We start from the raw sequence: 60948 nt of genomic DNA, 5'->3' as shown, positions 1-60948 counted from the left end.
GTCACACACTGACGACATTCTTAGTCATGCGTTTTTCTGAATAGATCATGTTGTGGTTCTCTCGAACTTGTGCAGTGTGTACTGACGGAACTAGTCTTTCTGTTAATTCCCCTAAATAAGCAGCCGACATATATGTCTCTCTAATACAACTTGATCTCACCCAGGAGCTCATCGATTCCTCTTGCTCTTGTATATTTCATTCCAAGCTCAACCATCTGTGTCTACTTGATCAGTCCCCAGGTTGTCAATTTTAAATGAACTATTCCCAATTTGCAAGAGTACAAGAACTTTCCCCTATTTTGTCACTTTACATCAACTGTTCGTGCTTTGTCACTTTACATTAACTGTTCCCTCTTTGTCACTTTACATCAACTCTTCCCTCTTTGTCACTTTACATCAACTGCTCTCGCTTTGTCACTTTACATCAACTGTTCCCGCTTTTTCAGTTTACATGAACTGTTCCCGCTTTGTCAGTTTACATTAACTGTTCTCGCTTTGTCACTTTACATCAACTGTTCTCGCTTTGTCAGTTTACATGAACTGTTCCCGCTTTGTCACTTTACATCAACTGTTCCCGCTTTGTCACTTTACATCAACTGTTCTCGCTTTGTCACTTTACATCAACTGTTCCCGCTTTGTCACTTTACATCAACTGTTCCCGCTTTGTCACTTTACATCAACTGTTCTCGCTTTGTCAGTTTACATGAACTGTCCCCGCTTTGTCACTTTACATCAACTGTTCCCGCTTTGTCACTTTACATCAACTGCTCTCGCTTTGTCACTTTACATCAACTGTTCCCGCTTTGTCACTTTACATCAACTGTTCCCGCTTTGTCACTTTACATCAACTGTTCCCGCTTTGTCACTTTACATCAACTGTTCCCGCTTTGTCACTTTACATCAACTGTTCTCGCTTTGTCACTTTACATTAACTGTTCCCGCTTTGTCACTTTACATCAACTGTTGCCGCTTTGCCACTTTACATCAACTGTTGCCGCTTTGTCACTTTACATCAACTGTTGCCGCTTTGCCACTTTAAATCAACTGTCCCCGCTTTGTCACTTTACATCAACTGTTGCCGCTTTGTCACTTTACATCAACTGTTCTCGCTTTGTCACTTTACATCAACTGTTCCCGCTTTGTCACTTTACATCAACTGTTCTCGCTTTGTCACTTTACATCAACTGTTCTCGCTTTGTCACTTTACATCAACTGTTCCCGCTTTGTCACTTTACATTAACTGTTCCCTCTTTGTCACTTTACATCAACTCTTCCCTCTTTGTCACTTTACATCAACTGCTCTCGCTTTGTCAGTTTACATCAACTGTTCCCGCTTTGTCAGTTTACATGAACTGTTCCCGCTTTGTCAGTTTACATCTACTGTTCCCGCTTTGTCAGTTTACATCAACTGTTCTCGCTTTGTCACTTTACATCAACTGTTCGTGCTTTGTCACTTTACATGAACTGTTCGTGCTTTGTCACTTTACATTAACTGTTCCCTCTTTGTCACTTTACATCAACTCTTCCCTCTTTGTCACTTTACATCAACTGCTCTCGCTTTGTCAGTTTACATCAACTGTTCCCGCTTTTTCAGTTTACATGAACTGTTCCCGCTTTGTCGGTTTACATCAACTGTTCCCTCTTTGTCACTTTACATCAACTCTTCCCTCTTTGTCAGTTTACATGAACTGTTCTCGCTTTGTCAGTTTACATGAACTGTTCTCGCTTTGTCAGTTTACATGAACTGTTCTCGCTTTGTCAGTTTACATGAACTGTTCTCGCTTTGTCAGTTTACATGAACTGTTCTCGCTTTGTCAGTTTACATGAACTAGCCCGAAGTTGTCAGTAAATATGATCAGTACCATCTTGCCCTTTCTTTTTGACTTTTAATCACAACGCGCTTTCTCTTGCTTTTTCACATTACGTGATCAGTACCCGCTTTCGGCGCCTTTTGCACTGATAGTGATCAGCTTTCCCCTGGTTTTCTTTAGTTTACGTGATCAACACGCGTATCCCTGCTTTCCCTCTTTTCGTGATGCCGCATTCGGATCCCTTTTCAGTACCCGCTATCCTCTGCTTTTTCAGTTGACATCATCAGTTCCCGCTATACCCTGCTTTTTCAGTTGACATCATCAGTTCCCACTTTCCCTTCCCTTTTCAGTTAATGTGATCAGAACTAGCTTTCATATCCTTTGTTCAGTTTACGTGATCAGTATCGGCTTTTCACTGCTTTTTCGGTTTACATGATCAATATCGTGATCATGATCGTCTGTTTGTTTTAGTTTACATGATAAGTCACCGTGGTGTGAGGGACTTTCTTAGAGCAGGGTTTCTGTTTACAAGGTCAGTCCCTGGTTTGTCAGTTTCATGACAAGTTGCTTTTTTGCTACTTAGATTATCAGTTAACACATGTCAGAAAAAATAACATTGTGAATATGATCAGCCCACCCCTCCCACCCCCCTCCCCCCTTTGTGCGAGCTATGTTTAAGCACTCATCCCCCGATTCTACATTATCCGTTAGAGTGACATCATTCACAAACATTTCGTGATTTGGATTCCACGTATATCCCGCCTTTTGTCAATAGCCACATTACAGACTTGACCGAGTGTACATAATTCTAAGTATGTTTAAATCTATTCACTTTATAAACATTCATGACTTGCCAATAGACATTCAACTAAGTAAGCTGGACATCAAGTACATGTATTATTTTCACAATCAATATCAAAGATGGGTGATCTATAAGTAGATCTAGTTGTGAAATTTAGCCCCATAAAATGTCAATATGTACAATGTCAAATGTCACTTTGTGTCAGTCTCTGAGGTGGAGCGTTCCTTAAGCCACGTTCAGAGAGTCACAATGCACTAGTCCTTTATGAGACAGGGAAACAAACACGATGGTCCCGGGGCAGCGTGTCTCGGGATGATTGTGCCACTGTCACTAAACCTAGTTAGACAATACAACAAGTCTGACTTTTGGGCTTTTCTGACTCCTCTTTCTTTCCCCGGCTGTTGACACTCGGAGGTCGGTTGGACTGGTGGAGGGTATTTTTTATCATACCAACATCTTTCGGTTTAGAGTATGTGTCTCGAGAATCTTGATTCTTTTTGGGACTTTCATCCCGCGATTCCACATATACAACAGTTTTATTCGCTTCATTGTTATTGAGAGTATTAATGATCTTGGCTGTACCATATGTCTCTGCATGTACTGGTGAATTAAAGGTACTCTTGGGAATATCTTCAAAGGAAACTGGTGAGTAGACGGACCTCGTACCGTCTGCACTGTGTGTTTCTTTGTTGATCTTCTTCATTTCATCCTCGAGGTAGGTTGTAAAGGGACACCTGGGACCAGAACCTTCACGCGACGTGTCCCTGCTCAATAGCCAGAAGGACAGGATGGAACCTTTACCCTGGAAACAAACACATTTCGAAATAAACGAACGTGATCTCTAATCACATCTGCATGTTCCAAGTTTCAATGACAATAATGATGATATGATGCGAAAGTGAATGACATTATTTTAGAATGTGAAAGATGCAGTGACTTACCTTCACCTGGATGCTGCCCCTCTCTTCTACCTGGTACGGATACGGCTCCAGCTCCTTCTTCGTTGTCTCGCTGATGTGAATCTTCATTGCCTTGAACAGTCAAGAAAATACTCTTTCACACTTGATATCTTACTAAAATAAATTAAATTGTTATGCCTGAAAACATTGAAAACTGAAGTAAACAATGTTCTACGTATTTTATTGTTACAAACATATAACACGTGCGCGAACAGTTCTCGCAAACGTGTTCAGGAGTTGATTATTGGACCATGTGGCCATGTTAGTTAACGTGTATGCCTGATTCACAAACAGACACATTCTCACCTCTCCACTTGTCTCCATCCTTGATGCTGTGTTGACAGTGTCACCAAACAGACAGTACCTCGGCATCTTGATGCCCACTACCCCGGCTACAGTAGTGCCGGTGTGGATACCTAGAACATACAACTTGATTAACAGACGCTCTTGGGGACCACATGAACCTAAGATATATATCAAATAAAGATTTACTGAAGCACTCGTGCTATCCTCCGCAAAGACAGTTTCGAGACATTCAGGTTCACTTGAACACTGGGTAAAGCAATACCAGTGTATCAATATACCGCGGGTGGCGAACTTCTTTATACAACGTGCCCCATGTGTATACACTTGTCCTCAGAAACATGTTTTCCCGCTAGTGGACATTGAAACCTTTTCTCTGTTGTAAATGCAGTTTTTGCACAGATAACTGTTCTACTAGATTTCTACATTGTCTCAGAAACAATTACCCAATACAATGACAGTTAAGGCATGGTGATAGTGTCTTGCATGGTGATATTGTCTTAATCCTGATTTATTTACTAATGAATATAAACGTAGATCAAGACTTCCGATGTGGCAACTCATGCGGAAACTCATGGTATTTGTTGAGAGGATGTCTATACGTTAAATTGTCCAGGACTGATTTGATGATTCTCTATTGTTAATCATGAAAGATACATGATATGCGACTGGTGACTTACTGCTGATTTGTAATGCAAAGCTTCCTAGCCATGTCAACGAAAACATCTTACTGGGCGTAGGTCAAGAGTGAGAGAGTGAGTGAGTGAGTATGGTTTTACGCCGCTTTTAGTAACATTCCAGTAATTTCATGTCGGAAGACACCAGAAATTGGCTTCACACATTGTACCCATGTGGGGAATCGAACCCGGGTCATCGGCGTGATGAGCCAACGCTTTAACCAGTAGGCTACACCACCGCCTCACATATTTCAAGAAAACAAAACTGTTTGAGTGAGAATTGTTAATAGAGATTACTATACGAGCATGTGTGTCATACTGATCTTACGAAATGATTGTCAGAATTCTTGTATTTCCCGAGCGAGAGAACGCATATCGATTTGGATTCGTGTGACTATATTTTGTTTGGTTTAATAAAGTGTGTGTAAATGTCTCTTGCTTTCATGAGATTGTGGTTGTAAAAGTGAATGACGTCTCGAGATTTTATTTATGAATGAAAACAGAAGTTCCGGTGTGACAGAGGTCACGTTCCTCCAGCCAAAAGGATTAAATCGGGGTCATCCTTGTACGACACAAGTTTAACGTACGGATTTAGTATCTTACACCTGTATCTTCACCACGTGGGTAATACAATATTTTAAAGTCTGTTGGTATGACGCGGCCAGGGATCGACCCACCGACCTTCCGATCTCCGGTCACACACTCTACCCCCATATCGACCTGCAGTGGCAGCGGTTGTAGTTGTGTATTCTGCACTTGTATAAGTCCTACCCAGTCAATGTACTCACCGACCCTGATCTTCATGTTCCCTCCAGTGGATGGGTCCTTCAGGTCCCACATGGAGTCCAGCATCCCTAGGGCCATGTCACAGATCTGCAGTCCGTGGTACTTGGTCACAGTAGGCGCTCCCGACACCACCATGTAGGCGTCGCCGATCGTCTCAACCTGTGGTCATATCAGAGAGCAGACCGCATTCATCTACCATGCTTCCAGCTGAAGCTTCTTTTGTTCAGAGAGAATCAAGTTACGTAATACGCAGAATATATATATATAATATATGGTGCCACATAGGACGGACGTTTACCTGCATTATAACATATATAACAAGTCCAAATAGCAGACCGAGGTGATGATTGAATACATAATGTAAGTATCCATATTTAATTGCAAATAAATGTAAGTGCATGATGTTTAACGTCGAGAAAAGAAACAGATCATGGCGGCATTTCGATATTCGAGTCAAGACGAATAAATGTTATTTAACGCCACATTATTCCAGTTACAATCTCATTAAAATCAGATTTTAGTTCTCTCTGCCACTAAACAAAGATCTGAGGACATCCCATTACGGGTCACGTCAGACCGACCTTGCGCAAACTTTGACCGACTAATGGAATGACTGACAAGAAGTCGACGTTAGCCAATTGCAAGGCAGCTTTCTCGTGCTTCACGGCACTAATATCAAATTGGAGACCTCGCTTCGAAACATATTTTGACAAATTCTCGATTAAAAATTTGAAACCTGAACAAAAGAACATTCTGGTTGGTCTAGATTGTATGGATTCAGTCGTTAAGCCCGTAGCTATCGTTCGGAATACCCCGTGTTAAATTTTCGAGGTTGCATGATCAGAAATCACATTCCGAATGTCACTTTCATGATTGGGTAAGCGGCAGTCATATTGGTCGGATGAAAGGTCGTTCTGACGTGACCCCTAATGGGATGTCCTCAGATCTTTGTTTAGCGGTAGCGAGAACTAAGATCTTATTTCAATGAGATAGTTCCAGTTATATTAGAAAGCTTTTCGAGTCTGCGACTGGAAGCAAGATACACATTATTCGGCCTCAGTCGAGCGTCATGACGCCGAGTCCTTCACAACAAGCGTAGGATACTGGAGGTCACACTCCTCCCGCAAAAACCATGGGGCGAAAAATGTTGGCTTAAAAATAGAAAATAATGATGTTGTAGTGAAAGGTAAGCAAATGCAGATCACTATGAAATATCTTTGTTCGTTTTTTGCTTTTTGCTTTCTGACCGAACACCATGCCCAGGGTTTGAACCTGTACACGAATCACAAAAACTAACATACGGTTTAAACCATCTTGGGCATATAAGTCTGTGTTTGTACCTGTGATGCTTTCAGAAATTACCTTGTAAACCCTGTGTTCTTCACTCAATTTATCAAATTTTGTGTACATGGCGTTGAGCATGGAGACAACCTCCATGGGTGTAATCTGGCTGCAGATGGTGGTGAACCCAACCACGTCGCTGAACAGGATTGTTACATTGTCGAAAACCTGAAATGTGAGCACTTTACTTATTCATGGTCATTTCTTCCGGTCGTTGAGAACAGCAAGTACGTGATAGTTTGGCTCGTCACATATACACTAGGGTATCAGAACACACCTCGTAGTACTGGTTGATAGGGATATCTATCTCTAATACATATCAGGCCATCATCTGCTGTCATATAGATTACCCCATACGATATCATAAGAGCTAACTGAGAACTCACACACGCCCTGACTTAGATGTGGTTTTATACGCACTGAGATCTCAAGGGTACTAAGAGCTCAGATTACACGTGTTGGCTGAGAACACAATTCGCACGTATTGAGCAATATTTTACTGTACAATTTCTAACCGAAACACACTTCACGCGATCCGCAAGCTGTCACCTTGCATGCACTTGTCTGACAACTTACCTCACATGAACTGAGTGAAATGTATTTCACAAGTACTGACCGAGAACTCACCTCACACGTTAAAAAACCTAACCCCGTACGCCCTCACAAATCACTTCCAACATAATAAGATCTCAACTTCCACGAACTGAGAACCCGACTTACATGTACTGAGAACTCATCTCACATGTACTGTTTAGCTCATCTCACACGTGTTGACTGATGCCCATGTTGTGTGTCCTGCCAGATGGCGGTAATATATAGTGTTCTTTTCCTTGTCTAATAAAGCAGTTTTAGTGTAGCAGATTGTGCGGGTGAAGGTGTTACCTGATCTAGAGCCAGCTTGAGCTCTGCGGACTGTTGTGTCCCGCCATGTGAGATCATTCCTGCACAAAGACCTTACAGTACTTTTAGAAGAGTAGAACATGTAATAGCAATGGTTAAACTGTATCATATGTTATTGCATATACTGGCTACATATCAACTTGGGTAATGACACAAGCGGAAATGGTTGCAAACTGTGAAAAACTGACATTGTCGATATGGCCGGCCATGCATAAAATCGTGTCGAAAATCTGTAATCACGCCAATTCATTCATACATGTACTGAGAACTCATCTCACATTAACTGAGATCTCACCTTACATGTACTGAGTGAGAACTCACCTCACACGTGTTGACTGATGGCTCACCCTTCCTCAGTCTGTCAGCAACAGGTTTCGGTATCATTTGGTACAGCAATGCATCTGTTCTCTTCATCTCAGCATCTAACTTCAGCATGCTCTCCTCCAAGAGCCGGCTCTTCTCTTGTTCCTGAATTCAAAACATCGACGATACTTTCACAGTCAGACTCTAAACGGTAAACAGAAACAATCTCAAATGAAACCCACAACTTTATTTTGATGCCCATGTTGTGTGTCCTGCCAGATGGCGGTAATATATAGTGTTCTTTTCCTTGTCTAATAAAGCAGTTTTAGTGTAGCAGATTGTGCGGGTGAAGGTGTTACCTGATCAAGAGCCAGCTTGAGCTCTGCGGACTGTTGTGTCCCCGCCAGTACTAGGTCCCTGCTGGAGTCGTGCATGCTGAGATCATTGATGTACAGACCAACGTTAAACATATCGTCCAGACTGTCCATGCTGTAACATAACGATCAGGGCATCATAGCGGTAACATTGTGCGAAAGCGTACCTGCAGAAATGTGAAGTCATGACAATAATAGTCACATAGAGTTTAACAACACAGTTTCTTAATGTCATAGTGTGTGAGGAAACATTCTTAGACGTAAGACGTAACTGTGACTATAAAGTCGCACTATATACACAACTGCTTTGTACTAAGGCACTGTTGTCACTGTCCGTTCCACATGTCTTCTCTCTGCAAAGTATGTACAATGTATGTGGTGTGGCGTGGCGTGGCGTGGCTTGGCAAGGCGTGGTGTGGTGTGGTGTGGTGTGGTGTGGTGGGGTGCTAGTCATATCCTAAATATTGAAGTTATTCATCCAGCCCGGATCGGAATTCTGTAAACACTGTTTATAGACCATATTTGGGATCATTCCTGCACAAAGACCTTACAGTACTTTTAGAAGAGTAGAACATGTAATAGCACTGGTTAAACTGGGGTACGTGAAGGTCAACGGTCGCACAAAACGTATCATATGTTATTGCATATACTGGCTACATATCAACTTGGGTAATGACACAAGCGGAAATGGTTGCAAACGGGGAAAAACTGACATTGTCGATATGGCCGGCCATGCATAAAATCGTGTCAAAAATCTGTTATCACGCCAATCCATTCATACAAAGTTTCAGCTTCATAGGCCCGGTAGTTTCAGAGGATATGTCGAACAAGCAAATGTATTTATAATGTTCATGACGGACGACGGACGACGCACCACGAAACAAGCTCACTTCAGCCAGGGGAGCTCAATGACTGGTAATTAGACATTGTGTGTTACAGACAGACAGACAGACAGACAGACAGACAGCCGACATGACTGACAATATGTACACTGGGACTGTACAAGACGCGGGACTAAGTTGCTGATCGCCAGCCCTGACACAAAATTGAAGTAACTGCGGAATGAAGGCTTACATAGGTGTGCCCAGGAACATGATGCAATCCCATTCACACATGTACATCATCTGGCCCTTCAGGTGGAGACAGTGGGAATCCTCGTCCAAAGACTTCTGGTCTGAAAGAGAGGCAGTGTATTGATGATATATTAACAGATAATAATGAGTAATTAAGTAATTAGGGACCGACCATTTGATGTTTTGGGGGAAGATATTTCAAGATATTTTAAAAAAAACACATTTCAACGATATCATTTTTGTGGCCTACAATCTGTTTCGAAACGCATCATGAGTAGATGAGGACATTGTTTACTCCAAGGTGTATTTGTACATTTTGCGGTTCCATTTCTTTACCTAAATCTTTCTTCTCATCTTCGGTGATAATGGAGCTATCGTCTGCGCTGTCGAAGTTGCTGCCTTGTGTTCGTCTTCTCACAGATTTGAGGGAAATCAGCTCAAATACGTTGTTCGTGTGCGCCATGATCTATAACAAAATCTGACTTTGGTATTCACGTTTCAGTGAGCGAGTAATTCATGACGTTCTGTATACTAGTATGTCATGTTGGCGGTTGAAAAATTCAAGGAAAAACATAAGAAGTAAAACCTAAAGATCCACATGAGAAAGCGGTACGAATTGTAATGTTTTCTTCCGTTTTTTTGCGCATATAGTCCCGCTAAAGCGACGTCGCGCAGGGGCGGATTTAGAAGGAGGTGCGGTGCGCACCCACCCCCCTCCTCTAAACATGAATGAGTAAATGGAGCACTTTATTAATTTGAAATCAAACAGATGTTTTAATCCTACTTTGTTTGAAAACTACGTAAAAGAGGATAAGAACAGTGTCCGTCGGAATACTGATCTACGCACAACCCTTACCAGACCTAACTTTAACAGTGGAACCTTCACTTGTTGTTGCCCTGAGTACTTTGTTAGCAGCAATATCATGATGGCAGTAGATGAACTTTCAAGACATGGTAAGAACTTGCACAAGGCACACGTGAGTGCAGCCACGTGTGACTGGCAACAACTCACTACAACCCTCAGCCCTAAGGTATCAACGTAGCAATGTCAAAGAGAACCATCCACTGGTGTCATAAAGTATATATGCCAGCCAAATATTACTACGTTTGGTTCATTATGGCATTCAAAACAAAAATGGGATTCATAATAAATCAAGTCATGATTAATTGTGGTTTCAATAAAATCTCTGTTTGTTTATAATGATGTAACTTAGGGATAGTCCAACAATGGACCAAACATGTATAATATAGACTACCAGTGTAAATAATCCCCTTTCTCAAACATTCACAAAGAGTTATGTACAAAACACCAAAGGTTCTCAGATGTTGCCAAGGATGTGACAAGATACTTTTGAAAGTTACTTCTTTCGGGCCTCAAAGTTTTAAATGGCCGATATTTCAAAATGATGTGATTGTGGTTTGGATCTAAATGGCGTCATGGTATATATTTGTGACCTAAATTCTGCACAGGAGCATGGTTTTGGTCAGTTTGTGTAACATACGATGCTGGGACAGTGTAAGTAAAGAGACGTCTCTAATACTGTACCGGGCCGTATATTACAACTGTCTAATAACGAGTTCCTCTGCACTCCTTGCATCAAGCTTTTTTAAGAGTTGACGTACAACGGTAAATGGAAAAAAAATCTTAAACCACAATCCATGTACTCTTCTGGAAAAGCTGTGGATTTTGTTGGATTTTTTATGAAAATGTGCACCCCCTCTCCCAGCAAAAAAACTGTATCCGCTCCTGTCGCGGCGGGACACACCTCGGGCTTCACTGGGGATCAGTTGAATATGACATACACTGTACATTGTACACTACCAACACACTGTACACTGTACACTACCGACACACTGTACACTATTCACTGTACACTATACATTATACACTACCAATACACACTATACACTATACACAGTACACTACACACTACAGACTCAACACAACACACAATACACTATACACTATACACTGCAATGCCTTCATTTAGCGTCAAACATACATGTTTACCACTTCATTGCTAGCACTCTATATACAAGGATCAGCATTGCACCAGACATTGTACAGTCAACACCTGCCAAAGGCACATACACTATCGACTCAACCGTACTTGATACAAGGATCAGCATTGCACCAGACATTGTACAGTCAACACCTGTCAAAGTCACATACACTATCGGCTCACCCGTTCCATATACAAGGATCAACATTACACCAGACATTGCACAGTCAACACCTGCCAAAGGCACATACACTATCGACTCAACTGTACCATATACAAGGATCAGCATTGCACCAGACATTGCACAGTCAACACCTGCCAAAGGCACATACACTATCGACTCAACCACACTTGATACAAAGGGTAAGCATTGCACCAGACATTGTACAGTCAACACCTGCCAAAGGCACATACACTATCGACACAACCACACTTGATACAAGGGTAAGCATTGCACCAGACATTGCACAGTCAACACCTGCCAAAGGCACATACACTATCGACTCAACCGTACTTGATACAAGGATCAACATTGCACCAGACATTGTACAGTCAACACCTGCACAAGGCACATACACTATCGACTCAACCGTACTTGATACAAGGATCAGCATTGCACCAGACATTGTACAGTCAACGCCTGCCAAAGGCACATACACTATCGACTCAACCACACTTGATACAAGGGTAAGCATTGCACCAGACATTGCACAGTCAACACCTGCCAAAGGCACATACGCTATCGACTCAACCGTACTTGATACAAGGGTAAGCATTGCACCAGGCATTGTACAGTCAAAATCTGCCAAAGGCACATACACTATCGACTCAAACGTACCATATACAAGGATCAGCATTGCACCAGACATTGCACAGTCAACACCTGCCAAAGGCACATACACTATCGACTCAACCGTACCATATACAAGGATCAGCATTGCACCAGACATTGTACAGTCAACACCTGCCAAAGGCACATACACTATCGACTCAACCGTACTTGATACAAGGGTAAGCATTGCACCAGACATTGTACAGTCAACACTTGCCAAAGGCACATACACTATCGACTCAACCGTACTTGATACAAGGATCAGCATTGCACCAGACATTGTACAGTCAACACCTGCCAAAGGCACATACACTATCGATTCAACCGTACTTGATACAAGGATCAACATAGCACCAGAGATTGTACAGTCACCACCTGCCAAAGGCACATACACTATCGACTCAACTGTACCATATACAAGGATCAGCATTGCACCAGACATTGTACAGTCAACACATGCCAAAGGCACATACACTATCGACTCAACCGTACCATATACAAGGATCACCATTGCACCAGACATTGTACAGTCAACACCTGCCAAAGGCAACTGTACAACACCTGCCAAAGGCACATACACTATCGACTCAACCACACTTGATACAAGCGTAAGCATTGCACCAGGCATTGTACAGTCAAAATCTGCGAAAGACACATACACTATCGACTCAACCGTACCATATACAAGGATCAGCATTGCACCAGACAGTGTACAGTCAACACTTGCCAAAGGCACATACACTATCGACTCAACCGTACTAGTTACAAGGATCAGCATTGCACCAGACATTGTACAGTCAACACCTGCCAAAGGCAAATACACTATCGACTCAACCGTACTTGATACAAGGATCAGCATTGCACGAGACATTGTACAGTCAACACCTGCCAAAGGCACATATACTATCGACTCAACCGTACTTGATACAAGGATCAGCATTGCACCAGACATTGTACAGTCAACACCTGCCAAAGGCACATACACTATCGACTCAACCGTACTTGATACAAGGATCAGCATTGCACCAGACATTGTAAAGTCAACGCCTGCCAAAGGCACATACACTATCGACTCAACCGTACTTGATACAAGGATCAGCATTGCACCAGACATTGCACAGTCAACACCTGCCAAAGGCACATACTATCAGCTCAACCGTACTTGATACAAGAATCACCATTGCACCAGACATTGTACAGTCAACACCTGCCAAAGGCACATACACTATCGGCTCAACCGTACCATATACAATGATCAACATTGCACCAGACATTGTACAGTCAAACCTGCCAAAGGCACATACACTATCGACTCAACCGTACCATATACAAGGATCAACATAGCACCAGACATTGTACAGTCAACACCTGCCAAAGGCACATACACTATCGGCTCAACCGTACCATATACAATGATCAACATTGCACCAGACATTGTACAGTCAAACCTGCCAAAGGCACATACACTATCGACTCAACCGTACCATATACAAGGATCAACATTGCACCAGACACTGTACAGTCAACACCTGCCAAAGGCACATACACTATCGACTCAACCGTACCATATACAAGGATCAACATTGCACCAGACACTGCACAGTCAACACCTGCCAAAGGCACATACACTATCGACTCGACCGTACTTGATACAAGGATCAGCATTACACCATACATTGTACAGTCAACACCTGCCAAAGGCACATACACTATCGACTCAACCACACTTGATACAAGGGTAATCATTGCACCAGACATTGTACAGTCAACACCTGCCAAAGGCACATACACGATCGGCTCAACCGTACTTGATACAAGGATCAGCATTGCACCAGACATTGAACAGTCAACACCTGCCAAAGGCACAGACACTATCGGCTCAACCGTACCATTCACAATGATAAACATTGCACCAGACATTGTACAGTCAAACCTGCCAAAGGCACATACACTATCGGCTCAACCGTACCATATACAATGATAAACATTGCACCAGACATTGTACAGTCAAACCTGCCAAAGGCACATACACTATCGACTCAACCGTACCATATACAAGGATCAACATTGCACCAGACATTGTACAGTCAACACCTGCCAAAGGCACATACACTATCGATTCAACCGTACTTGATACAAGGATCACCATTGCACCAGACATTGTACAGTCAACACCTGCCAAAGGCAACTGTACAACACCTGCCAAAGGCACATACACTATCGACTCAACCACACTTGATACAAGGGTAAGCATTGCACCAGGCATTGTACAGTCAAAATCTGCGAAAGACACATACACTATCGACTCAACCGTACTTGATACAAGGATCAGCATTGCACCAGACATTGTACAGTCAACACCTGCCAAAGGCACATATGCTATCGACTCAACCGTACTTGATACAAGGATCAGCATTGCACCAGACATTGTACAGTCAACACCTGCCAAAGGCACATACACTATCGACTCAACCGTACTTGATACAAGGATCAGCATTGCACCAGACATTGTACAGTCAACGCCTGCCAAAGGCACATACACTATCGCCTCAACCGTACTTGGTACAAGGGTCAGCATTGCAGCTGACATTGTACAGTCAACACCTGCCAAAGGCACACTCTATCGGTTCAACCGTACTTGATACAAGGGTCCGCATTGCACCAGACATTGTACAGTCAACACCTGCCAAAGGCACACTATCGGCTCAACCGTACTTGATACAAGGGTCAGCATTTCACCAGACAGTGTACAGTCAACACCTGCCAAAGGCACACACTATAGGTTCAACTGTACTTGATACAAGGGTCAGCATTGCACCAGACATTGTACAGTCAACACCTGCCAAAGGCACACACTATCGGCTCAACCGTTCTTGATACAAGGGTCAGCATTGCACCAGACATTGTACAGTCAACACCTGCGAAAGGCACACACTATCGACTGAACCGTACTTGATACAAGGGTCAGCAAATCCCACGTTTCCCTGCCAGACGCATTTCTCAGCATTGCACCAGACATTGTACAGTCAACACCTGCCAAAGGCACATACACTATTGGCTCAACCGTTCTTGATACAAGGATCAGCATTGCACCAGACATTGTACAGTCAACACCTGCCAAAGGCACACACTATCGGTTCAACCGTACTTGATACAAGGGTCAGCATTGCACCAGACATTGTACAGTCAACACCTGCCAAAGGCACACACTATAGGTTCAACCGTACTTGATACAAGGGTCAGCATTGCACCAGACATTGTACAGTCAACACCTGCCAAAGGCACATACACTATCGGCTCAACCGTACTTGGTACAAGGGTCAGCATTGCACCAGACATTGTACAGTCAACACCTGCCAAAGGCACACTCTATCGGTTCAACCGTACTTGATACAAGGGTCCGCATTGCACCAGACATTGTACAGTCAACACCTGCCAAAGGCACACTATCGGCTCAACCGTACTTGATACAAGGGTCAGCATTTCACCAGACAGTGTACAGTCAACACCTGCCAAAGGCACACACTATAGGTTCAACTGTACTTGATAGAAGGGTCAGCATTGCACCAGACATTGTACAGTCAACACCTGCCAAAGGCACACACTATCGGCTCAACCGTTCTTGATACAAGGGTCAGCATTGCACCAGACATTGTACAGTCAACACCTGCGAAAGTCACACACTATCGACTGAACCGTACTTGATACAAGGGTCAGCAAATCCCACGTTTCCCTGCCTGACGCATTTCTCAGCATTGCACCAGACATTGTACAGTCAACACCTGCCAAAAGCACACACTATTGGCTCAACCGTTCTTGATACAAGGATCAGCATTGCACCAGACATTGTACAGTCAACACCTGCCAAAGGCACACACTATCGGATCAACCGTACTTGATACAAGGGTCAGCATTGCACCAGACATTGCACAGTCAACACCTGCCAAAGGCACATACACTATCGACTCAACCACACTTGATACAAGGGTAAGCATTGCACGAGACATTGCACAGTCAACGCCTGCCAAAGGCACATACGCTATCGACTCAACCGTACTTGATACAAGGGTAAGCATTGCACCAGGCATTGTACAGTCAAAATCTGCCAAAGGCACACACTATCGGTTCAACCGTACCATATACAAGGATCAACATAGCACCAGACATTGTACAGACAACACCTGCCAAAGGCACACACTATCGGCTCAACCGTACTTGATACAAGGGTCAGCAAATCCCACGTTTCCCTGCCTGACGCATTTCTCATGTTAATAGTTGAATGGCAAGCAAAGGTATTTAAAGTAATCTTATAATCTCTCACTGGCCGATAATTGAGCTACAATGCAAGTCGAGGTGTCGGTTACATCATTACTAGCGAATGTAATTGTCCCATCAAATAGAAAGTGTGACATCTTATTGGAAATCGATTCATGTAATCCCCTACTAGATACGTTACTTTAGGGTTCCATTTGTTGTTATGTTTCAGAGTTAGGTGTAATAAAGGCACCTAACTGATTTTATATGCCGTTTATCTCTAGAACCTACAGATGTACAATGCTGAGTTTCGCTCCATAACTACATGACGAGGCTGAACGGTGAAGGCACATATTGCTTGTATATTGTCTGTCACCATGGAGAAAAACTGTTTATTGCCTCATTTGTTGTCGGAAACTCTCAATTTGATGACCATTTGTTCCGTAATGTCTAAATGTAGATTCAGTCGAACTCATCAACCATATATGAGTGCCGAAGGTTTAGCTGTGTCTGTGAGGGTTAGCCAAGCACATCAGCCGACATGTGAAATTTTGTGGAACCAATAATTATTACAACGTTAGGTATTCATAGCAGGGTGGGTATACATATCAGGGTGAGGTATAAATATCTAGGTGAGGTATACATATCTAGGTAAGGTATACATATCTAGGTGAGGTATACATATCTAGGTGAAATATACATATCTAGGTGAGGTATACATATCTATGCGAGGTATACATATCTAGGTTAGGTATACATATCTAGACGAGGTATGAAAAGAACAAGGGGTGGGGTATACTTATCTGGGTGAGGTATACATATCAGAGTGAGGTATACATATCTAGGTGAGGTATACATATCTAGGTTAGGTATACATATCTAGGTGAGGTATACATATCTAGGTTAGGTATACATACCTAGACGAGGCATGAAAAGAACAAGGGGTGGGGAATACTTTTCTGGGTGAGGTATACATATCTAGGTCAGATATACATATCTAGGTGAGGTATATATATCAAGGTCAGGTATCCAGATCTTGGTGAGGTATACATATCTAGCTGAGGTATACATATCTAGGTGAGATATACATGTCTAGGTGAGGTATACATATCTAGGTGAGATATACATGTCTAGGTGAGGTATACATATCTAGGTGAGGTATACATATCTAGGTGAGATATACATGTCTAGGTGAGGTATACATATCTAGGTGAGATATACATGTCTAGGCTAGGTACACGGATCAGTGTGAGGTATACATATCTAGGTGAGATATACATATCTAGGTGAAATATACATATCTAGGTGAGATATACATATCTAGGTGAAATATACATATCTAGGTGAGGTATACATATCTAGGCGAGGTATTCATATCTAGGTGAGATATATATGTCTAGGTTAGGTACACGTATCAGTGTGATTTATACAGATAAACATATTTAGGTCAGGTATCCAGATCTTGGTGAGATTTACACAAGCAGGGGGAGATATACATAACATGGTGAGGTATACATATCTAGGTGAGGTATACATATCTAGGTGAGGTATACATATCTAGGTGAGGTATCCAAATCTTGGTGAGGTATACATATCAGGGTGAGGTATACATTTCTAGGTGAGGTATACAAATCTAGGTGAGGTATACATGTCTAGGTGAGGTATACATATCTAGGTGTGGTATCAGATGAAGGTCAGCTATCCAGATCTTCGTGAGGTATACATATCTAGGTGAGATATACATATCTAGGTGAAATATACATATCTAGGTGAGGTATACATATTTAGGTGAGAGATATATGTCTAGGTTAGGTACACGTATCAGTGTGATTTATACAGATAAAAATATTTAAGTCAGGTATCCAGATCTTGGTGAGATATACACAAGCAGGGGGAGATATACATAACATGGTGAGGTATACATATCTAGGTGAGGTATACATATCTAGGTGAGATATATAATCAAGGTGAGATATACATATCTACATGAGGTATACATATCTAGGCGAGGTATACATATCTAGGTGAGATATACATGTCTAGGTTAGGTATACATATCTAGGCGAGGTATACATATCTAGGTGAGATATACATATCTAGGTTAGGTATACATATCTAGGTGAGGTATACATATCTAGGTGAGGTATACATATCTAGGCGAGGTATACATATCTAGGTGAGATATACATGTCTAGGTGAGATATACATATCTAGGTGAGATATACATATCTAGGTGAGATATACATATCTAGGTGAGATATACATGTCTAGGTTTTGTACGCGTATCAGTGTGATTTATACAGATATACATATCAAGGTCAGGTATCCAGCTCTTGATAAGGTATACACAAGCAGGGTGCGGTATACATAACATGGTGAGGTATACATATCTAGGTGAGGTATACATATCTAGGTGAGGTTTACATATCACAGTGAGGTATATATGTATCTAGGTGAGGTTTAGATATGTAGGTGGGGTATACATATCAGGGTGAGGTATACATGTCTAGGTGAAGTATACATATCTAGGTAAGGTATACACAGCAGGGTGAGGTATATTTATCAAGGTAAGGCATACATATCAGAGTGAGGTATACAGCAGGGTGAGATATACATATCAGGTTGAGTTATAGATATTTATGTGAGGTATGCACAGCAGAGTGAGCTATACATATCTAGGTGAGGAAAACATATCAAGGTAAGGGATACATATCAGGGTGAGGTTTACACAGCATGATGAGATATACATATCACAGTGAGGTATACACACCTATGTGTGGTTTACATTGTTTTGAAGAACTGAAAGTGTTTTTGATTCGGTAAGAGTGATAACGATCTGATAACACAAACAACCGACAGTGTTATGACAATAATTTAGAGATTGAGAAACATTATTTCCTATGCATTCGTATGGTCATTAAGTATAACGGTACTTACGCTTTGCCACGTGAAGTCCACTAGTGGCCGCCGAAGACCAAAGACTGCAGTCAGGCACTTCCCGACCACTACTCTCATGACCGCTCCTAGGCCAGATCCAGTACTACGAATACCCATGTTACGCCCGAACACAATGTTGAAGGGGAACAGTTCAAACAGAACTTCAGATCGTAGCGGGATGTTGTCCACGAGGTTGTCATCTGTAGATTTTAGCAACTCACGATATGCAGTGTTGTCAAAGATGAGTCTAAAAATAACATGTACTCTGTTATGTACAATTTCTTCCGATATAACATATATTTCCACCTTTGTGTTGTAGAATACCTTCCCCACCTGCCTGATCTGCCCCTTCACGTAGTGCAAGAAGCCCTTCCTCCTGCTGCGGTAGTGAAGGGTCAGGCCAGACTTGTTCTCGTTCTCACAGAAGAAGGACGGGGGCTTCAGTTTAGAGTAACTGAATCTCAAATACTCGTGTAGATTATCTAAGCCGTTTAGAAAATCTCTCATATGTCGTCCTAGTACTTTAAGAATCCTGTCATAGCCATACTGGCCCACGAAGGACACAAAAGTAACACCAAACGAATCCATGAGAGAATCTACCGATTCACCAGTGATTTCTGAAGCGATACGGGCTATATTTGGGATTAGGTTTTCACTATAGATGTCGTGTGTGGCGAAACTAGAATGGGTGAAGTCCCCCCTGTGCCTGATCTCCGTCCACACAGCCTCGCCGTACTCCTGACGCAGGAACTCCACAATAGACTCCAGCAACAACCCGTACATGATGGGGTAGGAGCGTCACACCACCAGAGGGGCCTTGGTCGAGGAGTTCTTTAGGCGTGAACAAGATCAACTATTGGTTCAGCAGTTGGTCCCTGTCGGTGTGATTGTGTTGAAGTCTTCAACTGGGGCACATAACTTTGCTTGATTGATACAAGCTTGGCTCGACGTGATTATGTCGCTAACATTGATTTGCTCTTTTGATTTCCGTGAAGTGAGAAGGGCCCTAAGATATCGATTGCAGCAGCTGTCCTCTAGAGACTCCTGAAAAAGAGAATTGGTCATCTGAGTGTGCAATACTGTGACCCTACATTGACTTACATCAGCCAGATATCGCACATGTTGTGGTAACCCAGTGATATGATTTAATCTGTGCTACGTTTAACCACACAACTGAAATGTCGGTTACTTCCTGTTACCATAAACATTCGCTATAAAAAAGATAAATCAAACAGGTATCAATATCAAATGATGTAATATTTTACATGACCCATATCCTGGCGTGCATGGATACTGTGCCCAGAAATGTCAGGACAGACTGCACGGTCACATTGACTGCCTCACAACATTCAACTGATGACGTCTGGAAGTAAATCACATTTTCGAAAGTATATTTTTATACCTGTACTTGTTCTCATGTTATAAGCAATTTTAAAAGGACCTTGATCTCGTAAAGATCCGGGTTAGAAGTGGTCTTCAGCAACCAATACTTGTCTTAGGAGGCAACGAACGGGATCGGGTGGTCAGGCTCGCTGACTGGCTTGATGCATGTCATCGTATCCCAGTTGCGTAGATCGATGCTCATGATGTCAAGCACTGGATTATGTCTAGTGCAGACTCGATCATTTACGGACCGACGTCGTGTAGCTGGATTATTGCTGAGTACGCCGGTAAACAACAAACAAACAAATCAAAGGGACCTTGTCCGCGTGTCACGCTGAGGGATGAAGCAGATGTAAAATATCGGCCTCTAGCCGATAACCGAAGACGAAACTTCGTCAAAACAATAATTATTGATACCCTTCATCCCTGGTCAAATGTGAACCAACAGATTGGGTTAAGTGTACTGCATGGTACTGCACAGTAAGCAGATGTTGATGACATTTCAATTGAGAATGGCAGATACAACACCTTATTTACTTACGTTCTTCTTGGTGTTCGGTAGATATGGAACATGTGTTCTGAAATATATGGCACAGTGTAAATTGCAGTGGGATAACATAGTGTTAATGAATCAACAGCTCGTTGTGTGGAGTACAAACACTGACCTGTGACTGTGTGGGTGTATCAACAACTCGCTGTGTGGAGTACATACACTGACCTGTGACTGTGTGGGTGTATCAACAGCTCGCTGTATAGAGTACATACACTGACCTGTGACTGTGTGGGTGTATCAACAGCACGCTGTATAGAGTACATACACTGACCTGTGACTGTGTGGGTGTATCAACAGCACGCTGTATAGAGTACATACACTGACCTGTGACTGTGTTGGTGTATCAACAGCACGCTGTATAGAGTTCATGTAATGACCTGTGACTGTGTTGGTGTATCAACAGCACGCTGTATAGAGTACATGTAATGACCTGTGACTGTGTGGGTGTATCAACAGCACGCTGTATAGAGTACATACACTGACCTGTAAATGTGTTGGTGTATCAACAGCACGCTGTATAGAGTACATGTAATGACCTGTGACTGTGTTGGTGTATCAACAGCACGCTGTATAGAGTACATACACTGACCTGTGACTGTGCGGATGTATCAACAGCACGCTGTATAGAGTACATACACTGACCTGTAAATGTGTTGGTGTATCAACAGCACGCTGTATAGAGTACATGTAATGACCTGTGACTGTGTAGGTGTATCAACAGCACGCTGTATAGAGTACATACACTGACCTGTAAATGTGTTGGTGTATCAACAGCACGCTGTATAGAGTACATGTAATGACCTGTGACTGTGTTGGTGTATCAACAGCACGCTGTGTGGAGTACAAACACTGACCTGTGACTGTGCGGATGTATCAACAGCACGCTGTGTGGAGTACATACACTGACCTGTGACTGTGCGGATGTATCAACAGCACGCTGTGTGGAGTACATACACTGACCTGTGACTGTGTGGGTGTATCAACAGCACGCTGTATAGAGTACATACACTGACCTGTGACTGTGCGGATGTATCAACAGCACGCTGTGTGGAGTACATACACTGACCTGTGACTGTGCGGATGTATCAACAGCACGCTGTGTGGAGTACATACACTGACCTGTGACTGTGTGGGTGTATCAACAGCACGCTGTATAGTGTACATACACTGACCTGTGACTGTGTTGGTGTATCAACGGCACGCTGTATAGAGTACTGTATATTGACACAAATACAACATGAGTGAACTCTTCACTGACCTTATACAAGGCAACAGCAAACCTGTCTGACACAACAAATACAACATGAGTGAACTCTTCACTGACCTTATACAAGGCAACAGCAAACCTGTCTGACACAACAAATACAACATGAGTGAACTCTTCACTGACCTTATACAAGGCAACAGCAAACCTGTCTGACACAACAAATACAACATGAGTGAACTCTTCACTGGCCATTACAAGGCAACAGCAAACCTGTCTGACACAACAAATACAACTTGAGCGAACTCTTCTCTGACCATATACAAGGCAACAGCTGCAGCAAACCTGTCTGACACAACAAATACAACATGAGTGAACTCTTCACTGACCATATACAAGGCAACAGCTGCAGCAAACCTGTCTGACACAACACATACAACATGAGTGAACTCTTCACTGACCTTATACAAGGCAACAGCAAACCTGTCTGACACAACAAATACAACATGAGTGAACTCTTCACTGACCTTATACAAGGCAACAGCAAACCTGTCTGACACAACAAATACAACTTGAGTGAACTCTTCTCTGACCATATACAAGGCAACAGCTGCAGCAAACCTGTCTGACACAACAAATACAACATGAGTGAACTCTTCACTGACCATATACAAGGCAACAGCTGCAGCAAACCTGTCTGACACAACACATACAACATGAGTGAACTCTTCACTGACCATATACAAGGCAACAGCAAACCTGTCTGACACAACAAATACAACATGAGTGAACTCTTCACTGACCTTATACAAGGCAACAGCAAACCTGTCTGACACAACAATGGTTGTGAGGACATGGTCGCAAGGACACTGTCATTATAGAGCTGACCTCATCCTCCAACACAGGGGAACGGGTCTCTATGTGATTTAATTAACTCATATTAGAGCAATACAGGTAGAACAAGTTCACCTGGGGATCTACTAAAAAATGTATGAGTGAACATTTAAGAAAGCACATGTTTTGTCGATATACACAACAAACCGAGAGTGCGGTATTGATCGCCATCTAGCGTGAGACCAGGGCACTCCTGGTCGCGACTCTGATCCTCACATCCGGGCCTCACCAGCTCTCTCTCCCAGCCCTCTGTGACAGCCGGCCATATCCGGGCCAGAAGGACGGAAATATCCGAAAGTAATTTACTTTGACGATGATTGCAGCATTAGGACCAGGCTAAACTTTAACTGGCAACGTTATCAACATGGGCGTTGTTCAATAGACAACGTTATGTGTAGGTAATGACACGTGACGTCTTCCTATAATAATCGTCAACGTCGGGTCTGCCCACGGCGTTTATACCACTTTAACGTCAATCGCTAACATAACCAGGCACTCCAGCGTCTTTATTACCATCAAGAATTATTCACATCACTTTAGCCATCGCGGAACAAGAAACAGAATGAACAAGTGATTCGTCTCACGCGATATCAAGTTACTTCACTAATAATGTCCACGACTGTTGGAAAAAGTCGATTATTGAGATTATCATTCCTAAATTATCTCCGATGTCTGATCTGTCGTGGAGATTGTAATGACCAGTATCAATAGCAACTATGAGGAATATCTTGGCCATTAGAGCTCTGCGTCAGGCAGATGATTACAGGATCTTACAGGACAGTGCAAATCTATATCGGATTATAGCAAAGCAGCTACCTCCAGTGTCCAGTGGGGAAGCATTGTAACACATAGCATCCCATCTCCCATCGGTCAGGTTCTTCAGGTGGAGGAGACATTGGTTACCTCAATGCATATACTTAAACTACTGTTGGACAAGGTTCATCGTGAGGGCGAGTGAACACTCTTGTCCGGTATCGTTATTCATTGAGGGAAAACCGACTTGATTTCATTCATGCTTGATACAAACATCATGTCCTAAATCAGTTAGTTCCCCGACTGAGAGACTACATAAAGAGTTAGAGACTGACCGTCTGTGTATATATATATATATATGACGTTAGAGGGATCCGTGACTGACCGACTGTATATATATATGACGTTAGAGGGATCCGTGACTGACCGACTGATTATATATATATGACGTTAGAGGGATCCGTCACTGGCCGAATGTGTAGAGGGTGTTACGTCTTTTACTCTATGTAATGCTAGCGTTTCAATTTTATCACTACATTTACTCCCCGTGATTTACCCTTCATCCAAGTAACACAAGACCTATGTCTACGAATGAATATCAGCAGGTATTTGCAAATAAATACAAATTAACGTAAATGTTGGACATTATTTTCCGAGCCCATTCCCTGATCAGCCCACACAGCCCATTAGACTTGTGTCCTACCGTACCCAATATCCGGACTCTACTCGATGTTGCATGATGAGGCGAACAACAGATGGCAGGACGCACTCGGCCGTGAACCAGCTGCAGCACAATGAATACAGACCAATCACAATCGTCTTGCAGGGAGCGACTCACGAACATAGACGTGACAGCCTGCTTGGGAGGATGTTATGTAATCACGTTAAGATGCTCCCTTGCATGGATCATATACTCTGGGGTTTCCCTCCACTGTCAGTCAGGTATATTTCGGGACTAGTTTCCTGTAGTTCCTAGGGATATTAGGGCTTAATGTTTCACAAAATAGAGCGGCCATGTTTTAGTTTTTGTTGTAGCTATGTGCAACACATTATGTGAAAATAATGTACAGTAGATTAGGAGCAATGTGGTTATAAGTTTCATTGCCAACGGACGGACGGTCAAAGGCTCATAACATAAGTTCACACTGACGATGAAAGCTATGCTAAAAAGGCTAAAGTCGTATTTTGCATGAGATCGAGGTATCACTCATGTAGTCTATCAGTTTCTGTCTCCTGCGATCGGTTAAGACTTGCTGGCAATGTTTTGTGTGAAGCCTCAAAACAATCGCCTTCATTCATTGCACATGTGGTATTTGGGAATAACGCCAGAGCCCATGCCTTATCGAAGCAAACCACGTATTGCATATTTAATGATTTCAGGCAGAGACCATATAATAGTATGGTCTCTGTTTCAGGTTACAGATAATATATTGATATCTTCATGACATGGTTGAGTGTGTACGAGTTATACAGCAGTGTGTTACGTTTGTGTGGGTCGTTGACGTTAATTACATGTTCTTAGGTGAATCCTCGATCAAGGAGATGGTGCCGACAAAGCAATGATCACAATCGTTCTCATAACTTAAATATACACTGAGGTGGCCAGACACTCATTACTTCAGTTATGTTGTAGTGGAAGACGTTATTAATCACACGTACAAGCTTTAGTAGTTACATCGCGGTACAGCGCGTGTACGTTTCACATTGTTTCATGATCGTTCATACATACGACTGCCCTAGCTACGTACACAATATCGCGGAGATCATTGACACTCGTGACCTTCATATTACACTTGATTACATTGAAGATAACCTGTAAACAATCCTTAGCTGCCGTTCTTTGAAAGGCGATCCCATCCAAGCAATCCCGTTGATCAACCGACAAAGGCGATGTCACGGTGCCCAGGCAGGCTGCTCACCCCCGGGCTGTCAGCCTCCAGACACACGTCTGTGTACTCAAACGACTATAAATATAAAATCAGCTGTTTCTGGAATCATCCGATAAATGGATGCATTCATACCAAGAAATTTTATCTTGATAAGTTGACAGAGGGGCGTCTTGGATGGTATCGAGGCGGCTACAGTGGGGGAGGGACTCACGTAGGCCCGGTTACACAATGCACAACATTCACAGGGAGTTCTTCCTCCAATAAAAGAAAAAGCGGATAATTGCAAAACCGTGTTCCACGGAATCTGGGGCGCGCGTCTATGTTTAGAAATCTTGGTAGAATGCAAGTGCAAAGACAATGAGGGTGTATTTGCAGGAGATATGGGAAGATTGTAGAGGTAATCACTCGAGGCAAGCACTTTATGGCATGTGAAGTGTACATGATTATGAAGCAAGTTATGCCGTAGTGATGCTACCATGATATGTACGGTGCAACGGGAGGTCCGCTCTACTTCACGACTGCAACATCTGCAAACACATCCCGTCACTTCGCGTTCTCCTGAAAATACAGAAATCTTCTCAAACTGTTCATGACCAACTGACACAAGACAGCATTGGGAAACTGAAACCAACATGCTTCATTAGTACAGATTTGGGACACACCCATATATCAATGAATATATTATTATCCACTGTACTTCATGCACGTCATATTTGTTTGTCATAATGTATGCGTGGATGTGTCGTACGACAAGACAAGTATCGACGTTATTGTGACATCTCCCGGAAGACAAGTTTCGAAGTTATAAATGACACCTCGTGGAAGTCAAGTATCGACGTTATAAATCACCTCGTGGAACACAAGTATTGACGTTATAAACAACACCTCGTGGAAGACAAGTATCGAAGTTATAAATGAAATCTCGTTGAAGACAAGTATCCGCGTTATAAATGACACATCGTGGAAATCAAGTTTCGACGTTATAAATGACACCCCGTGGAAGACACGTATCGACGTTATAAATGACACCTCGTGGAAGTCAAGTATCCGCGTTATAAATGACACGTCGTGGGAGACAAATATTGACGTTATAAACAACACCCCATGGAAGACAAATATCGATGTTATAGATGACACCTTGTTGGAGACAAGTATCGATGTTATAGATGACACCTCGTGGAAGACAAGTATCGACGTTATAAATGACTCCTTGTGGAAGGCAAGTATTGACGTTTTATATGACACTTCTTGGAAGACACATATCGACGTTATAAATGACACCTTGTGGAAGACAAGTATCGATGTTCTAAACGACACTCTGTGGAAGACAAATATCGACGTAATAAATGACACGTCGTGGGAGACGAATATTGACGTTATAAACAACACCCCATTGAAAACAAATAACGATGTTATTGTGACACCTCGTGGAAGACAATATCGACATTATAGATGACACATTGTGGGAGACAAGTATCGATGTTATAGATGACACCTCGTGGAAGACAAATATCGATGTTATAGATCACACCTCGTGGAAGACAAGTGTCGATGTTATAAATGACTCCTCGTGGAAGGCAAGTATTGATGTTTTAAATGACACTTCTTGGAAGACACATATCGACGTTATAAATGACACCTCGTGGAAGACAAGTATTGACGTTATAAATGATAGCTCATGGAATACAAGTATCAACGTTAAAATTGCACCTTGTGGAAGTCAAGTATTGACGTTTTAAATGACACCTCGTGGAAGTCAAGTATCGACATTATAAATGACAGCTCGTGGCAGACAAGTATCGACGTTATAGATGACACCTCGTGAAAGACAAGTATCGATGTTCTAAACGACACCCTGTGGAAGACAAATATCGACGTAATAAATGACACGTCGTGGGAGACAAATATTGACGTTATAAACAACACCCCATGGAAGACAAATATCGATGTTATTGTGACACCTCGTGGAAGACAATATCGACATTATAGATGACACCTTGTGGAAGACAAGTATCGATGTTATAGATGACACCTCGTGGAAGACAAGTATCGACGTCATACATGACACCTCTTGGAAGTCAAGTATCGATGTTATAGATGACACCTCATGGAAGACAAGTATCAACGTTATAGATTACACCTCATGGAAGACAAGTATCAACGTTATAGATGACACCTCATGGAAGACAAGTATCAACGTTATAGATGACACCTCATGGAAGACAAGTATCGACGTTCAATATTACACCTCATGGAAGACAAGTATCGACGTTATAGATGACACCTCATGGAAGACAAGTATCAACGTTATAGATGACACCTCATGGAAGACAAGTATCGACATTATAAATGACACCTCATGGAAGACAAGTATCGACGTTCAAGATTACACCTCATGGAAGACAAGTATCGACGTTATAGATGACACCTCATGGAAGTGAGTATTGACGTTATAAATGACACCACGTGGAAGTGAGTATTGACGTTATAAATGACACCACGTGGAAGAGAGTATTGACGTTATAAATGACACCACGTGGAAGAGAGTATTGACGTTATAAATGACACCACGTGGAAGAGAGTATTGACGTTATAAATGACACCACGTTGAAGAGAGTATTGACGTTATAAATGACACCACGTGGAAGACAAGTATCGACATTATAAATGACACCTCATGGAAGACAAGTATCAACGTTATAGATGACACCTCATGGAAGACAAGTATCGACGTTATAGATGACACCTTGTGGAAGACAAGTATCGACATTATAAATGACACCACGTGGAAGACAAGTATCGACATATAAATGACACCTCATGGAAGACAAGTATCAACGTTATAGATGACACCTCATGGAAGACAAGTATCAACGTTATAGATGACACCTCATGGAAGACAAGTATCGACGTTCAATATTACACCTCATGGAAGACAAGTATCGACATTATAGATGACACCTCATGGAAGACAAGTATCAACGTTATAGATGACACCTCATGGAAGACAAGTATCGACATTATAAATGACACCTCATGGAAGACAAGTATCGACGTTCAAGATTACACCTCATGGAAGACAAGTATCGACGTTATAAATGACACCTCATGGAAGACAAGTATCAACGTTATAGATGACACCTCATGGAAGACAAGTATCGACATTATAAATGACACCTCATGGAAGACAAGTATCGACGTTATAAATGACACCTCATGGAAGACAAGTATCGACGTTCAAGATTACACCTCATGGAAGACAAGTATCGACGTTATAAATGACACCTCATGGAAGACAAGTATCAACGTTATAGATGACACCTCATGGAAGACAAGTATCGACATTATAAATGACACCTCATGGAAGACAAGTATCGACGTTCAAGATTACACCTCATGGAAGACAAGTATCAACGTTATAAATGACACCTCATGGAAGACAAGTATCGACATTATAAATGACACCTCAAGGAAGACAAGTATCAACGTTATAGATGACACCTCATGGAAGACAAGTATCGACGTTCAAGATTACACCTCATGGAAGACAAGTATCGACATTATAAATGACACCTCATGGAAGACAAGTATCGACGTTATAAATGACACCAAGTGGAAGAGAGTATTGACGTTATCAATGACACCATGTGGAAGTGAGTATTGAAGTTATAAATGACACCACGTGGAAGAGAGTATTGAAGTTATAAATGACACCACGTGGAAGAGAGTATTGACATTATAAATGACACCACGTGGAAGAGAGTATTGACGTTATAAATGACACTACGTGGAAAAGAGTATTGACGTTATAAATGACACCACGTGGAAGAGAGTATTGACGTTATAAATGACACCACGTTGAAGAGAGTATTGACGTTATAAATGACACCCCGTGGAAGACAGTATTATTGACATTATAGATGACAATTTTTGGACGACAAGTCAAGACGTCTACGATTTGGGTTTAACTTCGCTTTGAACTGTATTTCTTTTACGTCACGGCGTATCAGTTACATGTGGGGGGAAAACCCGAAGTGATGCAGGCCCTGGACGTTACCCACATGTAGGGCAGGGCAGTGTCGGCAATATTCAAACCCACCGACACAGATACGGTGCTAAAATTCCAGGTATCATAATGAGGACGAATCTGTTATTTTATCCCATGATCAATGGACCCTGGTACGACAGAGGGACGCAAATGTGGAGAGCAAAGTGCGGCGGTTTAAACCACTGATTCACACCACATGTTCTAATCTAGCATATACAAGTTAGGCTGTAATCATTACTTGGATAAGGTTGTCGGGGAAACTATATTCATTGGGGAAAGGCCCGTATGTTTTGTCTCGGGAATCCATCTTGACTGCTGTGCCAGATGATAACATCTTATTTAAAACACAAATACCTCCCAATATATACTCAGTCACTCTGACCCTCATCAGATCACATCCCTCTTACAAAGGAGTGACGCATCGAAGTCACATGATAAATCAAATCACATTTCTGCATGCAAAATGACAGTATTGGACATGGCAATATATACATATTTGTGTTTAAAATATGATGTCACCATCTGGCATAGCAGTCAAAATATATATATTTGATTTATCATGTGACTTCGATACGTCACACATTTGTAAGAGGGAAGTGACCTGATGAGGGTCAGACTGATTGAGTCAAGTGTTTGCATAAACAAAACATCTCCAAATGTCTTATGATCTCAGGATTATTAACATACATTAGCATGTTGAACTTGTGTTGAGTAGGATTGATATAACATTTTGTCAGGAATATAGATTTTACGCGACTGTTCATAGTCAGTACTTATCAAAAGGAAAATTATAATTAATTCATTTTCACAGTATCCAAAGGAGCACATTTCACAAAATCTAAATTAGCTTGGTGCATTTATATATCTAAAGGTTTATGTGTTCAAGTGGCGTGAGCTACACCTGAACTACTACAAAGCAATATGAAACGCATTTACAGTGATATAACCAACATATGGTTCTACATCAAATATGGACCTCAGTAATGAATAAGTCACAGCGTTTGAACCCAGCGATTGGGAAGTTTGCCAACCCTATTGATAGATATATTGGGCTCTAGCCAGGAACACAGAGGCAAATGAATATATACAGGTAATAAACTGATTTTCCCACTGAAAAACTCATCCTTTTTATAACAATAACAACTTCAATTTCAGAAAGTTTAGCCCAATTCATTTTACCACGCCTAGCATCTAATATTTATAAATTATTTTAACATTTTATAACTTGGAAAACGTGTAACATACAGAACACTTGATACTGGTACTTAATGCATCGTTTATAAACAATCAGAGCTTAAAGTTTAAATTCTGAGATGAATATTGAGAAGAAGATGTTTGTCGATATTTATCACCGAACCTCCGTATTAACTAACGAAGGAACAGCATACCCATGTGGAAGCGCTGCAGCGATATTCTGCTGCTTAGGTGAGTCATTCTTCGGAGGACAAAGTGACGTTCAGAGTCGCTAAAATGTGCCTGACGGGGCAATCAATATAAAGTCTATGCTGTGTTGTGAATGCATTTTTAAAATCTGCACCTTCACTTATTATAAAAGTGAATAGAAAGTCCTAAAATAATTCTGGAAAACTTTTTCAAACAGCTTGTTGCGAACCTCTTAAAACTATGTAATATTTACCTGCACTTCAATAGGTGATGTTGAACTGAATGTTCAGGTACGCTGCACTTAGTGTTGCTATTGATTCATCTGTGTTCCTTTCAGCAGACGGATGACAGTTGATGTCTCTTTGAGAATATCTCCTGGTCAGCAGATTTCAGGATATATCGTCAGCAAGTCGGCATTATGCTATCCTGTTGCCTAGCGCGATTAACACAACACACCATAACGTCCCCCTGCACAACCTCCCGTTTACATAATCTGTCTTCTCACATTAATGCTACTCTCAGAACACGGGAATATTTGAATTAAAGAATGTAAAAGCTTGGTCTCAAAAGTGTGTTTGTTATGCCCATATTAATTGATTACAGAAGCGTGAATGTATGAGAACTGTGTGTCAAACGACCTTGTGCGACGATGCGAACAACAAAGCAATAGTCTTTCATTACTGGTGACGGTGATCGATTGTTTCAGCCGACAAAATTAGTCCATAAAAAGTGCAGTATCTTGTAATTTGATTCAACCAAAACATCGATAATTTATTTTCGAATGAAAGTCGATTAATGATAAAGAGAAGGAGGGAGAACGAAGTGTATTATATGACTGTAACTTGAGAATGCCACTGAACAGGGATTGAATTATCTGTTTTATAGATCCGCTAATCATTGGTTGTGATTGAATTATCTTTTCTCACTTCTTGGATCCGCTAATCATCGACTTTGATCGAATGATCTGTTCTGTAGATCCGCTAATCATTGACATGAATTGAATTATTTGTTTACAGGTCCGCTAAAGATTGACTAGGATTGAATGATCTATTTCAAAGACCTGCTTATCATTGACTGGGATTGAGTGATCTATTTAGTAGATCTGCTAAACATTGACTGCCATTGAGTAAACTATCTTAAAGATTCGCGATACATCGATAGGGATTTGGTGATCTATTTATTAGATCTGCTAAACATTGACGGCGATTGAAGGATCTATTTAGTACATTGACTGCGATTGAGTAGACTATTTAATAAATCCGCTTAACAGTGACTGGGATTGAGTGATATGTGTAATAAATCCGCTTAACAGTGACTGGGATTGAGCGATATGTTTAATAAATCCGCTTAACAGTGACTGGGATTGAGCGATATGTTTAATAAATCCGCTTAACAGTGACTGGGATTGAGCGATATGTTTAATAAATCTGCTTAACAGTGACTTGGATTGAGCGATATGTTTAATAAATCCGCTTAACAGTGACAGGGGTTGAGCGATATGTTCAATAAATCCGCTCAATAGTGACTGGGATTGAGTGATATGTTTAATACATTCGCTGAGCATTGACTGGGATTGAGCAATCTATTATCTAAATCCGAAAAACATTGATTAGGATTGCGATATTTGTTCTTTTTACATCAACCAGGGCCCACCTCAGGCCCACCCCTGCTTGACAGTGATTATTAACCAGAGTTAGACGTGGGCACCTCAAAGACATGTATCACGATGCTTCAGTTGAAGTACAGATAACCGACACCAGTGTCTGTTGGTAGGAAGTACGTCAATTTTAACATATTCTATACTGCATATCATCTACAATTTTAAGCGATGTCTCAACATTTCACTTGATAAATATAGGTCAGTCAACAATGAATGTCTATGGCATTCCGTACAACAAGTCCCTTTGTCTGAGACAAGGAACTCCCAGCACATGACGTACACATAGAAATAATTGAAATTTGAGAACATATTCAAAGTTTGTCTTAACAATATTGACGGGAAAAGATTGTCCGTCATACAGAATGCCTACACTTGTGACATGTACCGTATCTTGTGTGAATGTCTACACCTGTGACATGTTCTGTATCTTGTGTGAATGCCTAAATTGTGACATGTACCGTGTCTTGTGTGAATGTCTACACCTGTGACATGTTCTGTATCTTGTGTGAATGTCTACACCTGTGACATGTACCGTGTCTTGTGTGAATGTCTACACCTGTGACATGTACTGTATCTTGTGTGAATGTCTACACCTGTGATACGTTCTGTATCTTGTGTGAATGTCTACACCTGTGACATGTTCTGTATCTTGTGTGAATGTCTACACCTGTGACATGTTCTGTATCTTGTGTGAATGCCTAAATTGTGACATGTACCGTGTCTTGTGTGAATGTCTACACCTGTGACATGTTCTGTATCTTGTGTGAATGCCTACACCTGTGATACGTTCTGTATCTTGTGTGAATGCCGAAATTGTGACATGTTATGAAAGACATGCTATATATACTGAATCGCAAAAGAAACGTCACCATGGATAGATATATGAGAAACCTTATTTGTCCAAACACTGTAAACATACTTTGAGACATTAAAAAGATGAAACTTGGCAAAAGTGATCATCAAGGTTGAAATTAAAGTGTCAAATGTTCTTAAAGTGAAACACAACACTAGTCTCTGAGAAAATGGCATCACAAGTCAGTATCTCGTGTGTACGACATGTGCATTGATGACTGCCGTGCAACGTCGATACATGGAATGGATGAGACGGTTGATGAAGGCCATAGGCACTTGAGCCCACATTCTGAGGAACGCCTGACGCAGTTCAGCTGCAGTTGTCGGCCTTGGTCGGACGTCGGGTAGTGACCCTAGGTCTTCCACTACGTTGTCGGTCGTCTGTAGTGTTGGTGGTCAGGTACCGTTGCTGGAGCCTGTATATGGTCCTTACGTGGACTTGAAATGCATTGGCTACTTGCCGGGCGGTTTGTCCAGTTTGCAATCGTCCAAGGGCTTGGTGTCGCTGATTTCTTGTCAATCTTGGCATGTGGTAGCAATTCAATAACGAACGAATGTTAGCCGATCTGGGTGGATGTTTATAGGGCAAGAAATGGGGGAACGCATGTGCATTTCAATTTGCACGGAACTCACGTGCATCGGGTTACCATGGCCATGGCCGTTGCCGTGATGCGTTTGGGCGATCGGTTTCATTGTCATCTGCTTTGTTTTTTATCATCGAATTTCATTTTGCGGACAAGGAAATGTTAAATGTTATAATCTTAGACAAAAAATACCCAGATATTTAAATGACAACTTTTCATGCAATGTTACTTGGGGTGACGTTTCTATTGCGGTTCAGTATATATTATAAAGCCAATATAACGTTGTTATAGTATACTTTTTAGTTATTAACTATCCGGCAATGAGAGTCCAGCATAGTTCCAGAATAATACCGAATAATTAAATTTTCGTTGTGTTCATTGAAATTCCTGCATTCTGATTAGCTGAATTGGTCACATGTTACAGCATTAATTTCCCAATGAATGTAAAAAACTACACCACGCCCACCGAGGCGCACTACTTTTATTTCTGCGGAATGTCGGGGAATCCCACTAATATCACAGTCGAGGGAATTCCCTTTCTGCTCACGTGTATCGTCATGTACAGGACATTTAGCGACTTTCATGCATATTCGTATTCAAACTACCCGAAGGCCGAGAATAAATGAAACAGCAAACGTGCGGGCTCGCTCGCCTTTTTTTCCCGCTCGCCTCGGTTCAACTTTCATGTCTTCGGGTTTCATTTCGAACTAGCATTGTTCCAACTGTGTTTTACCGTAATCAGGTAAGTATTGTTTGAATCTGGCGGTAACTGACCATGTTATTTGAAACAGCCGCCTTCTCCCGGACATATTTCTTCCGGTTCGTTACAGTCTGACTGTTGCAGTTCTTCTCGCCTCTTGTCTTAATTGACAGGTCCAATGAACATTGTTTTTGAGCATACTCTCCGTTGATTGGCTACTGACTCTGTAGGCGTGTCAAGTTATGATACAGTGTGCACATCGGTTTTGCGATTCATACCTCAATGAACCGACACAAATACACAGTCAATCCTTAAATTATAGCGTGTTCTGGTAGTGGTACAAGGTGTATATCTCCATATATTGTTGGGTTTATAAAATACGTTTAATATGATTTCTGCACATCATATTGGAATCATATCTATGTTTTAGGGACACAATAGCTGGGATCAGACATACAAAGTTGGAGCTCCAGAAGTCTGGTAGTTTCTACAGCATGGATATGCGAAGGTTACTGACGGGCGGATGGACGGACGCCGGAAAATGACATAAGCTTACGATATTGAAAGATGAAAGAACATTACCTGACACTTTTATATATACTAGATCTGTCACTCATAGTATGCGAAACAGTAATATCTCCGAAAAATGTCATGTAAATAGAATATTGATTATACATAAAGAAATGCATCTCTTTAATAGTGTTACTGGATAAAGTTTCCAAGGAAAAGACTATCATGGCTGACTGCATAAAAACAAAGTGTAAATTACCGGATTGTTTTCAGCTGCTGTAATCATTATGATAGATCAGACAACTTTCTGTTTGAAACTAGGCTACTTAGCACGGTCTGTTGATTAAATCCTAAAGATAAAAGATCGGCGGTAAGAATTGATTGTGGTGAGAAATTACACAAAGGGCACATTTATATACTACTAACTAATCGAACATGTTCCAATGATATAAAATGCCAAGGGGTCAAATTGATAATGCGAAACGAACATAGTTAAGGGACGGTATTGTCATTCTGGTCAGATAGGGTTATGCAAACAAATTGAAGTCGTTAACACCTTTGTGTGTATTAACTGCTATGTCCATATCATCTAAACTCATGAAATCACACATATCACATACAACCGTGTGCTTGGCAAGTGCTTCATCATCTAGTCGAATGAAAATCGAGTGCTCACAGATACTTTGACCGGGGTAATAATAGTGTAGCGCTATGAGCATCCACTTGGTGAATGGAATCTGGCGCAATATAAATGCACTTATTATTATTAGTCTCCACTCGAAAACACCTTTAATCCCCTAAGTCTCGGTCAATTTGAAATAAACAGTTCTGTCGAGATAAGTGTAACTAAAGTTCGCAATAAACTTTACTGAGAACATTATATGATCTGCAATAACGATTAACCCGGACCCTCCGTGGCTGACTAATAAACTCCCGTTTATTTACTCAGGACAGTAACATTTAGTACTGTCATAGTGGGCACCACTTCAAACGGTTTCTTCATTTAACCAAAATATCTAATTGCTTCAATATGTTTCCAAAGTGCACTGAAATTCTTTCTCAACAATTATTGGTGTATGCTCTCTCATCATTAATAGTCTCTCCGGGCAGGACGGGCATGGGCGCTACGAGGGGTATTCATTAAAGATTTCCCCTAAACCACTTAGGGTTATCATATTTGGTTGAAATTTCACATGTGTTATGATACATGTGTCTATGGGTTATGTCTGAATTTGCAGCACCGAACTATTAATCTTACCACTTTTACAGGTGTTATGAACGAGTAGGGTGTGACAATGGAGCCAGTAGAATACCGAGCAGTGATTAGGTTTTTATATTTGAAACGTCGCACACCAAAAGAAACTTTCGATGAAATGAAAGCAACTTATGAGGAAGATGCCCCATCATATGACGTTGTTAAACAATGGCATCGTCAGTTCAAGTGTGGTCGGACATCTGTGGAAACAGCTGCCATTCCTGGTCGCCCCCATTCAGCCATTGATGAGGACACTATCCATCAAGTGGAGACCGCCATTTTGGCAGACCGACGTATAACTGTTCGCCAGTTAGCACAAGATGTCAAGATCAGTGTGGGGTCTGTGGAAAAAATCATCCATGACAATTTGAACATGCATAAGGTGTCTGCACGATGGATTCCCAGGTTGCTCACACCTTTCCAAAAGCAGGAACGAGTCAATTGCTCAAAGGATCTTCTTTTGGACATGTGCCAAAAAAAACAGGCAAACCTTTTTGACAAACTTATCACACAGGATGAAACATGGGTCCATCACTATGATCCTGAGACTAAAGTTCAGTCGATGCAATGGAAGCATGTGGAGTCACCACCCCCAAAGAAGGCACGTGTCCAACCCTCTGCAGGCAAGGTCATGCTCACGGTGTTTTGGGACCAGCACGGAGTAGTGATGATGGATTTCTTGGCAAAGGGTACCACAATTACAGGAGCTTATTATGCTTCGCTGCTGCGGAAATTGCGGGACGCTATCAAGCTTAAGAGGCGTGGCATGCTGACCAAGGGTGCCCGTCTCCTGCAAGACAATGCTCTCCTTACTCTCCTGACCTTGCACCAACTGACTTCCACCTCTTTCCAACCATGAAGTCATTTTTGAAGGGAAAACGTTTCACAGATGATGAAACACTGATTTCTGAAGTCAAGTCCTGGTTTGAGACGCAAAATGAGGGCTTTTACAAGCGAGGTCTCCATAGTTGCATAAAACGATGGGAGAAGTGTGTAACTCTTGGTGGTTCCTATGTGGAGAAAGACTAATACCTATGCCAAGTTTCATTCCACTAGGTCCATCGGAAGTGGGTCAGGGGAAATCTTTAATGAACACCCCTCGTACATCTGTATGTTTCAGCTCATTTACTCGAGACGTGTTAACCCTGATACATGGTCTGTGTACTCGGTGATTCTAAACATTCGATGTCCCTAGCCGTTTCTGACGTCTCGGTCCGACACCCGGTAGGTCCACCTCTTAATACCCAACGTTATCTATAAATGTCAATTAACACCTCCTCGCGTCGCCGTACTTACAGATGTGTTGTGTTTGTTTGTTTGTTGTTTAACGCCGCACTCAGCAATATTCGAGCTATATGACAGCGGTCTGTAACTAGTCATGTCTGGACCAGACAATCCGGTGATTGACAACATGATCATCGATCCACGCAATTGGGATACGATCACATGCTTCAACCAAGTCAGCGAGCCTGACCACCCGATCCCGTTAGTCGCCTCTTACGACAAGCATGGGTTGCTGAAGACGAATTCAAACCTGGATCTTCGCGTGTCCGCACGTGTGTACATGCGCCACGTTTCGGGACACCTCTACTTACAAAACCTGACCGACGTGGTCAGTTAGGGAGTCCGGCCCAAATCGTCGACAGGAGCGAACGGATTACACGGCAAGTGACGTTGTCGGCTAGGGCCGGTCGCACCGGGAACATTCGCCTCTTGTTCGAGCTGTGTGTCGTGTCACATGTTTACCATTTCTCGTGCCAGATCGGCCTTTTTCAACTTGCAAAAATTAACCTGGCTGCTGTCGTCCTGAAACTTCACGCCTGACTTTTTGACCCAGAGGTCCATCCATGGTACGACCCGGAATATGTAGAGGGCGTCATGGAAAATGATAAATACAAAATTCTTTGGAATAGGCCCTCATACAGCCTCAGACGTATCCAGGCAAACAAACCCAATCTTTTATATCATTGAATTTCCTCTTCCTTTTGACACTAATGTGATTGACAAGATTGAGGAACAACATGGCAAATATGCGGACCTCGCTTTCGAAAAGTTATGTTTGCATCCCAAGTATCAAGTTGTCCGACTCCCCATTGTTCTCGGTGCCTTAGGTTTGGTACCTCCCAATCTGCTGACTGACATTGGGAGGGTACCCGGGTTTGCTACCAGGAATACAGCCCTTCGGACAAAATGGGTAATGCAGAAGGCCGCAGTGTTGGGGAGTCTTCACATTCTCCGAAAAGTTCTAGGTGGGTTTGACTAGGCAGCGCTTTCTGGGAGAAGTCCCATTCGCTGTCTGGGCTGTGTGTCTGACAAGGGCCCTGAGCTGATGATGAGCCTAACCAGCCTGCCTGTGCCAGGATCACCCAAACCCTCTTTTCTGTAATTTTTATTTTAATCTGTAAATAATGATAACAATGATAATTAAAGCTGCAAGCAGCAATGGCAGGCTCCAAGTAACACTGCGCACAAACGTCCATGTCCGAATCCTCAAAGGGTTTCCTTGTACCAAATCCGTCAAATGTAGGCACCACTTGCAGGGTATCGCCGCTGTCGTGTGCCGGGGGGGTCTAAGTCTGTTCTTAACCCATTTCCGACCTCGAACATGTTCGAATCCTCAAAGGGTTTGCTTGTACCAACTCCGTCAGAAGATAGTCACATTTCGCAGGACATCGCCGCTACGAAATTGGCGTGTTCCAGGGGTGTCCCAAATATTAATAAAATATTACCACCAAGCGGTGTTACTTTTAGCATGCAAAACAAAAAATGAGGTGCATATGGCGCACTAACTTCATGTAAACTTGCAATAGTTTCTGTGGAGAACCTTACAAGATATGGTCTTTCAAGTAAAATTTCGGTGAAACAAAATCAAAATCAAAATCCAACATGGCCGCAACTAAAACTGATATAAACAACGGCTTTTCGAGTTTGTTGTGTTGTGTGTGCAGACAATTCTCCGAAAGTTTGGCAGCATTTCATGCAATGAATTCAGAGGAATATATATTTGACAGGTACCAAAAAGACACTGTAAAATCCTTGAATCCAATATTACTGCCAAACCAAGTGATTAATGACCACTGACGACCGAACATAAATTGTCAAGCACCTGAAGAAGAAGACACATGCAACGTTTGGAAGTAATCGGACTTGCGGTTGCGGAGCAACAGGGCAAATTATACCTTCAAAAATTATTTGTTTTTAGGTTATCTCCCCTGTGTGGTTGGGCCTACGGCCTTGGGATTTTAGTGGTATCTAGAACTCCATTGTCTACTTACACATAGACAATTTGAACGCAATCGAGCTGCTGGTTACTTTGCTAGCTCTGGTACAAAAATCGGCGGAATAATAATAAATAATAAATCGGCCGATTACAATAGGGCTTCCAGCCTTTCGGCTTGGAGCCCTAATAATACCATCTCACACTACTGGTACCCATTCACTGCTGAGTGAAGGGAGGCATATTTCAAACAAGGTCCCTTGCCTAAGTAGACACAACATGTGCTTCAGTGTGGGGCAGGACCGACGCCCCAGATTTATCTGAGTCCATGAGGTTATTTGAACATGTACATGTATTATGTTGGGTCTATTTTATATTTATCTTTGTGATATTGTTGTGAATAGGTTATGTCAACGTTGTTTTGTCAACGTTCTTGTTTCTTTACTCATAGATCGACTGAACTACCAACCTCTACTCTATCCTCTTTCTCAGCTCCCTTGGGAGTTTACAACCAAAATGGCATGTGAGGCGCTGGAACGTTGACGTCAAATTACCATCTGAAGAGAGGCACATTTCAGACAAAGTCACTCGCTAAGGAGACACCACACGTGCTTCAGTATGGGGCAGAACCGACGCCCTAGAAACATATAGGGCCATTTGAACATGTAATATGTTGGGCCTATTTTAGATTTATCTTTGTAATAATGTTGTGAATAGGTTATGTCAACGTTGTTTTGTCAACGTTCTTGAACGTTTTTTTCACTGAACTACCAACCATGGGCAAACATATAAACGAAACAATATTTCAGTGTATACAATTCCAGTTTATTAATTATATATTTAACTGTGTACACGGCAGTACCATATCACAACAAACAAATACATCTAGTGCCTTGCCAGTATAAGTGGAACTACGTCTGAATCACAAACACACTGTCATCCCTTGTGTACACGGCAGTACCATATAACTACAAACAATAAACCATATATCTACTGCCTATTTTGGGTCTATTTCAGATTTCTCTTTCTTATATTGTTGTGAATAGATTGTTGTATGTTATGACTAACATATACTGTCTTGTGTGAATGGCTACACTTGTGACATGTGCTGTATCTAGTGTGAATGCCTAAGACCTGCGACATGTACTGTGTCGTGTGTGATTGTCTACACCTGCGACATGCACTGTGTCGTGTGTGAATGCCTTCAACTGTAACATGTACTGTATCTTGTGTGATTGCCTACACCTGTGACATGTACTGTATCTTCTGTGAATGCCTACACCTGTGACATGTACCGTATCTTGTGTGATTGCCTACACCTGTGACATGTACTGTATCTTGTGTGATTGTCTACACCTGCGACATGCACTGTGTCGTGTGTGAATGCCTTCACCTGTAACATGTACTGTATCTTGTGTGATTGCCTACACCTGTGACATGTACTGTATCTTGTGTGAATGCCTACACCTGTGACATGTACCGTATCTTGTGTGATTGCCTACACCTGTGACATGTACTGTATCTTGTGTGATTGCCTACACCTGCGACATGTACTGTATCTTGTGTGAATGTCTACACCTGTGACATGTACTGTGTCGTGTGTGATTGTCTACACCTGCGACATGCACTGTGTCGTGTGTGAATGCCTTCACCTGTAACATGCACTGTGTCGTGTGTGAATGCCTACACCTGTGACATGCACTGTGTCGTGTGTGAATGCCTTCACCTGTAACATGAACTGTGTCGTGTGTGAATGCCTTCACCTGTAACATGTACTGTATCTTGTGTGATTGCCTACACCTGTGACATGTACTGTATCTTGTGTGAATGCCTACACCTGTGACATGTACCGTATCTTGTGTGATTCCCTACACCTGTGACATGTACTGTATCTTGTGTGATTCCCTACACCTGTGACATGTACTGTATCTTGAGTGATTGTCTACATCAGTGACACGTACTGTATCTTCTGTGATTGCCTACACCTGTGACATATGCTGTCTTGTGTGAATGCCTTCACCTGTAACATGTACTGTATCTTGTGTGATTGCCTACAGTTGTGACATCTACCGTATCTTGTGTGAATGTCTACACCTGTGACATATATTGTATTGTGTGATTGCCTACACCTTGACATATTCTGTCTTGTGTGAATGCCTACACATGCGACATATGCGATCTTGTGTGATTGTCTACACCTGTCACATGTACTGTATCTTGTGTGATTACCTACACCTGTGACATATGCTGCCTTGTGTGAATGCCTACACTTGGGACATATACTGTCTTGTGTGAATGCCTACACTTGTGACATGTACCGTATCTTGTGTGAATGTCTACACCTGTGACATGTACTGTATCTTGTGTGATTGCCTACACCTGTGACATATGCTGCCTTGTGTGAATGCCTACACTTGGGACATATACTGTCTTGTGTGAATGCCTACACTTGTGACATTTACCGTATCTTGTGTGAATGTCTACACCTGTGACATGTACTGTATCTTGTGTGATTGCCTACACCTGTGACATATGCTGCCTTGTGTGAATGCCTACACTTGGGACATTTACTGGCTTGTGTGAATGCCTACACTTGTGACATGTACCGTATCTTATGTGAATGCCTACACCTGTGACATATACTGTCTTGCTCGAATACCTACACTTGCGACATGTACCGTATCTTGTGTGAATGTCTACACCTGTGACATGTACTGTATCTTGTGTGATTGCCTACACCTGTGACATGTACTGTATCTTGTGTGATTGCCTACACCTGTGACATATGCTGCCTTGTGTTAATGCCTACACTTGGGACATGTACTGTATCGTGTGTGAATGTCTACACCTGTGACATGTACTGTATCTTGTGTGATTGCCTACACCTGTGACATATGCTGCCTTGTGTGAATGCCTACACTTGTGGCATGTACTGTATCGTGTGTGAATGTCTACACCTGTGACATATGCTGCCTTGTGTGAATGCCTACACTTGAGACATGTACTGTATCTTGTGTGAATGTCTACACCTGTGACATGTACTGTATCTTGTGTGATTGCCTACACCTGTGACATATGCTGCCTTGTGTGAATGCCTACACTTGGGACATGTACTGTATCGTGTGTGAATGTCTACACCTGTGACATGTACTGTATCTTGTGTGATTGCCTACACCTGTGACATATGCTGCCTTGTGTGAATGCCTACACTTGGGACATATACTGTCTTGTGTGAATGCCTACACTTGTGACATGTACCGTATCTTGTGTGAATGCCTACACCTGTGACATGTACTGTATCTTGTGTGATTGCCTACACCTGTGACATATGCTGCCTTGTGTGAATGCCTACACTTGGGACATGTACTTTATCGTGTGTGAATGTCTACACCTGTGACATGTACTGTATCTTGTGTGATTGCCTACACCTGTGACATATGCTGCCTTGTGTGAATGCCTACACTTGGGACATATACTGTCTTGTGTGAATGCCTACACTTGTGACATGTACCGTATCTTGTGTGAATGTCTACACCTGTGACATGTACTGTATCTTGTGTGATTGCCTACACCTGTGACATGTACTGTATCGTGTGTGATTGCATACACCTGTGACATATGCTGCCTTGTGTGAATGCCTACATTTGGGACATGTACTGTATCGTGTGTGAATGTCTACACCTGCGACATGTACTGTATCTTGTGTGATTGCCTACACCTGTGACATGTACTGTATCTTGTGTGATTGCCTACACCTGTGACATATGCTGCCTTGTGTGAATGCCTACACTTGAGACATGTACTGTATCGTGTGTGAATGTCTACACCTGTGACATGTACTGTATCTTGTGTGATTGCCTACACCTGTGACATATGCTGCCTTGTGTGAATGCCTACACTTGGGACATGTACTGTATCGTGTGTGAATGTCTACACCTGTGACATGTACTGTATCTTGTGTGATTGCCTACACCTGTGACATATGCTGCCTTGTGTGAATGCCTACACTTGTGGCATGTACTGTATCGTGTGTGAATGTCTACACCTGTGACATGTACCGTATCTTGTGTGAATGCCTACACCTGTGACATATGCTGCCTTGTGTGAATGCCTACACTTGAGACATGTACTGTATCGTGTGTGAATGTCTACACCTGTGACATGTACTGTATCTTGTGTGATTGCCTACACCTGTGACATATGCTGCCTTGTGTGAATGCCTACACTTGGGACATGTACTGTATCGTGTGTGAATGTCTACACCTGTGACATGTACTGTATCTTGTGTGATTGCCTACACCTGTGACATATGCTGCCTTGTGTGAATGCCTACACTTGGGACATATACTGTCTTGTGTGAATGCCTACACTTATGACATGTACCGTATCTTGTGTGAATGTCTACACCTGTGACATGTACTGTATCTTGTGTGATTGCCTACACTTGGAACATGTACTGTATCGTGTGTGAATGTCTACACCTGTGACATGTACTGTATCTTGTGTGATTGCCTACACCTGTGACATATGCTGCCTTGTGTGAATGCCTACACTTGGGACATATACTGTCTTGTGTGAATGCCTACACTTGTGACATGTACCGTATCTTGTGTGAATGTCTACACCTGTGACATGTACTGTATCTTGTGTGATTGCCTACACCTGTGACATGTACTGTATCGTGTGTGATTGCATACACCTGTGACATATGCTGCCTTGTGTGAATGCCTACATTTGGGACATGTACTGTATCGTGTGTGAATGTCTACACCTGCGACATGTACTGTATCTTGTGTGATTGCCTACACCTGTGACATGTACTGTATCTTGTGTGATTGCCTACACCTGTGACATATGCTGCCTTGTGTGAATGCCTACACTTGAGACATGTAATGTATCGTGTGTGAATGTCTACACCTGTGACATGTACTGTATCTTGTGTGATTGCCTACACCTGTGACATATGCTGCCTTGTGTGAATGCCTACACTTGGGACATGTACTGTATCGTGTGTGAATGTCTACACCTGTGACATGTACTGTATCTTGTGTGATTGCCTACACCTGTGACATATGCTGCCTTGTGTGAATGCCTACACTTGTGGCATGTACTGTATCGTGTGTGAATGTCTACACCTGTGACATGTACCGTATCTTGTGTGAATGCCCACACCTGTGACATATGCTGCCTTGTGTGAATGCCTACACTTGAGACATGTACTGTATCGTGTGTGAATGTCTACACCTGTGACATGTACTGTATCTTGTGTGATTGCCTACACCTGTGACATATGCTGCCTTGTGTGAATGCCTACACTTGGGACATGTACTGTATCATGTGTGAATGTCTACACCTGTGACATGTACTGTATCTTGTGTGATTGCCTACACCTGTGACATATGCTGCCTTGTGTGAATGCCTACACTTGGGACATATACTGTCTTGTGTGAATGCCTACACTTATGACATGTACCGTATCTTGTGTGAATGTCTACACCTGTGACATGTACTGTATCTTGTGTGATTGCCTACACTTGGAACATGTACTGTATCGTGTGTGAATGTCTACACCTGTGACATGTACTGTATCTTGTGTGATTGCCTACACCTGTGACATATGCTGCCTTGTGTGAATGCCTACACTTGGGACATATACTGTCTTGTGTGAATGCCTACACTTGTGACATGTACCGTATCTTGTGTGAATGCCTACACCTGTGACATGTACTGTATCTTGTGTGATTGCCTACACCTGTGACATATGCTGCCTTGTGTGAATGCCTACACTTGGGACATGTACTGTATCGTGTGTGAATGTCTACACCTGTGACATGTACTGTATCTTGTGTGATTGCCTACACCTGTGACATATGCTGCCTTGTGTGAATGCCTACACTTGGGACATATACTGTCTTGTGTGAATGCCTACACTTGTGACATGTACCGTATCTTGTGTGAATGTCTACACCTGTGACATGTACTGTATCTTGTGTGATTGCCTACACCTGTGACATGTACTGTATCGTGTGTGATTGCATACACCTGTGACATATGCTGCCTTGTGTGAATGCCTACATTTGGGACATGTACTGTATCGTGTGTGAATGTCTACACCTGCGACATGTACTGTATCTTGTGTGATTGCCTACACCTGTGACATGTACTGTATCTTGTGTGATTGCCTACACCTGTGACATATGCTGCCTTGTGTGAATGCCTACACTTGAGACATGTACTGTATCGTGTGTGAATGTCTACACCTGTGACATGTACTGTATCTTGTGTGATTGCCTACACCTGTGACATATGCTGCCTTGTGTGAATGCCTACACTTGGGACATGTACTGTATCGTGTGTGAATGTCTACACCTGTGACATGTACTGTATCTTGTGTGATTGCCTACACCTGTGACATATGCTGCCTTGTGGGAATGCCTACACTTGTGGCATGTACTGTATCGTGTGTGAATGTCTACACCTGTGACATGTACCGTATCTTGTGTGAATGCCTACACCTGTGACATATGCTGCCTTGTGTGAATGCCTACACTTGAGACATGTACTGTATCGTGTGTGAATGTCTACACCTGTGACATGTACTGTATCTTGTGTGATTGCCTACACCTGTGACATATGCTGCCTTGTGTGAATGCCTACACTTGTGGCATGTACTGTATCGTGTGTGAATGTCTACACCTGTGACATGTACTGTATCTTGTGTGATTGCCTACACCTGTGACATATGCTGCCTTGTGTGAATGCCTACATTTGGGACATGTACTGTATCGTGTGTGAATGTCTACACCTGCGACATGTACTGTATCTTGTGTGATTGCCTACACCTGTGACATGTACTGTATCTTGTGTGATTGCCTACACCTGTGACATATGCTGCCTTGTGTGAATGCCTACACTTGAGACATGTAATGTATCGTGTGTGAATGTCTACACCTGTGACATGTACTGTATCTTGTGTGATTGCCTACACCTGTGACATATGCTGCCTTGTGTGAATGCCTACACTTGGGACATGTACTGTATCGTGTGTGAATGTCTACACCTGTGACATGTACTGTATCTTGTGTGATTGCCTACACCTGTGACATATGCTGCCTTGTGTGAATGCCTACACTTGTGGCATGTACTGTATCGTGTGTGAATGTCTACACCTGTGACATGTACCGTATCTTGTGTGAATGCCCACACCTGTGACATATGCTGCCTTGTGTGAATGCCTACACTTGAGACATGTACTGTATCGTGTGTGAATGTCTACACCTGTGACATGTACTGTATCTTGTGTGATTGCCTACACCTGTGACATATGCTGCCTTGTGTGAATGCCTACACTTGGGACATGTACTGTATCATGTGTGAATGTCTACACCTGTGACATGTACTGTATCTTGTGTGATTGCCTACACCTGTGACATATGCTGCCTTGTGTGAATGCCTACACTTGGGACATATACTGTCTTGTGTGAATGCCTACACTTATGACATGTACCGTATCTTGTGTGAATGTCTACACCTGTGACATGTACTGTATCTTGTGTGATTGCCTACACTTGGAACATGTACTGTATCGTGTGTGAATGTCTACACCTGTGACATGTACTGTATCTTGTGTGATTGCCTACACCTGTGACATATGCTGCCTTGTGTGAATGCCTACACTTGGGACATATACTGTCTTGTGTGAATGCCTACACTTGTGACATGTACCGTATCTTGTGTGAATGCCTACACCTGTGACATGTACTGTATCTTGTGTGATTGCCTACACCTGTGACATATGCTGCCTTGTGTGAATGCCTACACTTGGGACATGTACTGTATCGTGTGTGAATGTCTACACCTGTGACATGTACTGTATCTTGTGTGATTGCCTACACCTGTGACATATGCTGCCTTGTGTGAATGCCTACACTTGGGACATATACTGTCTTGTGTGAATGCCTACACTTGTGACATGTACCGTATCTTGTGTGAATGTCTACACCTGTGACATGTACTGTATCTTGTGTGATTGCCTACACCTGTGACATGTACTGTATCGTGTGTGATTGCATACACCTGTGACATATGCTGCCTTGTGTGAATGCCTACATTTGGGACATGTACTGTATCGTGTGTGAATGTCTACACCTGCGACATGTACTGTATCTTGTGTGATTGCCTACACCTGTGACATGTACTGTATCTTGTGTGATTGCCTACACCTGTGACATATGCTGCCTTGTGTGAATGCCTACACTTGAGACATGTACTGTATCGTGTGTGAATGTCTACACCTGTGACATGTACTGTATCTTGTGTGATTGCCTACACCTGTGACATATGCTGCCTTGTGTGAATGCCTACACTTGGGACATGTACTGTATCGTGTGTGAATGTCTACACCTGTGACATGTACTGTATCTTGTGTGATTGCCTACACCTGTGACATATGCTGCCTTGTGGGAATGCCTACACTTGTGGCATGTACTGTATCGTGTGTGAATGTCTACACCTGTGACATGTACCGTATCTTGTGTGAATGCCTACACCTGTGACATATGCTGCCTTGTGTGAATGCCTACACTTGAGACATGTACTGTATCGTGTGTGAATGTCTACACCTGTGACATGTACTGTATCTTGTGTGATTGCCTACACCTGTGACATATGCTGCCTTGTGTGAATGCCTACACTTGGGACATGTACTGTATCATGTGTGAATGTCTACACCTGTGACATGTACTGTATCTTGTGTGATTGCCTACACCTGTGACATATGCTGCCTTGTGTGAATGCCTACACTTGGGACATATACTGTCTTGTGTGAATGCCTACACTTATGACATGTACCGTATCTTGTGTGAATGTCTACACCTGTGACATGTACTGTATCTTGTGTGATTGCCTACACTTGGAACATGTACTGTATCTTGTGTGAATGTCTACACCTGTGACATGTACTGTATCTTGTGTGATTGCCTACACCTGTGACATGTACTGTATCTTGTGTGATTGCCTACACCTGTGACATATGCTGCCTTGTGTGAATGCCTACAACTGTAACATGTACTGTATCGTGTGTGAATGTCTACACCTGTGACATGTACTGTATCTTGTGTTATTGCCTACACCTGTGACATATGCTGCCTTGTATGAATGCCTACACTTGTGGCATGTACTGTATCGTGTGTGAATGTCTACACCTGTGACATGTACTGTATCTTGTGTGATTGTCTACACCTGTGACATGTACTGTATCCTGTGTGATTGCCTACACCTGTGACATATGCTGCCTTGTGTGAATGCCTACACTTGGGACATGTACTGTATCTTGTGTGAATGCCTACACCTTGGCATGTACTGTATCTTGTGTGAATGTCTACACTTGTGATATCTACCGTATCTTGTGTGAATTTCTACACCTGTGGCATATACTGTCTTGTATGAATACCTACACCTGTGACATATACTGTCTCGTGTGAATGCCTACACTTGGGACATATACTGTCTTGTGTGAATGCCTACACTTGGGACATGTACCGTATCTTGTGTGAATGTCTACACCTGTGACATATACTGTCTTGTGTGAATGCCTACACTTGTGACATGTACTGTATCTTGTGTGAATGCCTACACTTGGGACATATACTATCTTGTGTGAATGCCTACACTTGTGATATTGTACTGTATCTTGTGTGATTGCATTCCGGGGTAGAATAGGTCTTCAGCAACCCATGCTTGCCGTAAAAGGTGACTATGCCTGTCGTAAAACGGGACGGGTGGTCAGGCTCGCTGACTTGGTTGATGCCTGTCATCGATCCCAATTGCGTGGATCGATGCTCATGATATTAAACACTGGATTCTCTGGTCCAGACTCGATTATTTACAGACCACCGTCATATAGCTGGAATATTGCTGAGTGCGGCGTTAAACAACAAACCAACCAACCAACCTTATGTGGTTGCCTACACCTGTGACATGTACTGTATCTTGTGTGAATGTCTACACCTGTGACATGTACTGTATCTTGTGTGGTTGCCTACAACTGTGACATGTACTGTATCTTGTGTGGTTGCCTACACCTGTGACATGTACTGTATCTTGTGTGGTTGCCTACAACTGTGACATGTACTGTATCTTGTGTGGTTGCCTACACCTGTGACATGTACTGTATCTTGTGTGGTTGCCTACAACTGTGACATGTACTGTATCTTGTGTGGTTGCCTACACCTGTGACATGTACTGTATCTTGTGTGGTTGCCTACACCTGTGACATGTACTGTATATTGTGTGGTTGCCTACACCTGTGACATGTACTGTATCTTGTGTGGTTGCCTACACCTGTGACATGTACTGTATCTTGTGTGAATGCCTTCACCTGTGACATGTACTGTATCTTGCAAGATTGCCTATACTTGTGACATATGCTGTCTTATGTGAATGCCTTCATTTGTGGCATGTACTGTATCTTGTGTGATTGCCTACACCTTGACATATACTGTCTTGGGCGAATGCTACACCTGTGACATATAGTGTATCTCGTGAGAATGCCCTCCTCGTAACATATAGGGTATCTTGTGTAAATTCCCTCTCTGGTAACATATAGTGTATCTTGTGTGAATTCCCTCTCTTGTAACATATAGTGTATCTTGTGTGAATGCCCTCTCTGGTAAGATATAGTGTCTCCTGTGTGAATGCCCTCTCTGACAACAAATAGTGTATCCTGTGGGTATGCCCCGTCTCTGGTAACATATAGTGTATCCTGTGTGAATGCCCTCTCTGGTAACATATAGTGTCTCCTGTGTTAATGCCCTCTCTGACAACAAATATTGTATCTTGTGTGAATGCCCTCTCTGGTAACATATAGTGTATCTTGAATGAATCCGCTCTCTGGTAACAAATAGTGTATCTTGTGTGAATGCCCTCTCTGGTAACAAATAGTGTATCTTGAATGAATGCCCTCTCTGGTAACATATAGTGTCTCCTGTGTGAATGCGCTCTCTGGTAATATGTAGCGGATCTTGTGTGAATGCCCTCTCTGGTAACATATAGTGTCTCCTGTGTGAATGCCGTCTCTGGTAACACACAGTGTGTCCTGGGTGTATGCCCCGTCTCTGGTAACATATAGTGTCTCCTGTGTGAATGCCCTCTCTGGTAACATGTAGTGTATCTTGTGTGAATGCCCCGTCTCTGGTAACATATAGTATCTCCTGTGTGAATGCCCTCTCTGGTAACAGATTGTGTATCCTGTGTGTATGCCCCGTCTCTGGTAACATATAGTGTCTCCTGTGTGAATGCCCTCTCTGGTAACATATAGTGTCTCCTGTGTGAATGCCCTCTCTGGTAACATGTAGTGTCTCCTGTGTGAATGCCCTCTCTGGTAACAGATAGTATCTCCTGTGTGAATGCCCTCTCTGGTAACAGATTGTGTATCATGTGTGTATGCCCCGTCTCTGGTAACATATAGTGTATCTTGAATGAATCCGCTCTCTGGTAACATATAGTGTATCTTGAATGAATCCGTTCTCTGGTAACATATAGTGTATCTTGTGTGAATGCCCTCCCTGGTAACATATAGTGTATCTTATATGAATACCCTCTCTGGTAACATATAGTGTCTCCTGTGTAAACATATAGTGTATCCTGTGTGTATGCCCCGTCCCTGGTAACATATAGTGTATCTTGTGTGAATGTCCTCTCTGGTAACATATAGTGTATCTTGAATGAATCCGTTCTCTGGTAACATATAGTGTATCTTGTGTGAATGCCCTCTCTGGTAACAGATAGTGTATCTTGAATGAATCCGCTCTCTGGTAACAAATAGTGTATCTTGTGTGAATGCCCTCTCTGGTAACAAATAGTGTATCTTGTGTGAATGCCCTCTCTGGTAACATATAGTGTCTCCTGTGTGAATGCCCTCCCTGGTAACTTATAGTGTATCTTGTGTGAATTCCCTCTCTGGTAACATATAGTGTATCTTGTGTGAATGCCCTCTCTGGTAACAGATAGTGTCTCCTGTGTGAATGCCCTCTCTGGTAACATATAGTATCTCCTGTGTGAATGCCCTATCTGGTAACAGATAGTGTATCTTGTGTGAATGCTCTTTCTGACAACAAATAGTGTATCTTGTGTGAATGCCCTCTCTGGTAACATATAGTGTCTCCTGTGTGAATGCCCTCTCTGACAACAAATAGTGTATCCTGTGTGTATGCCCCGTCTCTGGTAACATATAGTGTATCCTGTTTGAATGCCCTCTCTGGTAACATATAGTGTCTCCTGTGTGAATGCCCTCTCTGGTAACATATAGTGTCTCCTGTGTGAATGCCCTCCCTGGTAACATATAGTGTATCTTGTGTGAATGCCCTCTCTGGTAACATATAGTGTCTCCTGTGTGAATGCCCTCTCTGACAACAAATAGTGTATCCTGTGTGTATGCCCCGTCTCTGGTAACATATAGTGTATCTTGTGTGAATTCGCTCTCTGGTAACAGATAGTGTCTCCTGTGTGAATGCCCTCTCTGGTAACATATAGTGTATCCTGTGTGAATGCTCTCTCTGACAACAAATAGTGTATCTTGTGTGAATGCCCTCTCTGGTAACATATAGTGTCTCCTGTGTGAATGCCCTTTCTGACAACAAATAGTGTATCTTGTGTGAATGCCCTCTCTGGTAACATATAGTGTCTTCTGTGTGAATGCCCTCCCTGGTAACATATAGTGTATCTTGTGTGAATTCCCTCTCTGGTAACATATAGTGTCTCCTGTGTGAATGCCCTCTCTGACAACATTTATTGTATCTTGTGTGAATGACATCATTTTAGGTCATGTCCGATATAAATGCTCCTCCTACATGTACGTCTGCATATCTGTAATTGATCAGAAACATTAAATCTTTGACTGCAAACATTAATGAACTCTTGTTTATTCACTGAGGTATTATGTACCGTGCGTGTTAGTCGTGTTCATTAGAACCTCTGCTGAGCGAGTTGATCTCCCAACCTCGCGGGTTATTGATGCGGCGTTATCTTCTAGTTCTCAGTCCTCTGTTCAATGTTTCCAAAGACAATACTGTTTTAAACCGCCGCCATTACTCATCAATAGGGTTTTACTAACTGTTGACCGCTGGGCACTCTGCATGCAGTGATAAACGTGTTTCCTTTTGCAAGTTGAAGAAATTACCTTCTGCACACACATGACACCAACAGGAATTCTCCAACAGGAATGTCTAAATAAGACTGTTCGTGTAATATAAAATCATATACATATATACTGTTATCTACAGAGAAGGTAACTGAGATCGCAACATGTAGGCCGACTCCATGTCTAATACTGAATCTGAAGATGTTTGTAATAACACTCACGTGAATCCATTTACCCTACCTCAAAACTGCAGTAGGCGCCATTCTAGACCTTAAATCATATCAAGTTATACACACTACTTAACGTGGGCGACGACGCTCGTAGTTCTCTGCTAATTGATGCTAGTCCTGAGATCAACATGTGTTGTCCTTCATACTTATAGCGAACCAGACATTTAATGAACTGTAGTGTCATGAAGTAACTTGAACAAAGAACAGTCACCAGTAATATGTTATTGTGGTATTTACATTCCAGTCATTAAACAGATGAAGCAAAACGCGAAGATAACAACGAGTGAATCTAAAAAAGAGTTTGCCACTTACGTGGCTATATCCCCCGCCCCTGTTGCAGAATTTTTGACATAATTAAATCTAAACAAACCCTAACCTTTTTTAACCGAGGTGGAACTTGTCATGGAAATTGTAAAAAAAAGAAAAGTTTGGAACATAAGTCCATCTTGTTGCCATGGAAACGTAAAAAATAAAAAATCCTAAAATTTCTAAATAGCAAAAGGCACCAGTTCAGCATGTACCTGACAGACCTGCAAAGTTTGATGAAAAAATATTGAACGGTTTATGAGTTATGCTCCGGAAACGAAACGTGACGGACGGACGGAGCCTGTTTCTATATCCCCCGCCAACTTTGTTGGGAGTGGGATAATAATACCCAACAGTAGAGGTGGCGCCACAGACGGGAGATACAAACATTATTTAATGTCGGTGACGTGGCAACAAGGAGGTGTAAGGTGTCTATACTAGTGGCGGCGTCACAGATAGGAGATATAACACTACACTAGTGGCGGCGTCACAGATAGGAGATATAACACTAAACTAGTGGCGGCGTCACAGAGAGGAGATATAACACTAAACGCGTGGCGGCGTCACAGAGAGGAGATCTAGCACTACACTAGACTAAGTGGCGGCGTCACAGAGAGGAGATATAACACTACACTAGTGGCGGCGTCACAGAGAGGAGATATAACACTACACCAGTGGCGGCGTCACAGAGAGGACATATAACACTACACTAGTGGCGGCGTCACAGAAAGGAGACATTATCTCAATACTAATGTAGTGGTAGCGGCGTCACAGAAAGGAGATATTATCTCAATACTAATGTAGTAGTGGCGGCGTCACAGACAGGAGATATAAACTGAAAACTGGTGTAGTCGAGGCTGCGGCCAGGAGAGGAGATATTATGCCACAGGGATGGGATACTAATTGCGGTGACGTGACAATGAGGAGATAAAATGATTCTGTACCAAAAGAGGCATCACAGATAGGAGATAAAAGAACAATACTGGTATGGTGGTGGCGGCGTCACAGAGAGGAGACATAAACACTATACTAGTGGAAGCTATGTCACAGAGGTGATATAATCTCCATTCTAGTGGAGGCTATGTCACAAAGAGGAGTGATAATGTCCGTACTAGTGGAAGGTATGTCACAGAGAGGAGCTATAATCTCAATTCTAGTGGAGGCTATGTCACAGAGACAGCGACGTGAAGCAGAGTTCATATAAGTACGACCAAAGACTGAGACGAGACCCAGAGTACATATTGGTACGACCAGAGACAGTGACGTGACGTAGAGTACATATTGGTACGACCAGAGACAGTGACGTGACGCAGCGTGCATATTGGAACGACCAGAGACAGTGACGTGGCGCAGAGTATATATTTGTACGACCATAGACAGTGACGTGACGCAGTGTACACATTCGTACGACCTGAGACAGTGACGTGACGTAGAGTACATACTTGTACGACCAGAGACAGTCACGTGACGCGGAGTGCATATTGGAACGACCAGAGACAGTCACGTGGCGCAGAGTACATATTTGTACGACCAGAGACAGTCACGTGGCGCAGTGTATATATTTGTACGACCATAGACAGTGACGTGACGCAGAGTACACATTTGTACGACCTGAGACAGTGACATGACGCAGAGTACATATTTGTACGACCAGAGACAGTCACGTGACGCGGAGTGCATATTGGAACGACCAGAGACAGTCACGTGGCGCAGAGTACATATTTGTACGACCAGAGACAGTCACGTGGCGCAGTGTATATATTTGTACGACCATAGACAGTGACGTGACGCAGAGTACACATTTGTACGACCTGAGACAGTGACATGACGCAGAGTACATATTTGTACGACCAGAGACAGTGACGTGACGCGGAGTGCATACTGGAACGACCAGAGACAGTCACGTGACGCAGAGTGCATATTGGTACAAAAGACAGTGACGTGACGCAGAGTACAATTTGGTACGACGAGACAGTGACGTGACGCAGAGTACATATTGGTACCATAGACAGTGACGTGACGCAGAGTACATATTGGTACGACGAGACAGTGACGTGACGCAGAGTACATATTGGTACCATAGACAGTGACGTGACGCAGAGTACATATTGGTACGACGAGAGACAGTGACGTGACGCAGAGTACTTATTGGTACCATAGACAGTGACGTGACGCAGAGTACATATTGGTACGACGAGAGACAGTGACGTGACGCAGAATACTTATTGGTACCATAGACAGTGACGTGACGCAGAGTACATATTGGTACGACGAGAGACAGTGACGTGACGCAGAGTACATATTGGTACCATAGACAGTGACGTGACGCAGAGTACATATTGGTACGACGAGAGACAGTGACGTGACGCAGAGTACATATTAGTACCATAGACAGTGACGTGACGCAGAGTACATATTTGTCTTACAGAAACTCGGATTACGTATATCATTACGTGCATTGCTATTCTATTTTATCGTTCGCTGTAAAGCTCCTCTCCACAATTAGGGAATATATACACGTACAGTTGTCCCCGTACATCGCCGTTGTATTTTGTTGTTACATGTCATCTAGCTTACTTAAAGTTTATGAATATGATTGTGCGGTATATCTGTTGTACATGGTTCAGGGTATGTGGTTCTGCACTCAGTTATGTCGTACAACTGGGACATTTCTACATGGAACAGTCGGGGGAACTACACATAGCGGAACACATTATTATCTCATTATTACCTTTACCGATATGCAACACTAATGGAACATGCATATTAACGTATCAACAAGATCAAAGTTTTTCTTTCGATTTTTTCGTCACATGTGTAACAAAAGTATTTTTTTTAGGGTATCGGTGTATTTTGCTAGTTTCATAATACATCCCACACTTATACATGTCTATAATAGAGTTTCTGTGTAACTGTAACAGAACTAACTGTATATTTCATGATTTTTTATGTTATGTTAATGTAGTAGCTACACCATAGTATGAATAACGGTAATGTTTTAAGAAAGACTTAAACTACTGTAAGGTAAATGCCTTAATAATAATATTCAAACTGCGTCAAACAGTAAGAAATATTAACAGATCGTCCTTCTCTTTCGGTTTCAGTGACTGAAGTGGGAGGAATGAGCTAGGGTGATATTACGAGCGTTTGTTCGTCGTGATCTTTGCTGTAGCTGAGAAAAGCTGAGAAAAGACCAACACTCTGAAATCTGACATGCGTGTTAACTACTTAAACACTTCACTTGGTGAAGCATAACGTTTAGTCAAGTGTCATTACAAAAATCTCCGAAGAGTTCCAAGGAGCTGGGCAAACGTCTGTAGAAAGCTATGTTTGACAACCCATACAAGCAGACTGAGATGTACTAACACCCTCTGTTTACGGAAGTGTGGTGATGTAAGTGAGTATTGAAGCTTTTTTGGAATTGCCTACCTGACATTGCAGAGTGCGGCGCAGCCTGATCAGATCAGCTGTTCAAGTTTTTCCAACAGGCCTCTAGCAGTCTCTAGAAAGAGGACTTACATCCTTCAAACGCTGTCACAATCCTGCTTAATTAACCACCACTAGTCGTCGGTCACGACTTCCACTGCGTGAGAGAATCTAGTCCGTCTTTACCACAAGCCGCGCAGTGGGAAGACTCAAGTAAATTGACCGCTGTCCTGGACAGCTGTGCAGACCCGAGACACTGACCCGAATCACTCAGACTGACCACAACACGCCACAGCTGTCCTGATATTTAGGAAACTGTTAACCGTAATACTGTTACGTGGTTGAACTTACCTATGGCTGAAGTAGTCGTGTTATCTCGTGTTGATAGCTTCAGTAGGTGATAGATACAGACTGCCAGTCTGCTGCCACAGAGAGCTGGCGTCGACTCACAGGATCGTCTGCTACTCTTGCGCGCAGGAACCACTCGCTACGACCAACCACATAGCGGTATATCAACACACATACTACTGATTTAAATGCCGCTTGTTCTGGCTTTGCCCTCCTTCTGACGTCACGTGGCTGTACCAATCCATAGGAGATAACGCATGGGTTTGCAGCAATGACAATACCCTTCCTCATTGATCGTTGTTAGATCCCGTTCCCTCTCCCAAGCGTCCACATCAGTCACGCAACGACCAGGGCACAGCTGCCTGACCCAACCGCACGTCGCTACTCCGCCAACAAGCCACATGTGCTAAATACTATATCCATACGCCGCACTGACGACTGTCCTACTTTCACGACGTTTAACAGTGCTTCTACGAATTTATCCATGTTCAGTGACCAATGCGGACAATCATAATACCTTATGACTGATCATACGTTTTAACTGTAATATATACTCATATCAGTATGAACAACGAACACAGTAGGTAAAATTCAAGCAATCTAATAGGCATGCCCCAGCTCTACCACGGTGGAGCTTTCTCCTGTTCAAAGCCTGTGCCTGTCACAGTCCATTAGACAGGAGGTCAATTTTGACCAGATTTTAGATTTTTCAAGGGATGACAGTATGTTTGTGATTCAGACGTAGTTCCACTTATACTGGCAAGGCACTAGATGTATTTGTTTGTTGTGATATGGTACTGCCGTGTACACAGTTAAATATATAATTAATAAACTGGAATTGTATACACTGAAATATTGTTTCGTTTATATGTTTGCCCATGGTTGGTAGTTCAGTGAAAAAACGTTCAAGAACGTTGACAAAACAACGTTGACATAACCTATTCACAACATTATTAAAAACATAAATCTAAAATAGGCCCAACATATTACATGTTCAAATGGCCCTATATGTTTCTAGGGCGTCGGTTCTGCCCCATGCTGAAGCACGTGTGGTGTCTCCTTAGCGAGTGACTTTGTCTGAAATGTGCCTCTCTTCAGATGGTAATTTGACGTCAACGTTCCAGCGCCTCACATGCCATTTGGGTTGTAAACTCCCAAGGGAGCTGAGAAAGAGGATAGAGTTCTCACTCATCCATCGACCGAGATAAAAATGGTATTTGAGCATACATCATAGATCGACTAAAGCGCATTTATTTATTTATTTATTTATTTATTTATTTATTTATTTAAACAAACATATGCAGCAAGTCAACTGCGATTCTTCATCATCGACATAATCGTTGGTGACGGCGAGACCGTAACCGCCGCACACAAAGCACAGCTGGCTGCAGGATCCTCTTCGTACACACAATACACAGGTGAGTGGAGGAATCTGCTCGTACACACAAAACACAGCTGACTGCAGGATCTTCCTCGTACACACAAAGCACAGCTGATTGCAGGATCCTGCTCGTACACACAAAACACTGGTGAGTGGAGAATCCTGCTCGTACACACCAAACGCAGATGAGTGGAGAATCCTGATCGTACACACAAAAGAATGGTGAGTGGAGAATCCTGCTCGTACACACCAAACGCAGATGAGTGGAGAATCCTGATCGTACACACAAACGCTGGTGAGTGAAGGATTCTGCTCATACACACAATACACAGTAAGTGGATTATCTTGCTCGTAAACACAAAACACAGATGAGTGGAGGATCCTCCTCGTACACACAAATTACAGGTAAGTTGAGGATGCTGCTCGTGCACACAAAACACAGTTGAGTGGAGGATTCTGCTTATACACACAATACAGAGGTCAGTGGAGGATCCTGCTCGAACACACAAAACACAGGTAAGCGGGGGGATTTTGATCGTACACACAAAACACACGTAAAAGGAGGATCCTACTCGTACACACAAAACAGAGGTGAGTGGAAGATTCTGCTTATACACACAAAACACAGGTGAATGGAGAATCCTGCTCGTACACACAAAACAAAGGCAAGTGGATTATCTTGCTCGTACTCACAAAACACAGGTGAGTGGAGGATTCTACTTATACACACAATACACAGATGAGTGCATTATCTTGCTCGTACACACAAAACACAGGTGAGTGGAGGATCTTGCTCCCTCACACGAAACACAGGTGAGCGGAGGATCCTGCTCGTACACATAAAGCACATGTGAGTGGAGGATCTTGCTCCTACACATAAAACACAAGTCGAGCGGAGGATCTTGCTCCTACACACAAAAAAAAACAGGTGAGCGGAGGATCCTGCTCGTACACATAAAGCACATGTGAGTGGAGGATCTTGCTCGTACACACAAAACACAGTTGAGTGAATGATCTTACTCGTATATACAAAACACAGTTGAGTTGAGGAACCTGCTCGTACCACAACACGTAGGTGAGTCGAGGACCCTGCTTATACACACAATACACAGATGAGTGGATTATCTTGCTCGTACACACAAAACACAGGTGATTGGAGGATCCTGATCGTAATACACAAAACATAGGTGAGTGGAGGATCCTGATCGTAATACACAAAACGCAGGTGAGTGGAGGAGTCTGCTTATACACACAATACAGATGTGAGAGGTGGATCCTGCTCGTACACACAAAACACAGGTGAGTGGATGATGTTGCTCGTACATACAAAACACAGGTGAGTCGAGGATACTGATCTTACACACAAAAGAACAAATGAGTGGAGCATCTTGCTCGTACACACAACACAAAGGTGAGGGAAGGATTCTGCTTATACACACAATACACAGATGAGTGGATTATCTTGCTCGTACACACAAAACACAGGTGAGTGGAGGATCCTGCTCGTACACACAAAACATGGGTGACTGGAGGGTCTTTCTCGTACTCACAAAACACAGGTGAGTGGAGGATTCTCCTCGTACACACAAAACACAGGTGAGTGGAGGATTCTGCTCATACACACAAAACCCAGGTTAATGGAGGATCCTGCTCGAACACACAAAACACAGGTAAGCAGTGAATTTTCATCGTACTATCAAAACACAGGTGAAAGGAAGATCCTACTCGTACACACAAAACACCGGTGAGTAGAGGATTCTGTTTATACACACAAAACACAGCCGAATGGAGAATCCTGCTTGTACACACAAAACAAAGGTGAGCGGAGGATTCTGCTTATACACACAATACACAGATGAGTAGACTATCTTGCTCGTAA

The 60948-nt window shown here is 42.5% G+C and overlaps 1 protein-coding gene across 2 annotated transcripts; it reads right to left on the bottom strand.

The window, feature by feature from the left end:
- Positions 1 to 2471: 2471 nt before the first annotated feature.
- Positions 2472 to 58085, bottom strand: LOC124120074 (soluble guanylate cyclase 88E-like). 2 transcript variants are annotated; one of them, XM_048386430.1, is made up of 12 exons: positions 57692 to 58085; positions 21280 to 21316; positions 19356 to 20399; positions 9666 to 9795; positions 9331 to 9430; positions 8242 to 8371; positions 7901 to 8047; positions 6701 to 6847; positions 5341 to 5497; positions 3879 to 3988; positions 3555 to 3644; positions 2472 to 3415 (listed from the first exon to the last, which is right to left on the bottom strand). In XM_048386430.1, the coding sequence occupies exons 3-12, from the start codon at positions 20136 to 20138 to the stop codon at positions 2954 to 2956; spliced, it is 2256 nt and encodes a 751-aa protein (XP_048242387.1). In that variant the 5' UTR covers positions 20139 to 20399; positions 21280 to 21316; positions 57692 to 58085; the 3' UTR covers positions 2472 to 2953. The 2 variants fall into 2 exon arrangements, with proteins under 2 accessions (XP_048242387.1, XP_046338767.1); XM_046482811.2 differs by lacking the exon at positions 21280 to 21316.
- Between the last annotated feature and the right edge of the window lie 2863 nt (positions 58086 to 60948).

This window comes from Haliotis rufescens, unplaced genomic scaffold (genome assembly GCF_023055435.1).
Source record: "Haliotis rufescens isolate VD_foot unplaced genomic scaffold, xgHalRufe1.0.p SCAF_6, whole genome shotgun sequence".
Classification (NCBI taxonomy): domain Eukaryota; kingdom Metazoa; phylum Mollusca; class Gastropoda; order Lepetellida; family Haliotidae; genus Haliotis; species Haliotis rufescens.
This window is presented reverse-complemented; position numbering and strand designations above follow the sequence as displayed.

Bases quoted from the DNA above. Each gene is read 5' to 3' on its own strand.
- LOC124120074 (XM_048386430.1), bottom strand. From the start codon at position 20,138: ATGTACGGGTTGTTGCTGGAGTCTATTGTGGAGTTCCTGCGTCAGGAG. The intron at 9,431-9,665 runs GTAAAGAAATGG...CCTCTCTTTCAG, and splicing joins AGATGAGAAGAAAGATTTAG to ACCAGAAGTCTTTGGACGAG. The intron at 8,048-8,241 runs GTAACACCTTCA...TTTTGAATTCAG, and splicing joins TCAAGCTGGCTCTTGATCAG to GAACAAGAGAAGAGCCGGCT.